We start from the raw sequence: 60,948 nt of genomic DNA, 5'->3' as shown, positions 1-60,948 counted from the left end.
GTCCAAACACACACCTTGGCATTTACCCCAACTAGCACTCATCTAAACCGGGTGAACGAATGAGGGGCTGATGCCCCAGCAACGGGTGGGGGGGGCGACTTTCCTTCCAAAAGGGGAAGAAATTGGGGAGTGCATTGCGGGGTTCAGGAGGTGCAAGGGGGTGAGGAGAGGAGCGCGGAGGCCCAAGAGAGCCCCTCTCCAGGCCTTCCCCCCACTATCCCTTGCTTGGGTTCCCTGTGCGTTCGCTGTCCACACAGCCCCCCCATTTTGGTTTCCAACGCGGGCTGAAAAGAGGTCGTGGTTCCTTTAAGGCCCGCCCCTCCCTCCCCCCCAAAACTTCCCAGACTCTGCTCGTTCCCATCCCGGACGGCCGGCCAGGCTCGCCGCCGAGCTGGTAGGGGTCGGGGGGTCGGGGGTTCGAGGCCGGGGTGCAGGGCGGGCTGCAGGGTTTGGGGGGGTATGTGTGCAGGCGCCGCCCTTGGGCCTAGCCCTGGTCGTGCTCAGGGTCGGGGGCGGCGGCGGGTGGCCCGTCCCTTCCCCCACCGCATTCCTCTGACGTCGGCACCCCGGGACCCCGCCCTGGAGGGGGAGACCGGCCCCCCTAGTCCGTGGGTCACGTGGGCCTGGCTGCATTTCTCCCCCCCACCCCATCACCCCCAACTCTGCGCTCCAGCCGCCTCTTGGGTTCTACCGCGGGGTGACTTGGGGGAGGGACTCTGGACCACCTGGCTGTCAGATCACCCCGAATTCTATCACTCTGGACCCTCCCCTTGGGGCACTGACCACCTCTCCAAACTTGATCGTCTTGGGGAACCCCGTTTCTCGCGGTGGAAGGATGCCCCTGGAATTTAAGGGGCCTCCCCTTCGCTCTCCGGGCTTTCCAAGTGTCCTGCAGCGGTTGTTGGGTTGTTGGTGTGAGGCCCTGAAGGAGGGATATTAGGTCAGCACGGGCCCCAAAATCGGCTAAAGGAAAAGGGGTTTCTCCTGCCAGGGTGGGTCCACCCTGCTCCCCAGAAGCAACGGGGACCCCCGCCAGGTACTTTGACAGCTTCAGGCGACTGCCTCCTTGTGTGGGTTTCTTCTCCTGGGCATGCCAGCTAGGCTAAAACTGGAGCAGGAGCACCCCACTCTCTCGCCACCAGCACTTTCACCCCAAGGTATAGAAGAGAACACCCAGAAGGGGTGGCCAGAGCGATGGCACAGTGGGGGCGAGCATTTGTTTGCCTTGCACGCGGCCCGCCAGGGTTCGAACCCCGACTTCCCATATGGTCCCCCGAGCCTGCCAGGAGTGATTTCTGAGCATAGAGCCAGGAGGAACCGCTGAGCGCTGCCGGGTGTGGCCCATAAACCAAAAAAGCAACAAAACACCAAGAGTGATTGGGGCGATCGCCTCCAAATAGTTGGCACGAGTGACTAAGGGGTGGGGGACTCTCACAGCAGGAATGTGGGGTGATAGGTTGCATTCACGGGGATCAGTAAGGTTTTTAATCCGAGCGAACTTAGAGACTGCCCGGTCTGGGTTGCAGGGATCGGTGGAGAAAAGGTGGGAAAGGGACTTATGCATATAAGCACATTTCGAGAGGGGACAAAGATCTTTTTCTTTTTTTCTGTTAGTATTTTAGGGGAGCTATATTCGGGACATAACTCCAGCCTCTGCACTCAGGGATCACACTACTGGAGGGACTCAAGGGGGGGGGACCCAATGGAATAGCAACCGGGTGGGTGGCATGCACGATGGAAGAAGAAATTCCAGTGGAAGTGGTGACATGGAACCAGCCAAGGCAAAGAAAGGATCGGGAGAGTGCGGCAGGTTTTATAGGGAGGGGAAAAAGATTTGGGTTAAAAACCAAAAGAGTCCCTCCAGCTTGTGGAAGGTTTAAAGGAAAAGACGGACAGTACCGAAGAAAAAGTCAAGAGCTCCCGCAGCTCGAGATTGCAGCCCCCGGCTAGGCCTTCCTTTCCTTCTTTCTCTCTTTGCAGGGCCTCGTTCCCTCCAGCGGGGCCAGAAAACCGGTCTGCGCATGCGTCGCTCGTAGACTGCGTCAAAGAGCGCCTGGCCGCTCGTGGGGTGGGTAGGAGGGTGGGGTGGGTGGGTGCTCACTCTTCTCCACCAATCAGCACCCTTCTAGAATCTATACCGTCTTCCCTTCTTGGCGCGGGAAGAGAGTCATTTTCATTGGTCAGCCGCGGGCTGCGCTTTGACGGACGGGGCTCGCGAGCCAATGAGCAGCGGGAAGGAGGCGGGCGTTTTAGGAAAGCCCGAAGCGCCCTTCCTATCGGGGGAGGGGAGGGCGTTCGCGGGGGAGGCGGGGCATTGCGTGCTACCCGACCTATCAGGTGGACGTTTAGTTTCAGGGGGCGGGGCCGGCCTGCAGGACGGGCGGGAGGCGCGAGCCAATCGGAAGCGCGCTAGACAAATGGGGGCGGGCGCTAGGGCGGAGTGGCGGCGGAGGCGGCCAATGGGCGCGCGGGGCGTGCCGCAGGCTCTCTGCTCCCCCCGCGGCGGGGCCGGTGGCTCCCCCTATCGGGTGGGGGCGGAGGGTGACGGGCGTGTCCCTCCCCCAATGAGCGGCGGGGGGAGGCGGGTTCTGCGCCGCCATGTCGCGGAGGCTGCTGCCCCGGGCGGAGAAACGGCGTCGGCGGCTGGAGCAGAGGCAGCAGCCGGACGAGCAGCGGAGGCGGTCGGGAGCGATGGTGAAGATGGCGGCGGCGGGCGGCGGAGGCGGCGGCGGCCGCTATTACGGCGGCGGCAGCGAAGGCGGCCGAGCCCCTAAGCGGCTCAAGACTGACAACGCCGGCGACCAGCACGGAGGCGGCGGCGGCGGAGGAGCCGGGGCGGCGGGCGGCGGAGGCGGGGTGAGGCGAGGCGAAGCCAGAAGCCCTAAACCTTAAAGCTCTGGGGAAGGTCGGGCAAGACAGGGTTAAAAAAAAATCTCTCTTCGGTTTCGGGGGAGGGGTATTCATTTTGAAGGGGGGGCTCCGGCCTTCTGCGCATGCGCGCCGTGGGGGCCGTGGGGGAGGGGCAGGCGCTGGGCTAACGGCGGGGTTTGCGCGAGGACAAGTGTCTGCGCGTGCGCGCTCGCGAGAACGGCTCCTTCCCCCCCCCGACGTTCTGCGCAGGCGCCGAAGACTGGCCGGTGGGGAGGGGTGCTGGGCACGAGGCCCGGCCGTTTTTTTCCCCCCCTCTTTCCCCTTGTCAATTTCCTTTTACTCCTCTCTTGCGCAGGCGCACTGCAGCTGCTGCTGCTCGTGGGCGGCCGGCTGGTGGCGGTGGGGGGGGAAGAGGCGCCTCGTGAGCGGGAAGTGTAGGTGGTGGTCTTTAATGCGCCTGCGCGCGCGGGACGGGTGGGGGGAATTCATTCTGTCCCATTCCTATTGATTCGACTCGACTGGATGGAGACATTGATTCCAGCAGATCTTGGGGTTTTGGAAAGCCCGAGACGAGGCCGTCTGGAGGAGGCTTCTTTATTATCCATAAAAGCGTTGGAGTTGGTGCCATGCCTTACACATTCTTCCTGTGCCTGGACTTCAACTCGAAGAATTCTGCCCTGGGCTTGGCCCCCTAACGGAGACCTTCTAAGGGGTGGGAGTTTAGAGGAATTATTTAAGCTACTTAAGTCTCCTTAGTTGGGGAGATCCATCCAGTTTTAATCGTGTGGGGCCCAGCCCCTTGGCCTCCTTGGTTTATTATTTTTTCCCCTCTCCAGCTGTTTGCAAGGTTTTGGAGGGCTTAGTAATAATGTCCGACCTAGCTGTGATGGGAGATCATTGATTTCTGCCAGGCCTCGTTGTTTTCAAAGGTGTTGGTAGCCGAGTTCTTAGGGCTCCATGAGGTTCTGAGGTTCCCCCCCCACACACACACCCGGCTTCCCCTGGCTTAAGAGATGCCATTTGCAGAGGTCTTTCATTGAGCTGGCAAGGGGCAGAGCTGTGGACATCTGCCAGCCAGAAGCTGTCCCGCGAGAGCTCCTGCTGGGTCTGTCATTGGCTCCCGAAGTAGAGTCCAGATTTGCCCCTGCCCATTGCCTGGGTTGGTTGCTGTGGGCACCGCCAGACAGAAATGGTTGCCTTCAGAGCCCAGGAGAAGAGAGAGAATTGCAGTCTGGGTCTGGGAAGCGAAGGGGAGCACAGTCTACAGAGGATTTTAGTGGGTTGTGTTGTTGGAATTTCTCGTCTTTTGGACGTACCATCCTCACTGATTTTCCTTGGTCTGGCTTGAGTGCTAGTTTTGAGATGGCAAGACAGTAAGTAGTGTACCCTGCCCCTTTTTGGATTGGACCTGGGGATGAGTGGTGGGAAGAGGGATGCTGCGGGGCCTGAGTGCTAGGACAACAGGTAGGTTGACCAGGGTGTGGATCGTGGCATTTCATATTGTCCCCCCAAGTCCTCCAGAAATGATTCTTGAGTGTAGAACCAGGAGTGACCCCTGAGCACCGCTGGGTGTGGCCCTGCAACAAAACCCAGTAATGCCTGCTGCATGGGGGTGTGGTAAGGGGAGAAGATAAGCCAGGGTGGATGCACAGCAAGTCCTGCCTGATTCAGGATGTTGCCAGGGCAGGCTGCCTGGATCCATCTTGCTAGTGGTGACTCGGGGAAGAGACACAGCCCTGGGATGAAGGAAAAATCTGGAACAAGAAATAGGTTGTGGGACCTTTGCCATGTGAGGGCTGGAACAAATTTTTTTTTTTTTTTTTTGGTTTTTGGGCCACACCCGGCGGTGCTCAGGGGTTACTCCTGTCTGTCTGCTCAGAAATAGCTCCTGGCAGGCATGGGGGACCATATGGGACACCGGGATTCGAACCAACCACCTTAGGTCCTGGACCAGCTGCTTGCAAGGCAAACCCCGCTGTCCTATCTCTCCGGGCCCAGGGCTGGAACAATTTGGCAGTCACAGATGCCACCATGTCTGTCTGGGTGTCCAGCAGCAGAGCATGAAGTTTTGTTTGTGTTTTCTTTCCTAGGAGAACTACGATGACCCGCACAAAACCCCCGCTTCCCCAGTCGTCCACATCAGGGGCCTGATTGATGGTGTGGTAGAAGCTGATCTTGTAGAGGCCTTGCAGGAATTTGGACCCATCAGGTACAGCTCAGAGCCATGGTTGGGATCTGTGGGAAGGACAGCCTTTTGGTGACCGATGTCTCGCCAGTTTGGGTTGGAAGTGACTTGGCTCAAGGTCTTTTAACCAGGTCTTGAGGTTTCTTGTTCTTGGAGTTGACTCTTAGATGGGCAAGTTCTGGGTCCTTTTTCTTTGCTGCTCTGTAGTTTCTAGTCTGCTTCTCTCGTCCAGTCAGTTGGTACTATCCTGGGAGATTTTTGGGAGCAGACCAATAAATAGACCTATTTACTATTTACTGGCTCCTCCCACAGCTGCCTACCCCTGGTGGTGCACTCCTGCCTGGGTGATGGTCAGGCTGAGGAGGGTTCAGAAAGGATAGCTCTCTAAATGGAAATGCCACAGCCCTGCTGTTCGTTTCCTGCCACACCCCTAAGGCGAGGAATTTTTCTATCTGGGAAGTTTAGCAGAGTGCAGGAATCCCTCCTGACTCCACCCCCTTAGAGGATTATAATCTCTTCTCTGCCAGCTATGTGGTGGTGATGCCTAAAAAAAGACAAGCGTTGGTGGAGTTTGAAGATGTGTTGGGGGCTTGCAATGCTGTGAACTACGCAGCCGACAACCAAATCTACATCGCTGGTCACCCTGCTTTTGTGAATTACTCGACCAGCCAGAAGATCTCCCGCCCTGGAGACTCGGATGATTCCAGGAGTGTCAATAGTGTGCTTCTCTTCACCATCTTGAACCCCATCTACTCCATCACTACGGTGCGTGTGGCTGCTCCTTGAGGCAACTTGATGAGAACGAATGTTCTTCCCTTTCTCCCTTCCCTTCTAGCCAGACTAACCTGCTGAGTGATGTGCCTTCATCTTGCCCACCTTTGCTTTTACAGGATGTTCTGTACACTATCTGTAACCCTTGTGGCCCTGTCCAGAGAATCGTCATTTTCCGCAAGAATGGAGTGCAGGCCATGGTGGAATATCCTTTTCTTGGAGACTTCCTGCTGGATGTTCTTTGGCCTGACTGCGGGGCTTGCCAGGGTTTGCTCTTTGGTGGCTTTAATGCCATACATGTTATGCTTGTAGGTGTTGGTGTCACTGTTGCCCATGAGACTTTTTGTTTTGGGGTTGCACCCCTTTTTGTGGAGCTTTACACACAGCTGCCTGCGATGTGACTGGAAGTGACCTGTGCCCTGTTGGTGATGACACTGATGATCTGCACTTTTTGTTTGTTTTTGGGCCACACCCGGTAGTGCTCAGAGTTACTCCTGGCTCTATGCTCAGAAATCGCTCCTGGCAGGCATGGGTTCCATATGGGGTGCCGGGATTCGAACCACAACCATGTTTGGTCCTGCGTCTGCTGCTACAAGGCAAAAACCCCCTACCGCTGTGCTATCTCGCTGGCTCCTGGGTGATCTGGACTTTTACAGCAGGTTCTCTGAGGCCCTGCTTGTTCCCTAATCCCAGGGAAGACTTCCTGTCTTTAAGGTTATAAAGGGTACTGGGCCATAGGGCTGCGTTGTGGGTAAGGTGCTTGCCTTGCCCATGACTGACGGGGTTCTATATCTGACGTTCTATATGGTCCTTCAGCCTGCAGGAGTAAACCCTGAGTAGTACTGGGTGTGCCTAAACCAAAACCTAAAAAAGGGACTCAGGCCTGAGCAATAATAGCTCAACTGTAGGGCATTTATTTGCCTTGCATGTAGACGACCCAGGACAGACCCGGGTTTGATTGTTGACATCTCATATGGTCCCCCGAGCCTACCAGGAACGATTTCTGAGCACAGCCAGGAGTAACCCCTGAGTGCCACTGGGTGTGACCCCCCCCCCCAAAAAAAAAAAACCCAAACCCAAAGGGACTCGAAAGCCCAGATGTCCTGATATTTGCCAGGCTCTATCATACCACTGACTAACCAGGGAATAGGAAGGAACCATGCATGGTGCTATTGAAGAGGAATTTATTAGGCAGGGGCTCTTGGAGGGGGGGCTAGCCTCACCCTGCAGTATTGATGGTAATGGGGCCTCGCCTCCTGGGCTACAACTTCATGATGCTCTGGGACTAGGGAGGATGGTTTTATTGAAGGGCAAGTACCTGAAACACTTCCCCCCCCCCCCTGCTCCTGCCCCAGGAGAAAAGGAAATTAAAGGGTACCCTCGAGGGCAGTGGGCCCTGAGGAAGGGACTGACTGAGGTGCTAGACTCTGAGTGAACACCCTCTGGTAGGCAGGAGCTTAGTGTTAGGGTAGGGAGACGAGCAGGAGCGGAGAGTCGCACTCCGGACAGGCAGACTCACTGGGTACTGGAAGAGTGGCTGATGGAGGTGAAGCTTGGGAGGGGACAGTGGGCCAGGAAACTGATCAGGGGTGGAAATGGGTGGTCTTGGGGTGAGCGTATAAGTACATCACTGCTCTCTGGCTGAGGAATGCTAGGTGCCCATCACTTGGCTCTTAGGTTTTGGGTTTCAAGGGACGATATGGCATGCTGGGTTGAGCCTGAGCCTGGGTTGGTGGAGTGAAGGCAAATGCCTTCCTTGCTGTGCTATCACTCTGGTCCCATCACACAGGACTCTATTTTTTTTTTAGTGTTTGGGGGGGCCACACCCGGTGACGCTCAGGGATTACTTCTGGCTATGCGCTCAGAAATTGCTTCTGGCTTGGGGGACTATATGGGATGCCAGGGGATCAAACCGCAGTCTGTCCTAGGCTAGTTCGGGCAAGGCAGACGCCTTACTGCTTGTGCCACTGCTCCGGCCCCACGCAGGACTCTTTGACAGAAATGCTTCCCCATGGAGCAGAGTTCAGGCCCGTGTGCAGTGCGGCCTCTGCAGCTTTATCTGCATCCATCGGGGCCTCCCAGAAGGGCTTCTGTGATGGGATTTTCCTTAATGTGCCTTACATTTGACTCCGTGCAAAGTGCCCAACGGGCCAAGGCCTCCCTCAACGGGGCTGACATCTACTCGGGCTGCTGCACTCTGAAGATTGAATATGCAAAGGTAGGGTTCGGTACTCACAGCTCTTATGTGGCTTTGGGTGGTGAGAAACCTGACTTCAGACTTCGTTGTCTTGTCCCTGCAGCCTACACGCTTGAATGTGTTCAAGAATGATCAGGATACTTGGGACTACACCAACCCCAATCTCAGTGGACAAGGTAATCCTGATGGGCACTTTTTTTTTTAAACATACCTGCCTTGCCTTCACTAGTGCACTCCATAGACGCGGCACAGGGTTATGTAATGCCATTGGTTTCTCTGTGGGCACATAGGGACCTCGAGCAGCTCTAGGAGATATTCGAAGGGAAGATGGTGGAGGAGCCTCTAGGTTCTTGTTTACTATTTTGGGGTCCTATGACCTGGCTGAGGGCAGAGTCCAGGCCTGTGCTTGGCTGGTTATGGAACAGCAGAGCCGCCAAGCACAGGCATGGCAGAGGCTTTAAGCCAGTGGTAGCTCCCAGCAGGCTTGGCTCCTTCTCTTGGAGGAGCATTGTTGAGGGACTCTGTCTCCCAGCTCTCACTGGACCAGGAATGGTTCTCTAGCTCTCTCGAGTGGTTCTGCTTGGGGAGTTCACAGAGCCCAATTTTTTAAGCAAGGTAGCCCCATATAGAGTTGAAAACCTGCAAGGAGCAGGGCGGAGAAGCCTCCCATTGCAGGTAGAGGGAATGGATGTCAGGTGGGGCAAGGGGGAGGCAAATGGACAGCCCTGTTCCTTGCAAGGTCTGGTGTCTTACAGAGAGGGCATGATGGGGAATTGCCTTTGACGGACAGTGGCACTTTCCCTCCCGCGCCCCCCCCCCCCAGGAAAACTGTCCAACTTCGCAGTAGGCCTCAGGTGAAGGGAGTGATTGGTGTCTGAAATCACAAGCCAGAGGCTCCCCCCATTCCTGGGCAGGCCTGTCTTGCTCACTCCTGCAGCTGGGAGACTGGGTGGGTGGGTGGGTGGGCTAGAATTATTCCCCTGGACCGTCACAGTGGGCATTGGTCCTGGCCACCCCCTCCAGAGCTCAGAGGCAAATTGGTGACCGAGTGAATACCAGAATGGGCAATGGCATTACATGACTGTTAACAGAAACATGGCAACCAACCATTTCTTCTCCAAGGAACATAAGTAGAAGATGTGCAGACCGGCAGGGGCTAGTGGCAGGGGCTGGCTGTGCATTGGTTTTGATGCCTCTCAGCTTGCACCGCCCCAAGGCTGGGGGTCCCAGAGCTGATGAGGTAACCTGGAGTGAGGGCGGTGCTTCGCCTCCCCTTTGGGGACCAGACTTCAGCGGCTCTGCCTCTGCACATTGCGCACCAACACACAGGGTAGGAACCACTAGCTCTTCCTGGAGAGAACAGAACAGAACATGCAGCCTCCACCACGTCCCCAGAAACAGCCGCAGACTTGAGCTCACTACATCAAGAACACCACACCGCGCTCCAAGGAACAGCTCCAAGCACAGAGACAGAGGCAGACAGAGACAAAGAGAAAGAGACGCACCATGGCAGCAGGCACTGCTTTTTTACTAAACATTAAAGAAAGGCCAAATCCAAGCAAACTCGAACCCGAGAATGTACACAGAAGTAGGAAACACAGCACAGAGCTCTCGCAGCAGCAGCCAGCGGCGCTCTTTTCGGAGAACGGTTCGTAGACTGAAGTAGAGTCCATGGGCCTCCAAGACTATAGGATCCTCTCTCCACTCCTCGCCATATGGGTTTTGGTTTTTAAGTCCTTTCGTTTTAGGGGGGGGGCCTTTTTTCCGTTTTGATATTTTTTACTTTTTCTGCAGTCATCGGCTGCCAACATAATCTGCACCAACTGGAGATCAGAAACAAACAAAAAACTCAAACCACAACAACAGCAACAACAAAAAATCAAAAAAACAAAACAGGTTTAAAACCAGGCAGCCAAACAACTCAGAGGTACACAGCTACCTGCTGGTGGGTAGCCGGGCGCGCTCCCGAGGCCAAAAGCGTGGGCATAGGGGACCACTGGCACACTCCCTAACCAGGAGACACGCACATGGAGCGCCACACAGCCAGAAGCACCGCACTGCAGCACACATGAGGAGTGACAACACGGAGGGACACTACCCACTCCACACACCTCCATTTCCACTCTGATCTCCTGAGGACAGGACATCTGGGAGCCAGTTTGATTTAATCAGAAACAATTGACTTTAAACAAAAGCGATTCTTTAAAAAAAGTTGTAACGGATGTGTGCTGTAACTTGTATTTATGACTGTAAAACCATGTGATGCAGGGTCGCAGTGTATGTTTGATGGGACGCCATCTTTCAGAACTGTGCTAACTCACTGTTGAAGCGTCCAATGGTAAGAGAAATACAGATTTGTTTTTTGTGACAAATGGACATTTTACTCTGTACTTCTGCTGTAAGTAGCCTTTTCCATCTTTGTAATGATGATTGTTGGCCACGAACCCCGGGCCAGGTGGCAGGGAAGGGCAGCGGTCTGGAGCTCTGGGTTTTGGAGTTAGCCGGACCTGGGTTCAGATCCTGGCCCAGATCCTGGCCCAGCCACTCCCTTGCTTGGGGACCCGCTTGGTGTCCTTGGGCCGCAGTGTCTCTTAATTGACCATTTCCTCATCTGTAAATCGGCCGAACCTACCTCATAGGGTTGTTGTGAGGAATTGAAGCCTGATCTCTTCTGCAATGGAAAGTGCTGGGCAGTGTCCGCACTCGAGCGCCAGCTCACTGCAGTGGGGTCGGGTGTGCGCCATTGTCCGGGTCTGGGAATGTTGATGCTTTGTACATGACTGCTCGTCTGAACTGACTTGTGTTGCCCTGCTCACCCTTTTCTGCACACAGTGGGGAGGTGGGAGAGGGTGAATGTGGTGGGTTGGGGGTTGAGCTTGGGAGTGCCCTGGAGAGAGGCTGGGAACTCTCTGTTTGGGGGCGGGGGTGTGACCTTCAGGCTTAGCTGGGCCCCCTTAGCCGGACAGGTTCCACGGGCAGGTTCCATGCTGGTGGCCTTCCCTTCAGGGGACTTTGGTATACAGCCTGCTGTTGTCAGCTGCCACGCAGTTGTCAAGCAGTTGTCTGAATAGTTGTCAACGCTTTGAGTGCCCAGGGGTTGGGCTTCTCAGGGCCAAGGTGACCCGGAGTCCAGAAATAGGCTGCCCCTTCCAGAGAGAAATAGTAAAATTTGTAGACTTGGGGTGTGTGGCAGTGGGCTTTGGCCTGGAGGTGGGCTTCACGCCCTCCAATCCTGGGTCATTCTCCAAGCAAGAGACCAACATACCACACCCTTGGGGAAAGGAGTGGGGGGCCCTCAGGGGAACGGAGGGACTTGGAGAGGAGTCTCAGATGAGGAGGGACGCACCCCTTTTTCTTTGTCTCTAACTGTGTGATCTGTCCGCAGGTGACCCTGGCAGCAACCCCAACAAACGCCAGAGACAGCCCCCTCTGCTGGGAGATCATCCTGCGGAATATGGTGAGGGCAGGGGGCTCCCCTCCGTGGACTCCCGTGGCTCCTGTGCCCCTGCCCACCGTCCGTCTCGCAAATTCTCACCCGTCCCCCCTCTCTTTCCTTCCCACCCCCCAGGAGGGCCCCACGGTGGGTACCACAGCCATTACCATGATGAGGGCTACGGGCCCCCCCCACCTCACTACGAAGGGCGAAGGATGGGCCCACCCGTGGGGGGTCACCGCCGGGGCCCAAGTCGCTACGGCCCCCAGTATGGGCACCCCCCACCCCCTCCCCCACCACCCGAGTATGGCCCTCACGCCGACAGCCCCGTGCTCATGGTCTATGGCTTGGACCAGTCTAAGATGAACTGTGACCGAGTCTTCAATGTCTTCTGCCTGTATGGCAATGTGGAGAAGGTGAGTGTTTTGAGGCAGGCTCCAGTGGGGTGGGGTGGGTTGGTTTCGGGGCTTTTGAAATCCACTGTTAGGGAAAGAGCACTTTTTCACGCAAAGTATTGTCTTTTCTTGTTGTGATTCCAGTACGGCCTTTCTCAGCTGAGTTAGAAGCCACACTGGGCCTTGTTGCATTTCGCATGTGGCTAAGGTGACTGGGGCTGGCGCTGAGTACTGCAGGCCAAGGGGTTTTATCTTTGGGGCCATCTGGGTCAGGCACCTTTTTATAGCCCTTGCCAGGTACTTTCCTGTGAGGGCCGCTCCTCATGCTGTGCTTCAGAGGAGCAGGTGCCGTGGAACAGGCACGATGTATGGCAACACGAACTCTCAGTGAGGCCAGTGTGGGCTGAAGGTGCACATGCTGGGTCTGGAATCAGAGCCAGTCTAGACCAGAGTCTCTGCTATTTTTAGGGTTGCTTGTCTAGTCACCCAGAGGGGGCTGCTATCCCTGCCCATGTGTAGGTTTGGATAGCACTATCAGCAAGCTGATGAAGGGCTGCATGAATTTGTCGATCAGTGGCATGAACCCTACCAAGGTTGGCTGTGCCCTTGACCTTGCTGTGGGTCGGGAGTGCTGCCCTGTGTATGGCCTGGCCTAGATAACTCGCCTTTCTGGGGATTGGCTGGGTTGACTGGTGAAGGCCTTGATCAGGGGTGGTCTGACCTCTGATGGCTGCTCTTCCCAAGGTCAAATTCATGAAAAGCAAGCCTGGGGCTGCCATGGTGGAGATGGCTGATGGCTACGCTGTGGACCGTGCCATCACTCACCTCAACAACAACTTCATGTTCGGGCAGAAGCTGAACGTGTGGTAGGTGCCAGGTGCTTGGGCTGGGGAGGCCAGAGGGGCCCTGCAGGCAGGACTCTGGGGCGTTGTATGACCCTCCGCTCTTACCTGCAGCGTCTCCAAGCAGCCTGCCATCATGCCCGGCCAGTCGTATGGGCTGGAAGACGGTTCCTGCAGTTACAAAGACTTTAGTGAGTCGAGAAACAACCGCTTTTCCACTCCAGAGCAGGCGGCCAAGAATCGTATCCAGCACCCGAGCAATGTGCTGCACTTCTTCAATGCCCCCCTGGAAGTGACTGAGGAGAACTTCTTTGAGGTGGGTGCCCCACATTTGTTCCTTGTCAGTAACCGGAGGAGTTGAGGGTGGGGCTCAGCGGTGCTCAGGATGTGTGCTGGAAGGGTCAGACCATTTTGTCTGCATGCTTCTAGCCACTTCCTGTCCCTTCCAAGGCTGTTCATTTAGGTCTTGGCTTGCCTGCTAGGGAGAAAGAGGGACAGGGCAGGGTGAGACTGGCACGAATGTGCCAATAAACTTAGCTTCGCCCCCACTGCCTTGGGGGAAAGTTGCCTTGGTTCTGGGGAGACCCACTGCAGCTGGTGGAGCAAATGAAGGGTGTGTTGAGTGCCACAGTCGTCTCTGCACACTTGTGCCCAAACTTGTGTGTACCTAGCTAGCATCATGGTTCAGGTGTGGGCAGAGGGCCATTCTGGGTGGGAGACAACAGCCTCTTATCTTGCTCTGTTGCTATGTTTCACACCCACAGAGCTAATGTGAGGAAATTTGGGGAGTCTAGGCCATACCCAGCCACCAATGATCAGGGATTATTCCTGGCAGTGCTAGGGGACCAATGGGATGCTGGGATGGAACCCAGGTTGGCCCCATGCAAAGCAACAGTCCTACCTACTATACTATATACATAGGTCTCAGATCCTAGGGTGGGAATATTAAAAGGACTTTTCTCCGGCCTGGCAACGTAATAGGTAAGAGCCGTGAGCTCCAACCTCTGGGTCATAGGGAGACATGGAAGAAATTTAGACCTGGAGGCCCTGGTAGGGCATGTGTTGCTTGAGGTCTGCCTGGCACTACCAGGTGTTTTTTGTTGTGTTTTGTTTTGTTCTTCTGGGGGGGGGCACACTTGGCTCTGCACTCAGGACTCACTTTTGGTGGACTCAGAGGACCAGATAGTGTGCTGGGATCCCACCCAGGTAGTCACTAATTGGTTATATTAGAACTCCAGTGCTGCAGGGGCCCTCTCCCCCTACCACTGCCTTTTTTTTCTTTTTTTTTTTTTTTTTTTTGTTTGTTTGTTTTGGAGCCACACCCGTTTGACACTCGGGTTACTCCTGCCTATATGCTCAGAAATCGCCCCTGGCTTGGGGGGGACCATATGGGACGCCGGGGGATTGAACCGCGGTCCGTCCTATGCTAGTGCTTGCAAGGCAGACACCTTACCTCTAGTGCCACCTTCCCGGCCCCGCCTTTTTCTTTTTCGGAGCCATTTTCTCTCTGCTCAAGGACCACTACCAGTGGGACTCTGGGGTCCCTGTGCAGAGTGGGGATTGAACGTGAGTCAGTTGTGCAAGGTAGGCACCTTTTCCTCTGTCCTGTCTTTGGTCCCTAATGTGTTTTTTATGTATGGCAGATCTGTGATGAGCTGGGAGTAAAGCGACCGTCGTCTGTAAAAGTCTTCTCCGGCAAAAGTGAGTCACCAGCTCTCCTTACCTCCCTGATTATAGACAGAGCGTTCCTGCTCTGCTGCCCTAAAACCATGTTCTTCTCTGTTCAGGTGAACGCAGCTCCTCAGGGCTGCTGGAGTGGGAATCCAAGAGCGATGCCCTGGAGACTTTGGGCTTCCTGAACCATTACCAGATGAAAAACCCAAGTGAGTAGCTGTGTGTCCTGTTTGGAGTCCCCAGAGGCCAATAGGCTTTGTGGGTTGGCTAACTTGGGGCCAGAACTGTCTTTGTGCTGTCAGGATAGGCCTTAGCTGTGGCTTTCGTGCCGTTGACACCAGCAGGCAGGGAATCTAGTCGCTTGGAGAACACTGATGTCCTCTTGGGAGGGACAGCCTGGTTGTCGACTGCCATGTATTCTGCCAGCTGGGGACCTGCACAGGCTTGTCCTCCAGGGAGCTTAACTGCGTCAGAAGCTGCCAGTCGGTGCTCAGTAGGGTCATTTACTCAGTCTGGCTCACTGAGCCCAGTAAAGGGCTAACCATATCCAGTAGGGAAAATCTGGAAAACAGACTTGCAGGTCCATTTCTGTGGAGGTGCTGGCAGGGTTCTCTCTGGGATGGGAGGAAGAGGAGGCCTAAAGTAATGGGCTCCTTTGGCCATGGCCACTTCTTGGACTTCTGTAGTTGGACTGTAGAAAGGGACAGTGAAGGAAGGGCACTTGGCCTTGAATTCAGCTGACCTGGGTTTGATCCCAGGTATCCCATATGGTCCCCTGAGTTCTACCAGGAGTAATTCCAGAGTGCTGAGCCAGGAATAATTTCTGAGCATCACTGGGTGTGGCCCCATCCCCCCCAATAAAAGATGAATCTGGAACTAGTGGTGATGGGGCTGGGTTGAGGGAACCTAGAGAGGGGGCCTAACCAAATTGCTCTTGTTCTTGCAGATGGCCCATACCCGTACACCCTGAAGTTGTGTTTCTCCACTGCTCAGCACGCCTCCTAACTGGGTACCTAGGAAGTAGTTCCCATTTGAGCAGGAAAACATTGCTTTTCCTTTATGCTGGTTATTTTTTCCCTTTCTGCAAAAGTTCCTGTATTCCTTTTTTTTTTTAAATGCTAGGTTAGAGGCTTTTAACCATAATGGAAATGCTAAAAGTCAAGAGGGGGAGGGGAAGGGGAACTGAGAACTCCCAGATTAACCTTCACTTTTGGAAATTATTGTACATGTGATTTTTTTTCCCCCTTGTTCATACATTTGTGCTGCCCGCGTACTCTTGGCACATTTCAATAAAACAGTTTGAAAATAAACACTTGTCTGGGATCCCAGGATGTGTGTGTCTCCCTTCCTTGATTTTGAGGCAGGTGGGCTGTTGGGACCCAGGACCATGTTGGGGGTTAGGAGTCTGGGAGTCCTTTGAGACCTGGTGCCAGACAATCTCAGTCTAATTGGAGTTTCACTTAAACAGGTGTTGGAAAAGCTAAAAAATGATATTAAAAAGTATCTTAAGGCAAATATAATATGGTATCCCAAGCACTGCAAGGAATGATCTTTGAGCACTGTATGGTGTGACCTAATACATACTTTGTAAGCCAATCTGATCTCACCACATTTGGTATATAGAGAAAATATCTGTCATGACCAATTCTTGGCTTGGGTTGCAAAGCATTTGTTTTTGTTTTTTGGTTTTTGGGCCACACCCGGTGACGCTCAGGGGTTACTCCTGTCTGTGCGCTCAGAAGTCGCTCCTGGCTTGGGGGACCATATGGGACGCCGGGGGATCGAACCGAGGTCGGTCCGTCCTAGGCTAGCACTGGCAAGGCAGACACCTTACCTCTAGCGCCACCGCCCGGCCCGCAAAGCATTTTCTTAAGCTAGAGGAAGGGGACAGGCTAGACACAGCGAAGAGTGGAGAGTGTTTGCAATTCATGTGACTTGCTTGGTTCAATCTCCAGCATCTCATGGTCCCCTGAGCACTGAGCACTCAGGAGTAATTCCTGAGTGAAGAGTCGGAACTGACTCTTGAATATTCCTGGATGTGGCCCCTTACGCCCTCAAAAAATCCCCAAAATATAAAGCTGATAAATACCAGGGGAAGGATTTGGACTTTAGCATGGTGGTGGTGTGCAGAAATAAATAGCACGATTGAGCGCTATTATAACTATGACACTAATGGCAGCTAAGTTTATAAATGCTTAGAAACTTACTTGGGCCACAGCTGGTTGTGCCTGGGGCTTTACTCTTAGGCTTTGGGCATCTTATGGGGTGCCAGGAATTAAACCCAGGTTGGCTGCATGCATTGCAAGCATCCTCCTCCTCTCTAACCCCAGGTGCTTATTTCTTCACTCGTCCCTTCAACATGATTTCTCTTTCCATAGGAAATGGCTATGTTTTAAGTTTTTTTGTCTTTGAGCCATACTTGATAAGGTGCTCAAGGCTTAATCCTGGCTTTGTTCATGGATCACTTCTACCAGGGCCAGGGGGATTGGGGTCCAGAGATCAAACCTGGGTTGTCCAAGGCAAACAGAACTGGCTGTATTTATCGGAACCATTTTTTTTTTGTTTGTTTTTAAGTTCAGTAAATTTTTTTTTTTTTTTGGTTTTTGGGCCACACCTGTTGACGCTCAGGGGTTACTCCTGGCTATGCGCTCAGAAGTTGCTCCTGGCTTGGGGGACCATATGGGACACCGGGGGATCGAACCGCGGTCCTTCCAAGGCTAGCGCAGGCAAGGCAGGCACCTTACCTCTTGCGCCACCGCCCGGCCCCAAATTTTTTTTTTCTTAAAGGATAAGGGTTAAAAAAATAGTAAAGGTGTGACAGTGGCAATGGCCATTGTTTGCATAGGCCCAGAAAAATATGGAGAAAACGGAAAAATATCCTTGGCCTGATTACAAGAAGGCCTCACCCCCGAAGTTTATTGGCATAAGACTGACTCTGAGCTCCAGGCATTCCAGTCTGTCCAACTCGTCATTCTCCATGTTCCCGGTGAAACTTTTTCACACTTTAGCTGTTGTTGGTATCCGGTTCCTATATTTAAAGATTCTGGATTCTATGCATTTCTTTCATCGAAGTCAGGCTGATGTGGAGCATCCTCTAGTTTCAGCACACCATTAGATGCAGAGCAATCTGCCCTGCAAGCAGGCTGTTGCTGAGTCATCTGGGTGTTGAGAGCAATCTTTGGAGTAAGTCAGTGCCAGAGCAGTGGTAGGCATTCCCTGGTAGAGGTTTGGATCCTGGTAATGTTATAGACCATTGTGGTTGTTTCCATAGATCAGGGGTCTTCAAACTTTAAAGTGGGGGTCGGATTACGGTCCCTTAGAGAGCTGGAGGGCCGGACTATATTAGCTACTAATTCCTACTCACACTGCACATATCTTGTATAAATAAAATGAAAACCATTTATAAATAAACAGATCACGCATCAGTATTTCAATGGGAACTGTGGGCCTGCTTTTGGCTAATGAGATGGTCAATGTCCGGTTCCGTATTTGTCACTGCCAGCCGTAACAAGTGATGCAAGTGGGCATCAGTTAATCTTGATCTGGTTGGAGATTTCAGATGTTTCATTCTTGAAAAAGTCTGTTCACAGGCATAAGTGCTACCAAAGATGGTTACCATTTTGAGTGCATGGTTCTTGATAATTGGTTATGTCTCAGAGGGGAGAGATGCATAGAAATTCAAAAGGTTACTTGACTTAAATGCGTCTTTCAGAGAGTCACAATTCTGCAGTTCAGCCAGTTCCATTTGGTAAATTGTAAGGACATTTTCAATCTCAACAGAAAATGGGTTACGAAAAAGCTGTATGTCCTGTTCATGGAGATGAAGCTCTTTGAATCTAAATTGAAACTCCTTTTGCAACAATTCTAATGAAGCCAGACATGTTTCCTTTGGGAATGCAACCAATGGTTTGTCCGCTGACAGGTTTTGAGTTGTTGGGAGATGACTGAAGTTTTCCTCCTGTACTTACTTGATGAGAAGGCCTAATTTTACTTCAAATGCTTTCACATGCGATGCCATACCATGAAGCATGAGCTTCCCCTTGCCTTGATGTTGCAGATTGAAACTGTTGAGTAACTCTGTTTTATCTGTCAGAAAGGCAAGGTGCCATTTCCATTCTGCATCATTGAGCTCTGGTACTTCTTGGTTTCTTGAAAGTAGAAAAGCTGTAATCTGCGGAAGTCATAGAAACGTTTCAAAACTCTCCCTCTACTCAGCCAATGGATTTCTGTGTGGTACAGAACATCTTCATGGGCAACTTTTACCTCAGATAGAAATTCCTGAAATTGTCTGTGGTTTAGTGCATGAGTTCTAATGTAATTAACACAAGATACCACAATTTTCATAACAGAGTCCCACTTCAGTGATTTACAACACAGTGCTTGTTGGTGGATGAGGCAGTGTATGGCAATTGGATGAGGATGGTTATGTTTGTCCATCTCTTGTCTTAGACCCCACCATGCTAGGAGCACTATCAGTTGTTACACTGACTAGTTTAACCCAGTCCAGCTCCAAACCATTCAGTTTGGCAAACCTTTTCAAATATATCCACTCTTGTGGTTGTACCTTTGATACTTTGCAGTGCAGCAAGCTCTTCTGTGACTTCAAAATACTCATTTGTCCCACACATATAAATGAGAAGTTGGGCAGAATCACGAACATCATTGCTTTCGTCGAGTACCAAGGAAAAATAGCAAAATTTCTTTGCAGAGTTTTGCAAATGGTGCAGCAAATTTTCTCCCATTTCTTCAATCCGTGTCATTGTAACTCCTGAAAGGCTCACTGTACTAAATAAAGCGGCCTTCTCTGGATACATTTCTTTGGCAACAGAAATAAGGCATTCTTTAGCAAATTTTCCCTCCACAAATGGTTTGCCATTGCGCGCTATTAGCTTGGCAACTTGAAAACTTGCCCTCAGTGAGGAAGTATTTAACTGCTTCTGCTTCACAAAAGTATTTTGCTGAGTCGTCAGTGTATGTTTCAGTTGTTATATTTTATCTTTTCTCACTTCTCCAACCAAACCATCATATTTATCTTTATGTTGAGTTTGATAGTGGCATCGCAAATTGTATTCTTTGAACACAGCAACTATATTCTGGCATATCAGACACACAGCTTTTTCTTTGTACCGCATAAAAAAGTAATCGTAAGTCCACTGTTCTTTGAATATCCTACACTCGCCATCAATTTTTCTTTTTCTTGACATCATTGTTTCCTAGGGATTCCAAACTGATATTAGTGAAATACAAATATGTGTGTATATATACATACAGTGTATGAACCCCCATTAAGTCCCTGATGTGAACACTTACCCCTTGCAGGCAGACCAGCTCAGTCCCTGATAGTTCAGTTATATCTCCCTATATATAATGCCCAAATTAATATGTTCGGAATCAGCATGTGAACACTGAAAAGGAATTGCAAAATGCATATAAAATTTTCAATGTAACCCTTTAAAATGCTTCAGCATCGAACCCCTAATTTTCCACATGGGCAATTCAGCACTGAACCCCTAACTTCCCAACCACTGTCCACCCCCTAACTTTGATTTCAGCACTGAACGCCTCACCACCCCCAAAGAGGAATTTTCATATGAGTCACCCACAGCCCAATCGGGCAGAACCCCCCATCTGGCAAAAATTTATTTCTATGGCACTTTTGACTGACCTTTGGCAGTGGAGGGAGTGGAGGAAAACCTCACTGACAGGCAGGCACAGCGCACAGACACCATGTTGCCTGGGGGTGGAGCAGGCGCCTTTTTACATCATATAGTCACCCACATGTGGTACTCCTCGCCATGCGGCGTCCGGCACCCTCCAGTGATGTCATCAGCAACGCGCGCGCCAAGCGCAAGGGCGCATCAGTGTCCCTCTCAACACTGTCCTCACACCCACCCTCCCAGCACACAACATGCCATTGGCGGAGGCGATTGACATCATCCCTGAGAAACCGTGACACTGAGTGTATATGCTGGCAGGTATCTTGGCAACCAAACAGCACTCACTGCTGGCGGGCCGGATCAGACTCCTCTGTGGGCCGCATGTGGCCCACGGGCCGTAGTTTGAAGACCCCTGCCATAGATGGTATCCATTGTTCAGATGTGTGTGGACGATGCCCATTCTTCTGAGGCCTAAGCCAAATCATTATGCCAATGTTCAGGGTATAAGGCCTAACTGCATCACCAAATTTGTGTTCCCATCTCTATTAGATAAGAACTTGTTTGCATATGTATTATTTTCCCATTTTAATGTGCCTATGCAAAAGAAACAATGCCACAAGATATTGTTGGTGCATCTGGGGGCCAACGAATAAAGTCCAACATTCCCCATAACTTGTTATCTGAACCATTTTTTTTTTTTAAATCATAGGTGCCCTGTGTGCCATTGACCTGCCTGGGAGCAAATTTCAAATAAAATGAATTGCAGATTTACTACCTTTATAAAAATAGCCAACATTCTTGATAATGGAGATAAACTAGCAAAGGAATTGGTGGGTCAGGTTACATACACATATACCTTGGGGTACTGAGTGTGGGTGATGGAAAGTGATGGAGGACATCTCCTGCCTTAGGGAGGAATAAACCAAAAATCTGAAGGCCTGTCCCTGCTTCCTGCTTGGCTTGTGGACTGGAGAAAGCTGCAGGCCCAAAGATGGACGTTGTAAACTGCAAACTCCCTCATCACCCTTTTTTTTTTTTTTTTTTTTTTTTTTTTTTTTTTTTTTAGTGTTTTGGCCCACACCCAGGGTTTACTCCTGGCTAAGTGTTCAGAAATTACCCCTGTCTTGGGGGGACCATATGGGATGCCGGGGGATCGAACCGCAGTCCTTCCTTGGCTAGCACTTGCAAGGCAGACACCTTGCCTCTAGCGCCACCTTGATAGCCCCTCATTTTTGTTTTTTAAGGTTTTTGGGTCACACCTGGCAGTGCTCTGGGGTTACTCTTGGCTCTGTGCTCTGAAATCACTCCTGGCAGGCTTGGGGGTGGGACATATTGGATGCTGGGGATCGAACCCCGGTCCATCCTGGGTTGGCTGTGTGCAAGGCAAACCCCTTACTGCTGTGCTATCGACCCGGCCCTCACCTGTTCTGTTTCAAGTTACACCTGACATTGCTCACGGCTGACTTCTGCCTCTACACTCTGGGACCATAATGGGATGCTGGAGATGGAATTCATGAATCCAGGTTGGTTGTTTGAAAGACAACTGCCCTCCCTGCTATAATATTGTTCTGGCTCTACGTATTTTAGAGGGAATCATATCTGGTACTAGATGGGTAGGCCTGGCAGTACCGAGTTCCGAACCTCTGCCACTCCACATGCAGTGTGCCTTCTAGGCCTTGAGCCAATTTCCTGGCCCTAGCATATGTTTGTATTTGGGGCTTTGTCTTATTTGAGGGCTTGCAGGCCACTCCCAGCTAATGGGTGTGAGCCCTGGAACCCAAGCCTCCAGCAAGCAAAGTATGTACTTCAGCCTGTTGAGCCATCTGGCCTAGAACTAGTTTTTCAATATCTTGTCAGTGGTTTTGACTGAATCTCTAATTACCTTTATGCCAATTAGTTTTGTTTAGTCTTATCTCTGCCAGGTTGTTTTGGAGTTTCCCACTTTTGAGTCCTCTTGAGGCCCAGAAGGAAGAATGCAAGTGATCGAATGTATGCCTTGCATGCAGTAGGCCAGCTCTGTGGGCACTGTATGGCCCCCTAAACACAACTTGGAATGACCTCCAGTATATAACTTGGAACAGCCCTAGAGTGCAGCCTCAAACCAAGAAGTTGAGTAATTTCGGCTTGTTTACCTTGGCTCTGAGAACGGCCAGAAATGAACTTTGAGTTCATTTTCGAAATGTGCTCATCAGTAAGTCCTGAACACAGGTTTAAAAATGTTAGGGCCATGCTTGCATGCAGGATGGTGGTTCGAATCCCAGCATCCCATATGGTCCCCCCGAGCCTGCCAGGAGCGATTTCTGAGCGCAGAACCAGGAGTAACCCTTGAGCGTTGCCAGGTGTGACCCGAAAACCAAAGGAAAAAAAAAAGTTAGGGCCAGAGAGATAGCACAATTGTAAGGCATTTGTCTTGCACGAAGCCGAACCAGGATGGTGGTTCGAATCCTGGCATCCTGTATGGTTCCCTGTGCTCGCCCGTCGGGAGCAATTTTTGAGCTCTGAGCGCAGAACCAGAAGTAACCCCAGAGCACCGCCAGGTGTGGCTCCAAAACCAAAATAAATAATGTTAAAAAAAGATCCTTTTTTATTTTATTCACATCCAGCAGTGCTCAGGGGTTAATCCTGGGTCTACATTCAGCACTCACTCCTAGAAAGAGGTAGGTAGAGGGTATACAGGACCACCTGTAATTCTGGGGAGCCAACCCAGGTGGGTTTGCCCACAAAGCAAATGCTTTATCTGCTGTACAATCTCTGGCTTGCCTCCTTGCCTTAAACAAAAACAGCTTTATTTGGCGTTAGGGGGCGGAACTTGGGCCTCCTGTTTGCAAAACACACACCCAATGTGTGAGCTATTCCTCTGGCTCTAAAAAAGCTGTATTATGAATTTTAGAGCCATGCAACTCTTCTCAGACCTTGAACTCAAGACTTTGTTCCCGGGGCCGGGCGGTGGCGCTAGAGGTAAGGTGCCTGTCTTGCCTGTGCTAGCCTTAGACGGACCCCAGTTCAATCCCCCGGTGTCCCATATGGTCCCCCCAAGCCAGGAGCAACTTCTGAGCGCATAGCCAGAAGTAACCCCTGATTACCGGGTGTGGCCCAACAACCAAAAAAAAAAAAAAAAAAAAAAAAAAAAGACTTTGTTCCGTAGCCCCCTTCCTCCCTGTACCACGGAAATAACAGGACTTCAACATGATTCAGGAGTATACAGTCAACACTTAATTTCGGTGCATCCTTACATTCCTTTCAAAGGGTAAATTACGAGATTATTTCATGTTATTTTTGTTTGTTTGTTTGTTTTTTTCCCTTCTCCCTGGGGAACCGTGGGTTAACGCTGTAATACTGTGCTTGAAGTTTACTCCAGGCTCTGCTCAGAGATCATTCTAGGTGGACTCGGCAGATCATTTGGGATGCCCTGGCCCAACCCAGGTCAGGAGCATTCAAGGCCAGCACCTTCTGTCCTGCCTGTCTTTTCTGCTCTGAGATCACTTTTTTTTTGGTTTTTTACTCCTGGCTGTCTGCTCAGAAATAGCTCCTGGCAGGCACGGGGGACCATATGGGACACCGGGATTCGAACCAAGCACCTTTGGTCCTGGATTGGCTGCTTGCAAGGCAAACGCCGCTGTGCTATCTCTCAGGGCCCTGAGATCACTTTTTTAACTAACATGGTACATGTCATGATTAGATTTGCAAGGTGACAATTATTCAGCCATTGAGCCCTGGAACTTTCAAGCCGTTTTTGATTCTTTTCTTCACTGTAAACAACGCGTGAATAAATTTCGTCCAGGAACTTTCAGCAGCAGCAATGCGAAATATATTGACTTAGGCCCGACTCCTACTGGGCTAAACGGGTTCATACCTAGCATTTGGCAGGGGTGGCTTCCGGTTGCCCTTAATAAAGATGGTGACCAAGAGGGCGTCACTGCATCCAGGCTAGAGTATAGGTGCCCTTATCCAACATGGCAGTTTTCCGGCCCGCCCCCTGACTTCCTCTTCCCAGGCATTCCAGAAGTTTGGGTCGCAATGGCGGTGGTGACTGTGGCTTCCCGCACTCTCCGAAATCTGCTAGCACGACGTGAGTCCCGGGGATTTCTGGGGATCCACCGCACGTTCATGTTGCCATAGCGTCTGAAAGTGAAGAAACCTGAGCCGGGGCTCATTGCGTTTTAGAATTTAGGCCTTTGCAAAGTGACCCCAACTTGTATAGGTTTGGGGTCAGGTTGTAAATATCTAGCACACTGCTGACAGCTAGCTCATCTAGTTCCAAACTGAGATCAGGCCCCCACGACCTCCTTAAGGACCTGTGCTCCCCAATCTTATGGTCCCTGAGACTTAGCTCCCCTGCTGTTGACCCCTGTGCTGTGTCCTTTGCACTGGGTGACATAACTGTTTTGTCTTCCCCAGGACTGACACCCCCCAGCTCACTCAGCCCGAGCTTTCGCCCTTTGAGTTCCGCTGTATCCCAGGAAGCTGCTTCCGGAGAAACCCCCAGTGAAGCCCCAGGTCACAGCTATGAGTCCCTTAAAGTGACATCTGCTAGGAAACACATCCTGCATGTGCAGCTGAACCGACCCGAGAAGAGGAATGCCATGAACAGAGCCTTCTGGAGGTCTGATTGCAGGGCCTGGAGGCAGGGGCAGAAGGAGTGACAGGGAGTGGGGAATGGGGGACAGATCCCTGAGCCCAGATAAAGCCCTTCACTCCTTGCTCTTCTATAGGGAGATGGTGGAGTGCTTCAGTAAGATTGCTGAAGATGCTGAGTGCCGGGCAGTGGTAATTTCTGGAATGGGAAAAATGTTCACATCAGGTATGCTAGTGCACCATCCCCACCTTCCACACTCCTGGTCTGGAAACAGGGCAGTGCTTCTTAGGAGTTTTTTAGTTTGGTTTTGATTTTTTTTTTTTGGTCATATTCAAGAGGGTCAGAATTAGGCATGTCTTAGTGCTCAAGGGCCTCTCCTGGTAATGTTGAGGGACCATGCTGTGCTGAGGATTAAACCTGGGTCTCCAGCATGCAAAGTATGCTCTTAGCCCTTTGAATTAACTCTCAGGTTCTTTTTTTTTTTTTTTTTTTTTTTTTTTTTTTTTTGGTTTTTGGGCCACACCCGTTTAACGCTCAGGGGTTACTCCTGGCTATGTGCTCAGAAATCGCCCCTGGCTTGGGGGGACCATATGGGATGCCGGGGGATCGAACCGCGGTCCGTTCCTTGGCTAGCGCTTGTAAGGCAGACACCTTACCTCTAGCGCCACCTTCCCGGCCCCTACTCTCAGGTTCTTAATGAGGAATTTTGCCATTTAAAAAAAAATTAGGATTTTCAGTAGTCCACGGGGGGGCGCTGTGGTGCTAACACACGCATTGGTGGGAGGTGGTAAGACTCTTACACTCTTGTAGCCTATTACTCAGTGCATATGGGTGGCACTGGGGCCCACATTTCGGAGATAGGAGATATTTTGCCTTTAAGCTATCCTCAGAGTTCCTATTTGAATTTTATTATTATTATTATTATTATTATTATTATTATTATTATTTTGGTTTGGGGCCATACCCAGTGGTGCTCAAGGGTTACTCCTGGCTCTGTACTCAGAAGTTGCTCCTGACAGGCTCGGGGGACCGTATGGAATGCAGGGGATCGAACCTGGGTTTGTCCCAGATTGGCCACATGCAAAGCAAACACCTTACCACTATGCTATCACTCTATGCCCCCTATTTGATCTTTCAATTGGCCTAGTTCTGTTCTTCAAACTAGGTCATTTTCTATTGACCAGATCTACTGCTCTGGGATCACTCTTGGCCAGTGGTCCTCAAACTACGGCCCATGGGCCACATATTGTATTGGTTCCCGTTTTGTTTCTTCACTTCAAAATAAGATCTATGCAGTATGTGCATAGAAATTTGTTCATAGTTTTGTTTTTATTATAGTCCGGCCCTTGTTTGTTTCCTGTTTTAGCAGCTCACTTGGAATCAGTTCTAATTTTTTTGTTTGTTTGTTTTTGTTTTTAGGTCATACCTGGCAGTGCTTAGGGGTTACTCCTAGCTCTGTGCTCAGAAATCACTCCTGGCAGGCAGGGGGGACTATATGGGATGCCGGATTCGAACCACCATCCATCCTGGATTGGCTGCGTGTAATTAGGGCAAATGCCCTACCGCTGTACTATCTCTCTGGCCCATAATTTTTTTTTTTTCTGGGCTACTTACTTATTTAGGGGTTAGCAAGAGATCGGGCAGAGTTCAGCCACAGAATTTGGGTCTCCCCTCTCTGACTCTTTTTGTTTGTTTGTTTATTTTTGGACCACACCTGTAGGCAGTCATGGGTTACTCCTGGCTCTGCACTCAGGAGTCACTTCTGGCCAGCTCAGAGGATCATGTGGGATGCCAGAGATTAAACCCAGGCTGACTGTAAAGCCAAAATCCCTACCCTTTGTGCTATTGCTCTGGCTCCTCTAACTTTCTCATGGAGTTCCTGCCTCCTTTTCCAGCAACCCAGGTTACCCTGGACTGCTTGGAACACAACATAGCCTATTTAATACCTTTATTTAAATACCAAGGTTGACGATTGCTCATAATACAGTTGTTTCTGGCAGCCAAGATTTCAACACCAGTCCTATCACCCATGTGTCCCATTTTTCTACCCACCCTCAAGTCTTCCCCCTTGACAGGCACAGAATTTTTTGTTTGTTTTTTGGGCCACACTCAATGATGCTCAGGGGTTACTCCTGGCTATGCACTTAGAAATTGCTTCCTGGCTTGGGGGACCATATGGGATGCCAGGGGATCTAACCGTGGCCCGTCCTGGGTCAGCCGTGTGCAAGGCAAAACCCTACCGCTTGCGCAATCGCTCCAGCCCCAGGCACAGAATAATTTTATATGCTTGTTACAACTGGTAATGGAATTGTTGGAGAAAAAAAAAACAAAAACAGCATAGCTTTAAAGGCAGGCAACTGACTGAGATTCCCTCTAAAATCTCCCTATTGGGTAGTTAGATATTGTTGAGCAAGAGTCATTGGTTGGTGTTGTCTTCCTAGACAGGAAACATTACATAGGGAGGTTTCTGCATTAGGGTCCTGCTGAGCTCTGACTGACAGCCTGGGGTGTCTGTTCCCCAACTCAGATGAGCAGATGACTCAGTCTTTCTCTTTTCTCTGTTCATATCTTTGCTGGTCTCCTGTTTGCCTTCTCCAACTTTATTATTTTTTAATTTTTATTTATTTATTTTTTTGGGGTATTGGGTCACACCTGGCAGTGCTCAGGGGTTACTCCTGGCTCTATACTCAGAAATCGCCCCTGGCAGGCACAGGGGACCATATGGGATGCCAGGATTCGAACCAATGACCTTCTGCATGAAAGGCCTTACCTCCATGCTATCTCTCCGGCCCCTAATTTTTTTTTTTTTTAGCCACACCCAGCAGTGCTCAGGGGTTACTCTTGGCTCTGCACTCAGAAATCGCTCCTGGCAGACTCATGGGCCCATATGGGATGCCAGGGATCAAATCCACGTCCATCCCAGGTCTGCTGCTTGCAGGGCAAACATCCTACCACTGTGCTATCATTCTGGCCCCTTCTCTAACTTTCTGTTCTTCCATAATCCCCATTCCTTCAGCAAACAGTCAGGTCACTCTGGCCAATCCCCTTTCTGGACACCAAGGACCCAGAGATTGGCAGTTAACCTTGTTTCTGGGTCCCCACCTGAAAGTGAAGGGACTGGAGAGAAAGTACAAAGTTTAAGGAACTTGTTTTGTATATGGCTGCAGATGTGACAAAGGTTTGAATCCTGGCTTTGAATATGGTTCCAAGCACCACCAGCAGTGGCAACCATGCCCTCTCCCTGAATAGGTGAAGTTTAGACCTCCCCAGGATTGCAGTTGTGTCTATTTTTGTTTTTGGGTCACGCTTTCAGCACTTGGGGGTTACTCCTGACTCTGTGCTCAGAAATCACTCCTGGCAGGCACGGTGGACCATATGGGATGACGGGATTTGAATCACTGTCTGTCCTGAATTGGCTGCGTGCGAGGCAAAACACCCTCCCACTGTGCTATCTCTCCAGTCCCTGCAGCTGTGTTTGAAGGCCAGAAAGAAGAAACTTCACTGACTTATCGAAAGGGTCTGACTTGTCATTAATAAGAAGCAACAGGGACTGAAGCCACGGTACAATGGGGAGGACACTTATCCTGTACACAGTCAGTTTAAGTTCAATCCTTGGCATCCCATATGGTTCCTCAAGCCTGCCTGCCAGGAGTGATCCCTGGGTGAGTGTACAGCCAGAAGTAGGCCTTGAGCACCTCTGGGTATAGCCTCCAAAAAGCTGGGGGATGGAGGGGAAGCAACAGCCTACGCTTTGTTAGTGTTTTCAGTTGTCCTGGAATCTTATCCCTGTTATTAAGTCTTTTTTCATGGCTCTGTCCAGCAGGTTCAGTTATCATCCCATATGACCCGTAAGGGCACAGAGGCTCCTTGAGGGGGAGGAATATGCCCTATGCTCACTGTTGGCACGAGGATAGGGAATTTAGAAAATGGGGTGGGACCTGGCACTGTTGCACGCTGAAGCTTTCATGGTAGTCAGGACTTTGGCCAGGGCTGCCACCCGCCTCCTTCCCTCTGCTCACTCTGAGCTGGGTTCCCCTCCTGGAGGAAATGGGGGACCTGGGCTGGAGCGATAGTACAGTGGGCAGGATGCTTGTCTGGCATACAGCCGGTTTGATTTCTGGCATCTCTTATGGTCCCTCAAGCCCTGCCAGGAGTGATTCCTGAATGCAGAGCCAGGAATAAACCTTGAGCACTGCCTAGTGTGATTTAAAAGGAAAAAAAAAAAAAAAGCAAAGAGAAATAGGGTATCCTTAGGTTCCCCTATGGACTCACTGAGTGAATATAGGCCCAGCTGTCCTGCTGTTACTTCTAATCACCAAGGAAAACCTGGACTTGAATGTCTTCTGGAACCTGGACTCAGGTATCCACACTGATTTGACTGACTGCCCCCCTTTCAGAAATGAACCCCCTAACTCAGTTCCCCCTAAACTTGCCCTCTTTATGTGAACAAACCATAAGGACCCCTTCAATTACTTTCACGGTTATAACAGGTCCTTTTTTTTTTTTTTTTTTTTTTTTTTGGTTTTTGGGTCACACCTGGCAGTGCTCAGGGCTTACTCCTGGCTGTCTGCTCAGAAATAGCGCCTGGCAGGCACAGGGGACCATATGGGATACCGGGATTTGAACCAACCACCTTTGGTCCTGGATCGGCCGCTTGCAAGGCAAACGCCGCTGTGCTATCTTCGAGCCCCCTCTGGCTAGTTTTAGCACACCCCAGGGGAGTGGGAGAATGAGGCATCCACTTTAGGAAATTGATCTCGAAGCTTTTGGGCAGTAAAAGGGGGCGCGTTTTCTATGCAATGAATTGTTAACACTCTGGGGTTTTTTTGTGATTTTTTTTTTTTTTTGGTTTGTTTTTTGGGCCACACCCAGCAGCACCAGGGGTTACTCCTGGATCTGTGCACAGAAATTATTCCTGGTGGTGCTTAAGGGTCCATATGGGATGCTGGGGATCTAACATAGGTCATCCAATCCACGTGCAAGGCAAACACCCTAACCACTAGGCTATTGCTTCAGCCCGTTGTTTTTATTTTCTTGTGGGGGAGTCACACTCAGGGTTGCTCAGGAATTGCTCCTGGCACCTTGGAGTTGCTCCTGGTATGTTTGGGAGATGCAATGCGGAGATCAAACCCGGATCTCCTGCATTCAAAGCACACGCTCTGCACCTCAGCCTAGGGAGCCATTGGTTCTCAATCTGTTGGGGAGAGGGTACCTATCTTCTTGTGCTGCGAGGATCTATAGGTAGGCAGGTGAACTGGAAAAGCCAGTGGGCCTGGAAACAGGCTGGGCTGGTCCCGCTGAGTCTGGCGGCCTCCCAACAGGTAGCAGAGCACAGCCAGCTGATGGCAAAGGTCCTGGCCCTGCTTCAATGGCTGTCTCTGCCCAGGCGACTTGTGGGCCAAGTGCTCTGGGGTTTGTGCCCTTGAACCTTTGCCTCCTCCCAATCCAGGCAGATCTGCCTTCAACGGACAGAAAAGCTGCCCAGAGCACAAAGTCAGTTCTCACCAGTAACCTCTCCCATCTCTTATTTTCTTATATTTTGCTTTTTTTTTTTTTTTTGGTTTTTGGGCCACACCCGGCGGTGCTCAGGGGCTACTCCTGGCTGTCTGCTCAGAAATAGCTCCTGGCAGGCATGGGGGACCATATGGGACACCGGGATTCGAACCAACCACCTTTGGTCCTGGATCGGCTGCTTGCAAGGCAAACACCGCTGTGCTATCTCCCCGGGCCCCCATCTCTTATTTTCTTATATTTTGCTTCTTGACTACTCCAGGCAGTGCATCAAGTGGTCCTGGCAGGGTTATGGGGACCATATGGGATGGTGAAGATCTCAAACCCGAACCCGGGATCCTGACCACTTACGTAAGGCAAACACCCTCTCCACTGTACTTTCTCTCTAGCCCCACACACCTCCTTATTAAACAAACTATGGAGATCACAGACTCTGTGCTGGGGTGAGGCCACTTATGGGAATAATTTTACTGGTGTATGGCTCAGGCCGGAGGTGAAGGCAATGATTAACTCTGGAGGGAGATAGGGGAGTGTAATTGGGCCAGGGCCAGCCTGTGGCTTGCAGAGAGACTGAGGCTTGTAGCTCCCCACAGCCGGACCCCACGCTGGTGTTCTGCTCTCTGCTCTGTCCCTCTTGTTGGCTCCTCCCACTTTCCACTCCCCTCCAATAATGGCTTCTCCCACTCTTCTGGGCTGGTGGTCTCCAGGAGGTCTTTGCTCTGGGCTTTTCTCAACAAAGGAAAGACTTATTTGGGGCTTCTTTGGGGACCACACCCGGCTTACTCCTGGCTTACTCTTGGCTCTGTGCTCAGGGATCACTCCTGGTGGGCTCAGGAGCCACATGAGTTGCCAGGGATCGAACCTGGGTCAGTCTCGTGCAAGGCAAGCATCTTACCTACACATACTATCTGTTCTATAGGCCCCACCTAGTGCCGCTTGGTTAGCAACTCCCAGCAGTGCAGGAGAACCATGCCTGGGGTTTGGGGGATCAAATCCTGGGTTTTCATTTATAAATCATGCATTCCGGTCCACTGCCTGGAATGCTCTTCTCCCTGTCTGTCCTTTTCTATGTTTTGTTTATTTATTAATTGTTTCTTGGGTCACACCTGGCAGCTCTCAGGCCTTACTCCTGGCTCTGCACTCAGGAATTCCTCCTGGTGGACTCAAGAGACCATATAGGATGCCAAGGATTCAACCTGGGGCAGCAACACTTTACCTGCTGTGCTATCGCTCTGACCTCTGTCCTTTTTAAGATCTTTTTCATTTTGTTATTGTTCTTGGATCACATCTGGTGATACTCAGGGGTTACTCTTGGCTCTGTGCTGAGAAATCACTCCTGGCTTGGAGGACCATATGGGATGCTGGAGATCAAACCTGGGTCAGCTGCATGCGAGGCAAATGTCATTACCCACTGTGCTATTTCTTCCTTTTTAAGATCTTTACCCCATACCATATTTTTCCCTGTCCCCCCATAGCACTCTTTCCTTTTTCCCTTAACCCTTATTACCACCTGGCAGAATGTTACCCTTTTTGTCTACCCTACCAAAGGGCAGCTGTGAGAGGGCAAAGGGTTGTGGCCTGGATCTGTCCTTCACAGCTCCGGTTGGGCTCCAGGGAGACAGGATGGACAGACAGACAACACCTCTGATTTCAGAGCTTCCAAGAGCTAAGCATGAGTCACACAGGGGAGTTGGCACTGCTAGCTTGAGCACATTCTGACCTGGCTGTGATCTTGGGCACTGAGTGCATCCCCCCTGCACCCCTCCCAGCACTGCTTGGGAGGCCCCAAAAGATAAGCACTCAGTTCTCTGATAACAAGAGGGAAGTGCAGGTGATAAGGCTGTTATTTTCTGGGGTGGCCTTTGAGCTGTGCCTGAGAGGACTGAGGGACGCCAAGTGAGTCAGCTGGCTGTGGCAAGGGGTGGGGCAGGGCTTTTTGGGAGGAGGGGGCTGTGGACCCGGACCCAGAGGAGGCACCTGGGGATGGGGCAGGTGGTGGAGTTGGAATGCAGAAGGCCCGAGGGCCCTGAAGGTATCGTTGGCAATGATGCATGTGTGCCACTGGGAAGGGCTTGGCCAAGACTTCTTTTTTATAAATAGAAGGACAAAAGCTCTGCCTTTGGGTAGGGCTGAGAAGCAGGAGACCAGAAACTGGCAGCGGAAAGGATGGGTGGGAAAGGTCAGATTGGGGATTCCTCTGGAGCTGGAGCTGCCACGTGTGGCCCCAAAATTAAAAAATGGTAGTGAGTGAGAGAAATAGAATGCCTGTCTCAAAAACAGGCAGGGGGTGGGGAAGGAGGGAGATGGGGGACATTGTTGGTGGGAATGTTACACTGATGAAGGGGGGGTGTGTTTTTTTTTTAATAACTGAAATCCATCTACAAACATGTTTGTAATCATGTTGCCTAAATAAAGATATTAATTTAAAAAAATGATAAAGGACCGGAACACTAGTACAGTGGGACAGCATTTGCCTTGCACATGGCTGACTCAGGATGGACATGTGTTTGATCCTCGGCATCCCATATAGTCCCCCAAGCCAGGAGCAATTTCTGAGCACATAGCTGGGAGTAACCCCAGAGTGTCACTGGGTGTGACCCAGAAACAAACAAACAAAAAAAAAAAATCCTAAAATACCAAAGCTTCATCTCCAGGTCATCCTGTCTTAGAAACGTTGATCTTTGGTAGCTGGTACTCCAGACCATGGCATGAGATCCTGCTCTGACAGTGGAAAGATGATCCTGGACCAGTTGTGTGGTTCTGTTTCACACAGGTGGGGGACAAGTCCCCAACCCCCAGCCTCTGAAGGCTCATGGTGTAGGGTTATTGAGAGACTAAAGCCGGGGCTCATCCTCCCATGTTCCTTGACTGAGTTTCTGCCTCAGACACAGCCCATTATCTCCTTGTTGATGGTTTGGGGGCTGTTTTAATTGGGGCTTAGAGTGGGGATGGGGCCCCCCCCAGTCGGTGAGCCTTCTCATGTCTACCCACCAGGTATTGACCTCATGGACATGGCGTCAGACATCTTGCAACCCCAGGGTGATGACGTGGCTCGCATCAGCTGGTACCTGCACAAACTTATTGCCAACTACCAAGAGACCTTCACCATCATTGAAAAGGTGCTGGCTGGGGTGCCTGCAGTGTAAGGCCTGGCCCAACTCCCTGAGACCTCAGGGACAGTCATGCCTGCCAGGGACTCTGTCACCTAACCCATTCCTGTTGGCTTCTTCTGGTGGTCAGTTTTCTATGCTGGAGTCTAGAGTCATACTCTACTTGGTCTGCTTTATTGGGGGGCCGGGTAGGGGGCCTGGCCCAACTGGTGCCATCCTGACACCATCCTCTCCTTCCTTTTAGTGTCCTAAACCTGTGATTGCTGCTGTTCATGGTGGCTGCATTGGTGGAGGTGAGTACACATATTTGGACTTATTGGCTATGATCCTTTGTCTTTAGACAATGACTGTCAACTTCAGGCTAGACTTCAGCCCGCCTACTGCCCCTCAGCCAATGGCCATCAGCTTCAAGCTAGACCTTAACCTGGGTAGCTGCCTCTTTGGGTCTTTGTGATTGGATAACATGCCTGGTCTCTGCCACCCAGGTGTGGACCTCGTCACTGCCTGTGATATCCGCTACTGTGCCCAGGATGCTTTTTTTCAGATCAAGGTGAGCCATTCTCCTGAGCTTCTGCTTCCTTGGAGCTGATCTGTGAATGGAGCTCAAGTTGTGGATATGTTTGGTGGGCAAAGCAGACCAATTGGTGTGGGGTGAAGGCCTGGAGAGAGTAAGCCAAGAAGGCTTCATAGAAGTTTACCCAAACTTTCATCTAAAATTTTTTTCCCTTCCCAAAATATTTTTAAGTGGGAGACTGGAGTGATAACACAGCAGGTAGGGCATTTGCATATGATCAACTTGGGTTCAATCACCAGCATCCAATATGGTCCCCAAACACTGCCAGGAGTAAGTCCTGAGCACTATCTACTATGTAGCCTCAAAGCCTCAGAACTAGGGCTCCCCTGGTTCTATCCTCACTTGCATGAAAGGTAAAAACAATGTTCAGCTCCAGCCCCACCGAACAAACTTTCAAAATTATGGGTATATAGCCACCTGCCTTACACATAGGTGAGTGTGATCAGCAGCACAAGTGTGAACTCTGCATGAATGGCACTGAGTTTGCATGAGCCCCATAGTGTAGTGTGCCCCAGGACAGTGCTAAAGGGAAGGGAGGGACACTAAGGTTTGGTGGTGGGCAAGGGCAGGAGTGGCTCCTGCCATGGCGAAAGGCAAGATGGGGGTTGCAAGATGCTGGAGATGGTGGCAGGTGGATGGAGCATGGGGGACATTTACGGAGGGTTCTTTTACCTCGGAGAGAAAGATGTGACTGGCCCTGAGGAACTGGGAAGTAACTGAAACGTTGGAACAGGATGGGGTGTCATCGGGGAGCTATGAAGGGACTTTCAAAGCAGCAGAAGCATTCAGGTATTCATACAAGGTAGCCCTGTGACGATCACTATCCTCCTAGGAGGTGGACGTGGGCTTGGCTGCTGATGTGGGAACTCTGCAGAGGCTGCCCAAAGTCATCGGGAACCAGAGGTGAGTGGAAGTGCCTAGGGAAAGAAGGGGTGGCGGGGTATCATCTGGCCCTCTGGACCTTGACAGACAACCCCCTGACAACACCCTGTCCCCTTGCAGCCTGGTCAACGAGCTAGCCTTCACCTGCCGCAAGATGATGGCTGACGAGGCCCTGAGCTGTGGGCTGGTCAGGTAGGGCCAGCCAGTGCTGGCTGAGACCTCAGGGACAGTCATGCCTGCCAGGGACTCTGTCACCTAACCCATTCCTGTTGGCTTCTTCTGGTGGTCAGTTTTCTATGCTGGAGTCTAGAGTCATACTCTACTTGGTCTGCTTTATTGGGGGGCCGGGTAGGATCTTCCTTTTTCTATTTTGATTGGTCAATTCTTCACCAGTGGGTGGGAAGGAAGCCAATGCTTCTTGGGCCAATAATTCCTTATTCCATAGCCGGGTGTTCACCGATCGGGATGCCATGCTCGATGCCGCCTTCGCCCTGGCAGCCGAGATTGCCAGCAAAAGCCCTGTGGCGGTGCAGGGCACCAAAGTCAACTTGCTCTACTCTCGTGACCATTCGGTAGATGAAGGTCTCAAGTACATGGTGAGGCTCCGTCCGACCACTCACAGCCCTTCTTGGATCCCTCAAGAGATCAATCAGGGCCCAACAGGCCTCTGCCTGTCAGGTCCACTTATGGGGTAGCTCTTGCTGTTTCTCTTTGTCCAATTCTGTTCCTTCTGTTCTATCCAGAGGGTCTGGAATAAGTCTATGCTGCAAACGAATGACATCATGAAGTCTGTCCAAGCCGCGATGGAGAAGAAGGACCTAAAGACTATCACCTTTTCCAAGCTCTGAGAGTACTTCTCCCAGGACCAGACTGGGTTCTGGCCTGTCTTCAGCTCTAGAGAGATGAAGATGTTCGCTTCAGTGCCTTTCCCCAGAAAATCTCCCAGTTTTTAACCCAGTGACAAGGATTTCCCCCTGTCCAGGGTCTGATCTTGTGCCCTTGAACAAAATAAATAAATTAACTAAAAGAATTCTGTGTTCTCCTTTGGAAAGACAGGTGGAAAGGGGATGGGATGTGGACAGGCAAGGTAGGGAGTGCTGAGGACTGCATGGGCAGAGATAGAGCCAGCAGGAATCACCGGCCCAAGGGGATCCCAGCCTCAGTGGGATCCGGGCCCCTGGCTTGAGGGTAGACTGCCAGAACCACCTCCTCTTGATCCAACTGCTGTGTTCCTCTCAGCTTCGGGTTTTCCTACTGTTGCTGGATAGGCTGAACATTCCACAGTCCCCAGTGGGGAAAGGGGAACCCCATATCTCCTATCTGGGAAGGATAGGAGTAGCTGATATGGATGTAGTTCCCTTCCAGAAGAATACTGGAAACTTCTAATAAAAACTAACTTTCTCCACGGGGGCTAGAGAGATAGCACAGTGGTAGGGCATTTGCCTTGCACGCAGCCTATTCAGGATGGATGGTGGTTTGAACCCCGGCATCCCATATAGTCCCCCGAGCCTGCCAGGTGTGATTTCTGAGCACAGAACAGGAATAACCCCTGAGTGTTCTGGATGTGACCCAAAACTGCCCCCCCAAACCCCCCCCCAAACTCCAATCGTTCTTCACATCAAACACAACTGAATGACTTTATAAGTGTGATGCCTATGGAGAGGCAAAGTGTGTGCTTTTCTTAAAAAAAAAAAAAAAAAAAGGGAGGGGGCGTCAAACAACTGGTGCTATCCAAACAGCCCTAACCTGAACCCTTATCTGCGAGTGAATTGTTTCTCTGGAAAATCCCCTCTGTTCTTTTTGGATGGATGATGGGGATAATTTAATGAACTACGTCACCTTTTTGTAGACAGATTTGTTCTGTTTGGGTCAGAGTTTTGGCTTTAAGTTGGCTGTGATCTGAATTGCCAATGAATTTATATAATTACATTACTACCCTTCCTGGTCTGAATATCTTCCTAATCATTTTTGGAGTTTTAATATTTCTGAACATTGTCTTTGGAAATATGGATTGACTGGTCATTAATGGATAAAAAAAGATTAAGATTTCTGTGGGGGCTGGAGAGATAGCACAGTGGTAGGGAGTTTGCCTTGCATGCAGAAGGACGGTGGTTCCTATCCTGGCATCCCATATGGTCCCCCAAGCCTGCCAGGAGTGATTTCTGAGCTTTCTGAGCCAGGAGTAATCCCTGAGCACTGCCAGGTGCTCAAAAAATAAAATAAAAAAGAGTTCTGAAACATATATCATCACTCAAAAATCGGCCAATTTCCCCTGTACCTAGCACCTTATTTTCGGACTTATGGACTTCTGCATGGATTCTTCCTAAGAAAGAAGAGCTTGGAAAATCTTTCTGTTCTCTCATGCCCCAAAGCCCTGGTAACCATCAGTGTGATATAGTAGTTTTATCCCCAATGACATTTGGTGTGCATCTTCTGTCAACCAGGAACGGGCTCAAAACTGTGCCCAAAAATTGGCTTTCTGCCTTCCTGGTTATGACTTAAAAATAAATTTTACCTTGCCTGCAAGGTGGACTTCCTTACATCTCCTGACTGTGGTTTACCATATGACTCTCTGATTGCTTCATAAGATCTTCATAATCTGCCAGACCCATGATCTCTGAATTCTGGCTTTGTCATCTGGTCTACAAAAGAAGACTTTTTGAGAACGTTGCAGAATGTACTTTGAGGATTGTGAAATAATCTTGTCTGGAGCCTTTAGTTGGTTCCTTGACTCATGTTTTTGGATAAGAACATCTGTTTTTAGGCCTAAAAGTTTTTTCTTTACATTTTACCTTTTTTTTAAATATAATTTTTATTTTGATTATAGTGGCTTACACATTGTTGACAATAATATTTTAGGTTCATATTAACATAATATTAGGGGGGATTCCCATCACCAAATTATCCTCCCTACACTTCCGTTCCCATTTTACCTTCCATATCCTCCTCCCTCTCCTCCCCTTGGGGCTGCTAGAATACATGGTCCCCTCTGAGCCTAGCTTACTACTTAGTGGTCCTACACTAAGTAGTCTTGGTCTTGGTACCTCCCTTGTTTCCTCCTCTAACTGGGAGGCGGTACTAGATAGTTCCAGTTATGTGGTTTTGTTTGAAGAAGAGAAAAGTGATAAACTGGGGTAAAAATCAAATAGGCCAGAAATGGGTAGAGTCCTTCTAGAGGCTCTCATCATTGGTTTGAGAGACGAAGGGGAAAAAGAAGGTGAAACACCTCAACAGTACAAAAAGAAGTGTCAAATAAAATATCCAGTGAGCACTCCAACAATAAAGATAAGCACCACATAAAAGCCATGGTCTTGAGATAAAAAACATGGCAGAGCACCTAAAGAAAAAGAAAATAAGAAAATAAATAAATAAATATAAATGGAGACAACAACTTCAATAACCATACCAAAATGAAGAAATCGACAAAACCTAGATAGATATAAAAAAAAATTTGTTTTGTGCCTTTTTTTCCCTCCTGCACAGACACAGTAAATATTGGGGTCATTCGAAAAGGAATTCCCTTGGCCTAAGAGATACAGGGTTTCTCCACCCTTGGAGTATATTGTCATGGGATTAACTATAGACTCCGTTCAGGTTCCTTTACTCTCTCCTTGGTGCTTTCGTGGTGTTTGGAAGATGTCTGCTTCGTCCTGGGTGATAAAATCAGATCTTTGTATCTAGAGATCTCGGTATCTGCACAGGTCAAGGGGTGGAACTTATGATGAAGCCTTTCTTTGTGGTTCTAGAAGTTCTATTCCCTCAGTGTCATTTTAATCTGTCTTCTGTGTTTGGTGGTCTTGGTCTTTGCACTGATCTTTGGATGGAGCCTATGATAGCGTCTTTCATTGTGTTTCCAGAAGACCCATTCCGTTGCAATTGTCTCAGACGGACAATTGGAACTGGAGATCATGGTTGTTGTGCAGGTTGTAGCTCAAACCCTAGACTAGGGCTTTTTTATTGGTCACAGGATACATACAGTCTGGTCTTGGTTCTATCAGCCAGTCATCTGTAAATCGTGATCTTGGCTTTTGGACTGACCAAAGGGTGACAAGTCTTCTGATTTTGTCTTATCGTCAGCTGGAGGGGTAGGATAACCTGATCTTAGGTCAAGTTGTTCCCATTTTCCTCATTGTCAGGATATCATATTAGAGCTGGCACTTGTTGGTGTCTGAGCAGTATTGAGGATGTCCCAAATGGGATTTGTTTCCTGTAGCTGTCGTGAAGAACTGTGTCGTTTCTATGTCTGGGATCCAAGGTTCAAGGCTGGACAGATGGTGTCTAATCACCTGGGGTCCACGTTGGGTCCACATGACATATTTTCAAGGTGGGAGATGTCCCTGTATTGTAAACAAGTATGAGTTCGTATCCCTAGTAGATAAGAGCTCATTTTTATATGTACATTTTTCCTTTTGATGCACCTATGCAAATTGCTGCTTTTTGTTAAGTTTAGTTTTTTGTTTGTTTGTTTTTGTTTTCGTTTTTGGGTTACACCCAGCAGTGCTCAGGGGCTACTCCTGGCTCTACGATCAGGGGCTACTCCAGCAGGCTTGGGGAACCATATGAGACGCTGGAATTCGAACCAATTTCCTGCATGCAAGGCAAACTCCCTACCACTGTGCTATCTCTCTGGCCCCATTAAGTTTAGTTTTTATCTTGTCTTTTCAGGTCCCTGTTCAGGCACCACCTACCCATATAGAATTCCAACCCCCTGATGTTTGTTAGGCACAGTTTCAGAAGATCAACCCTCCTTGATTCAATGCAAGTACTGATGAATGAGAGCACATTACTTCATGGACCCTCTGAGCACCCTCCTTTTACAGACTGAGGTGAAGGCATTCCTTAACCAAGATCACATGGTGCCAGGAAGGGGCAGATGTGGGAAGAGAGTACAGAGTTGAGTGCTCAAAACTACTTAAATAGCACACATCAGACTCAGTGAAGTCATTCAGACAGCCCCTTCTGCACCTGGGAACCAAATCCAGGACCTCCCCCCCACAGGTATATGCTCTGTCTCTGAGCTATATCCCCAACCCCAGGCAACAACTATGTGATTTTAGGGTCCTGGGCATTTCCAGAGTGAGCAGGGCTCACTGTGTTCACTCATTATTCATGTCCACCTGTTCTGGTTTATTCCTGCTGCCCTTCCCTGCCCAACCCACCTGGCCTCACCCTCCCTGTACTAACAAGAGATGATAAGGGCCTGGCAGGGCTGAGGATCACAGCACTTCCTCTTGCAAGAAGGGTCTCCAAATGGGGATGGGGTCCCAACCTGAATCCCACACAGATCTGACCAGAGGAGAGGTTCTAACCAGCTCTAAAGGAGAAGGTTAAGAGAAAGGAGACTGGGGTGCCCTTGGGAAGATTCAAGCCTGGGATCCCCACATGACAGATATGCTCTGTGAACTTTGAGACCTGCCTGCCACTCCCTTTGGTTCAGGTATAAGAGTCACCCCCAGTTTCCATCTGTCTTCAATCCTCACACTTGCAGCTCAGCCCACAGGACCAGCCACCAATCCAGCGCTCAACATGACCTTTGTCCCTGCACCTGGCTACCAGCCCACCTATAACCCGGTGAGATACAATCCCAGGCCCTAATCTGGATTCACCCTGACCCCCCCCCCCAGTTACCAGGTTCCCCCATTATAAACTCACGGGTACCCCAAGTTACCCCCGGAACTTGCTCCCCATTGACACTCCCTTCTTAACACCCAGCCTTCACCCCTGCACTCCCTTCTCCTTGCTAGAGGGGCCTGGGGGGCTTTCTAACGAGGGGGAGGGACTACCTGTGCACATGGCCACTGAGTGTCCTTGCCTGGTACTTTCTGCAGACGCTGCCTTACAACAGTCCTATCCCAGGAGGTCTCAATGTCGGGATGTCCATCTACATCCAAGGAATGGCCAACGAGAACATGAGGAGGTGAGGGATCCTCAGGATGGCAGGAGTCACGGTCAGGCCTCACAGAGAGGATCTACCAATACTCTAGTACTACCAGGACTGCAGGAGCGACATCTCTCTCCCCAAAGGGAAAGACATAATGAGACTGATGATATACACATGGTGATGGAGGTCAATTGGACAGGGAGGCAGGAAGGAGCAGGACATTGGGTATGGCATTGTCCCTCTGCTTAGGGGAGGCAAGGAGTGGTTGCCCAGGAGGGGACATTTCAGCAGGGACTAAAGGAAAGAAGGAGGGGCTGGAGTAATAGCACAGTGATAGGTGTTTGCCTTGCATGCTGCTGACCTGGAATGAACTCGGGTTCGATCCCTGGCATCTCATATTGTTCCCGGAGCCTGCCAGGAATGATTTCTGAGCACAGATCTAGGAGTAACCCCTGAGTGCCACCAGGTGTGACCAAAAAAAAAAAAAAAAAAAAGAGGAGGAGAAAAAGGGTTTCTGGGGGCCGGGCAATAGCACAGCAGGTAGAACATTTGCCTTGCAAGCAGCTGACCTGGGTTTAATCCCCAGCGTCCCATATGGTCCCCTGAATACTGCCAGGAATAGGGTCCCATATGGTTCACTGAATATTGCCAGGGGTAATTTCTGAGTGTAGAGCCAAGAGTAACCCCTGAGTAAAGCCAGGTGTGGCCTAAAAGAACAAAAAAGGGAATTCTAAAAGAGAAGGGCTGGTGCAAAGGTTCAGGGTTGGGATGATTGCTCACTGGAAAAGGGAGTGCCCTGACTTTGGTGCTCTAGGGCCTCTGGCTGCATAGGGGTGGAGACATGGCCTTGAGGGGAAGCTATGGGTGCTATGACAGTGCCCAGAGATTCTAAATTGGGGCTGAGGGTGTCAGTGAGTAAAGGAGACTGAGAGGGGCCCTGGGAATCTGTCCCTCTGTTGCTGGTACTCAGGGCACCGCCCCCACTGTCCTCTGTGAATCCCTTAATTTACCCTTTCTGCTGTCACTCCAGGCCACCTCAAGTTGGGACAGAGGGGGCTCCTTGGAGTCCCCCACCCCAGACTTGGCAAGTTGGCTGGGAGACTTGAGAAACAGGCTCTCTTACTCCCCCAGGTTCCAAGTGAACTTTGCCATGGGACCAGAACCGGAAGGTGACATTGCCTTCCACTTCAATCCTCGCTTCGATGGCTGGGACAAGGTGGTCTTCAACTCGAGGAATTCGGGCAATTGGGGAAGTGAGGAGAGGAAACTTAAGATGCCCTTCACCAAGGGGGAGCACTTTGAGATGGTGGTGATGGTCCTGCAGGAGCACTACAAGGTCAGAGCTGGGCCGCCTTTTCCAGGTTTCCCCTGCTTCTTCTATTACCTTAATTTTATTTATTTGTTTGGGGGCATATTTGGTGGCATAGAAGGGGGTCTTGCAGTGCAGAGGGTCTGGACAGCATGAACTCCAGCCCCTCTGTGGAATTATCATTCCATCCCCCAGTTCATTCTCTTTCTTTTCTTGTTTTTGGGACCCATTTGGCGGTGCTCAAGGCTTATTCCTGGCTTTACACTCAAAAATCACTCCTGGCAGCCTTGGGGACTGTGTGATATAATGGGGATTGAACTTGGCTGGGCTGCATGCAAGGCAAGCACCCTTCCTAGTGTTTTATCCCTTTGGCTCAGAGAAGTTCAGAAGATTCAGATCATACAGTTTCTGTCGAAACCAGGGTTAGACTTAATTTTGTCCCAGCCTCAGACCACATTCTGCATCGCTCTCAGCAGCCATCTCAGAGCATTTTCTTTCTTGGTACTTGGCCTGGCTGAAACCCAGAACTTCACTCAATCAACGCATTCACTTTTCGGCTGAGCCATCTCCCTGCCCCAGTGGGAGATGACCTTTGATCTCAGTTTGACTTTAGACCTGTGGACTGCTGAGGCTCCTGAGTGAGCCTTCAGCTCAACTCCCAGACTTTGATCCGAGGGAAATTTTTTATGTTCCCTGTTTACCTACCTGTCTTTACCTTTCCAAGGTTCTTGAGCTCTCTCTCCATGACCCTTTTCTTCCAGGTGACAGTGAATGGAAATCCTTTCTATGAGTTTAAGCACCGGGTGCCCCCGCAGATGGTCACGCACCTGCAAGTGGATGGGGACCTGGTGCTCCAATCCATCAACTTCATTGGTGGCAATCCCGATCCCAGCCAGGTGGGTAGTTCCATTGGCTAGCTTTCTTCCTTCCTGACCTCTCATTGGTTGATTTCTTGAGCGTTGCTGGGTGTGGGTCCTTCTTGCGAATATGGCTGCTGGGTCTGGGTCTGCAGTGACATAGGCAGCCTGTGGCCACGTTCATAACCCATAATCAGGATGGGGGTCGTTGAGGGAGACAGAGGAGGAGCTTCCTATAGAAGGAAGAGTGTGTAATAAGAATCAGAAATAAAATAAAAGATAGGGTGTGGGGCCAGAGAGTTAGTCTCATGGTACAGTATAGGCAAGTATGGCTGCCCAGGGTGTTGGATTCCCAGCATCACATGGTCTCCAGGGCCTCACTTAGAGTAAACCCCAGCCCTGAACTGGAGAATGTGTGAGTCTTCTTGGTTGTGGGCATTCTATCCCCAATCAAAACCCAAAAAAGACCCTGAATTGGATCCCCAAATGAAAACCCCCACTGCTCCTTCCCCCCATTACTGCTGGGTGTGATTCTAGGGTCTAGAGTACAAAATCCCCATTTAAGGGGCGGGCAACTCTTAGGGACAGGTAAACTTTCACGAAGCTGCTGAACAGGGTGAGGCCTCTAGGAAGTTGGGGTCACACAGAACTCTCAGCACTGCCATGGGAAAGTTATTAAAGAGCCACACACAATAGATGGGGTGAGGCTGGAGTAGGGCGTGGTCCCACACCTGGTCATGATGGAGCAGTATGGGGAAAGCTGAGCAGACCTATGACCAGTGCCCTGTATTGCCCTCCCAGATTTGCAGTAGCCAATGGCGTGGAGATGAGAGTATTCTAGAATACCCACCACCCTTTTTCTTTCGACCCCCCTACCCACCACACTTTGACCATCAAATTCTAAGCACGACCTTTAATGAGGGTTCTGGACTTTTCTTTTTTTTTTTTTTTTTTTTTTTGTTTTTTGTTTTTTGTTTTTGGGTCACACCTGGCAGTGCTCAGGGGTTATTCCTGGCTCCAGGCTCAGAAATTGCTCCTGGCAGGCACAGGGGACCATATGGGGTGCCGGGATTCGAACCGATGACCTCCTGCATGAAAGGCAAACGCCTTACCTCCATGCTATCTCTCCGGCCCCAAGGGTTCTGGACTTTTCAACATGAGATCATCCCAGGGAAGATGCTCTGTGACTACCAACCCTGTTTTGTAGATGTGAAAACTGAGGCAAAATGTGTTTATAATTAATTCATTAATTAATGTTTTCTTTTTTGTTTGTTGGATCAATAGCTTGGCAGTATTTAAGGGTGTCTCTGATTGGTGCTTGGCAGACCAGAGGTGGAGGGTCACAGACTGCAGGGATCAGGAACTACTTTCTGCTTTAAGGCTGGGGTTCACTCTTAATGGTGCTTGGGGTTCAACCTAGAGTTCCCACATGCTTTGCCCTTTCTCCAGTCCTAGAAGCCACTTCTCTGGCATGACACGAAGCATTTAAAAAAGCATGGAGCATGGTGGTGTAAGCGGTAGGGTGTTTGCCTTACACATGTTAACCTAGGACGGACCACAGTTTAATCCCCCCTGGTGCCCCATATGGTCCCCCAAGCCAGGAGTGATTTCTGAGCACATAGCCAGGAGGAACCCCTGAGTGTCACTGGGTGTGGCCCAAAAAGCAAAAACAAAATAAAATAAAAGTCATGGAGTGGGTCAGAGTGATAGCACAGTAGGTAGGGTGTTTGTCTTGGGTTTGGTCCCCAACATCTTATGTGGTCCCCCGAGGATAGCAGTAATTTCTGAGCCAGGAATAACTCCTGAGCACCACTGGCTGTGAACCCTCCCCCTGCCCTCTAAAAAAGAAGTTATGGAGCTTTATTTTTTAGGTGACAGGTGAGGTCTGAGTTTGACTGTGCTCCACATGCAGGAGGTTGGCCTGGAGAAAGTCCTCATTCCTAAGGGGGACCCAAGTCCCTCTTTCTACTTCATACCATCCACTCTATTTGTTTGCTGTTTTTTTGAGAGAGGGGCACAATTGATGATGCTCAGGGGCACTCAGAAATCACTCCTGGTAATGCTCCCATGACCATATGGCATGCTGGGAATAGAATCCAGATGAGTTGCATGCAAGACAAGAGCCCTACCCCATTATACTATTGTTGCTCCAGCCTCCACCAGATAGTTTAAATAGGAAACCAGTAGGGTCAGATAGATAGCTCAGTGGTGGGGCGTTTGCCTTGCATGCAGCTGACCTAGGATGAACCTGGATTCAATTCCTGGAATCCTATATGGTCCTCCAAGCCTGCCAGGAGTGAGTGATTTCTGAGCCCAGAGCCAGGAGTAATTCCTGAGCGCTGTCAGGTGTGGCCCAAAAACCAAGTAAATAAATAGGAAACCAGTACAATGGATAAGGCACCAAATCTTTTTTGTTTTTGTTTTTGTTTTTTTGTTTTTTTGCGACACACCTAGTGACGCTCAGGAGTTACTCCTGGCTATGCACTCAGAAATTGCTCCTGGCTTTGGGAGTCCATATGGGATGCCGAGGATTGAGCCAGGTCTGTCCTGGGTCAGCTGCGTGCAAGGTAAATGCCTTACCACTGTGCTATCGCTCTGGCCCCTCTTGCACCAAATCTGGGCCAAGTCTGCACCATATTTGGTCCCCTGAACCCTGCCAGGAGTGATTCATAAATGCAGAGCCAGGAGTATTGCCCTGAGTATTTCCAGGTGTGGCTCAGATACTCTTAAAAAAATACAAAAGTAAAATAAATAGAAAATCAGGGTTGACAAAGCTAGCTGAATGGAAGAATGCTTGCCTTGCATGTGTGAGTCTCTGGGTTCTAACCCAGTACTACCTGCCCCACCTCCCCCCAACAATGACAAAGTAAAAAAGAAAAAAAGTTAAGCTATTTCTTTTTTCTTTATGGTTTTTGGGCCACACACAGGAATGCGTAGGGATTATTCCTGGCTTTGCACTCAGAAATCCCTCCACGGTCAGGTGACTATGCCAGGGATTGAACCTGGGGCAAGATACTTAAGATATTTCTTCTTCTTCTTCTTCTTCTTCTTCTTCTTCTTCTTCTTCTTCTTCTTCTTCTTCTTCTTCTTCTTCTTCTTCTTCTTCTTCTTCTTCTTCTTCTTCTTCTTCTTCTTCTTCTTCTTCTTCTTCTTTCTTCTTCTTCTTCTTCTTCTTCTTCTTCTTCTTCTTCTTCTTCTTCTTCTTCTTCTTCTTCTTCCTCCTCCTCCTCCTCCTCCTCCTCCTTCTTCTTCTTCCTCCTCCTCCTCCTCCTCCTCCTCCTCCTCCTCCTCCTCCTCCTCCTCCTCCTTCTTCTTCTTCTTCTTCTTCTTCTTCTTCTTCTTCTTCTTCTTCTTCTTCTTCTTCTTCTTCTTCTTCTTCTTCTTCTTCTTCTTCTTCTTCTTCTTTGGTTTTAATCCAGCGGTGCCCAGGAGTTATTCCTGGCTCTGCACTAAGAACTTACTCCTGGCAGGGATAGAACCTGGGTAGGCCACATGCAAGGCAAACGCCCTACCCACTGTGCTATTGCTTCAGCCCCATGTTAAGTTCTTTCTAAAGGGCCTTCAGAATGTTTAAAATGGAAGGAAGATAAGACAAAAAAAACAGAAAGAGGGGGTCCAGGAGAAGGTGTAAAGGGTTGAAGTAAATGCCTTGTGTGCACAGGAGGCCCTGAGTTAGATCCTGGCACTGTCTGTCTCTCCCCCATTACTGCAGGGGTGATCCCCAAATCCCTGGTCAAAGTATAGAACTTTCCAGTCCACTTAGCCAAGCATCACTAAAAGTGGCCCTGATATTCCTTAAACACTGTGTGCTAGGCCTCCCCCCTCCCAATAGAATGATAGACCATGGAAAGAGAGGAAGGTGGGGAAGGTAGGAGGAAGGAGGAAGAGTGGTCCAGGCAGAAGGGAAACAAAGAGGTGAGGAGGGAGGGAGAGAAAGAGGTGAGTCTTAAACACAAGAATAGAGCCTTCTAGAAGGCAACCTGTTGCTGGTACAGGAAGGGCAGTGACAGCTCCCAAGGACTCCCAAGTGCCAGTGGCGAGGGCAGAGGGAGCAGTGAGTTGAGGGCACCTTGAGGAGAGTTACTTAGCACAGTCTTGGGGGGGGTCTTGGGAGGAAAGGGCACAGGGAGGGTCCTAGTAAGGCAGAGAGAAGAGTGGTTCTTATTCTTGACACATTGTTTGGGGCTCATTCTCACAGTGCTGAGGGACCCTATGATGCTGGGGTTGGAGCCCAGAGCCACCTGCATGTTAAACCTGTGCTTAGCCTGTTGAGCAATGCTTCAGCCCCTAGAGCAGATGGGGCCTAAGGGAGGGGTGAGGTTGGAGAGATGACTCAAGGGGTGGAGCATATGCCTTTGTGCACAAAGCCCAGGTTCCGTTTCTGGCAACACATGGCCCTACAAGAATGCCAAGAACAATACTGAGCTCAGAGCCAGGAGTCCCCACCCCATCCCCAGGTGAAGGTCCCCAAGCAAAATAACAATAGAGAAGTTTCGGGGCTGGAGTGATAGCACAGTGGATGGGGCATTTGTTTGCATTGCACAAGGCCAACTGGGTTCAATCTGGCATCCCATATGGTCCCTTGAGTCTGCCAGGAATGATTTCTGAGCACATAGCCAGAAGTAATCCCTGAGCACCACTGGGTGTTGCCCAATACAAAAAAATATTTTTCACTGAGCATTGGAGGTCCCTAAGCAGGTCAAGTCCACTCTATTACTGAGCTATCTGGTGTCACCCTTTGATCCCAGGGTTCTGTGGATGGTGAAATGAGAGGGGTTGTCCAGGGGGCTTCCCTTATAACCTCCAGGTCTTAGTTTGGGTATCCCTCATCATCTCCTCTTCCTCTCTGTTCACAGATGATCATGATATGCCCATCATACCCTGTAAGTACTTGGCATAGGGTAATGGATTTCCCTTTGATGTGGGGTTTGACTGAGGACTCCAGTACCCCTGATGATCACTGTCTTCTCTGTACATAGGGCCCTGGAGGCACTCCGGCATACCCTGTAAGTAGCTGGCATAGGGTGATGGATTTGCCTTTGATGTGGGGTCTGACTGAGGACCCCAGTATCCCTGATGATCTGTCTTCTCTGTACATAGGGCCCTGGAGATACTCCGGCATACCCTGTAAGTACTTGGCATAGGGTGATGGATTTCTCTTTGATATGGGGTCTGACTGAGGACCCCAGTACCCCTGATGATCACTGTCTTCTCTGTACATAGGGCCCTGGAGTTGCTCCCCAACCACCATTTAACCTGCCTGTAAGTGGGAAGGTCATGTGTCCATGGGGGGGCAGGAAGTAAGAATGAGGGGGTACATGAGGACAGCTGTCCAGTGGCGCCCACAAATACCCTGAAAAATGCCGGCATATTGGATCTGCTGTAAAGTTTGCTGACCTATTTTCTCTCCTTCATGGGACAGGCCATGGAAGCACCTCCAGTCTTCAACCCGGTAAGACAGCCCGTGGGGGTCAGACTTATAAGGGGTGATCCCTGGTAAACAGAAACAGATGGAGGGTGGGGATTCTTGTTTGGAGAAGGCAGTGGAGTGGGCAGAGGGTGGGAGATGGGGGTCTCCAAGAAAGAGTTGGATCTCTGCTCTGACAATGTGTCTCTGGAATCTGGTGATTCAGATGACAGATTGAAATTTTATTTATTGTTCTCCCATTTTCTCACCCCCACAGCCTGTGCCGTATACGGGGAGACTTCAGGGAGGTCTGATGGCCCGTCGGACCATCATCATCAAGGGCTTCGTTCCCCCTTCAGCCAAGAGGTATGAACCTCAGGTGGAGGTGGGAATCCAGAACTCCCATCCTGGGAAATCCAGTCCCCAGACTCTCCATCTTTGGGGAACCCACCCAGATGGTGACTTCCACCTTCCTCTCTGCCACCAGATTCGCCATCGACTTCAAGGTGGGCGGCACGGGGGAGGTGGCCCTGCACATCAACCCCCGCATGGACGAAAAATGCGTGGTGCGGAACAGCCTCCAGAATGGAGCATGGGGGTCCGAGGAAAGGAACCTCTCCCACAACCCCTTTGCTCCAGGACAGTACTTTGACGTGAGTCCTGCCCTCCTCCCCTGTCCCTTGACACCCGGGGTCCCATCCTGTCTCACGCCATCTCTCCCCTGCAGCTGTCCATCCGCGCTGGCTCTGACCGCTTTAAGGTGTTCGCCAATGGCCAGCACTTGTTCGACTTTGCCCATCGCATTCCGGCCTTCCACATGGTGGACATCATGGAGATCTCCGGGGATGTCACCTTGTCCTACATCCAGATCTAAGCGGAGCTGAGGGACTGGAACGCTGGGGGAACCCAGAGGGAAAGACTTCCTCAAGAGTCCCATCAAAGTTTCTAATAAAATGTTTGAGAGTGTCTTATGAGCACGATACCAGCCTCTTTCAAATCCAGATGGTTTCCATTTTGTCAGTAGTAGCTTGGCTTTTTCCCTCTGTTATTTTTTTTTAATTTAGGGGCCACACCCAGCAAGCTCTGCACCCAGAAATTATTCTTGGCAGGCTCAGGAGACCATATGGGGGTGCAGGGATTGAACTCGGGACCTGGGTTGGCCTCATGCAAGGCAAATGCCCTAGAACTGTGCTATCACTTCAGCCCCACCTCTATACTTTTTCATTTGTTTGTTTTTGGACAATTCTCATTGTCACTTGGTTACTGCTGGGTCTGCACTCAGAACTTACTCCTGGCAGGCTCAGGGGATCATATGGGATGCCGGGGATAGAATCCAAGTCCGTCCCAGGTCAGCTGCGTGCAAGGCAAATTGCCTTACCTACTGTGCTATCACTCTGGCGACTTTTTCCCTCTGGATGGGGAATATTTCTAGCTGTCAGTAAGAGCTAGCAAGTGCTTAAATCTGAAACATTTTGGCGTTGGATGAAGTCAAGCTGCCACTTGTCTCTTGGAGAAGCTCTTCAGTGTTGGGTAGGTTGAGTCAGGAGAGGAGGCCTAAGATTCCCACTAGATCTGTTAGCAACACTGAATTACTGCTCACTGTCCTCTTCCATCTACTCCCAGGGAATGTAGTTGGTACTAATGTTGGTCAACCATCTCTTCCTAAGTGAGAAGTGTAATGTCATTCTAAAATAATCTCCCCCTGTAGTTTAATGGAAATAAAGGCCCCCCTGTTTAGAAAACCATCTTTTAGTTTCCTGTCACTGGCTACATCCAGTGATGCTCAGGGATTCCACCTGACTCTATACTCAGGAGTACCTAGTCATGCTCAGGGATTGAACCCAGGTCAGCAGAGTGCAAGGCAAGTTTTCTTTTACTTTTCTTTCTTTCTTTCTTTCTTTCTTTCTTTCTTTCTTTCTTTCTTTCTTTCTTTCTTTCTTTCTTTCTTTCTTTCTTTCTTTCTTTCTTTCTTTCTTTCTTTCTTTCTTTCTTTCTTTCTTTCTTTCTTTCTTTCTTTCTTTCTTTCTTTCTTTCTTTCTTTCTTTCTTTCTTTCTTTTCTTTCTCTTCTTTCTTTCTTTCTCTTTCTTTCTCTCTTTCTTTCTTTCTTTCTTTCTTTCTTTCTTTCTTTCTTTCTTCCTTTCATTTCTTTCTTTATTTCTTCTTTCTTACTTCTTTCTTTCTTTCGTTATATCTTTCTTTCTTTCTTTGCTTATTTCTTACTTTCTTTCTTTCTTTCTTTCTTTCTTTCTTTCTCCTTTGTCTCTCTCTCTCTCTCTCTCTCTCTCTCTCTTTCTTTCTTTCTTTCTTTCTTTCTTTCTTTCTTTCTTTCTTTCTTTCTTTCTTTCTTTCTTTCTTTCTTTCTTTTTTTTTGTGGTTTTTGGGTCACAACCGGCAGTGCTCAGGGGTTATTCCTGGCTCCAGGCTCAGAAATTGCTCCTGGCAAGCACTGGGGACCATATGGGACGCCGGGATTCGAACCGATGACCTCCTGCATGAAAGGCAAACGCCTTACCTTCATGCTATCTCTCCGGCCCCTTCTTTCTTTTTTTAAATTTTTTTGATTTTTGGGTCACACTTGGAGGTGCTCAGGGGTTACACCAAGGGACCCAACTCACTGGCTTGCCCAGGCGTGTGGCCCGGGGAAGCCCTGGAGATCTGGAGCAAGGTGGCCGAGGGGTGCTGGGGTTACCCAAATCCCGCACCCCCCCTAGGCCTGGCCAAGCAGGCCTCCGGCATGGCGTGGGCCTACCAAACCTCCTCCTGCTAGACTCCCGGCTCCCAGGAAGGAGAGATCCTTCAAGAAGCTGGGAGAACAGAAGTTCAGAGCCCCACCCAGACCCTCCCCAAGGAGCCGCATGGATAGTGGGGGAAGGCCTAGGGTACCTTCAAGCTCCACCAAGGGACCCAACTCACCGGCTTGCCCAGGCGTGTGGCCCGGGGAAGCCCTGGAGATCTGGAGCAAGGTGGCCGAGGGGTGCTGGGGTTACCCAAATCCCGCACCCCCCCTAGGCCTGGCCAAGCAGGCCTCTGGCATGGCGTGGGCCTACCAAACCTCCTCCTGCTAGACTCCCTGTAACATGTATTTTGCTACAGAAAAAATATTACATGTCATCATAATCATTAGACAATCATCTAAACCAGGGGTCTCAAACTCAATTTACCTGGGGGCCACAGGAGGCAAAGTCGGGGTGAGGCAGGGCTGCATAAGGGATTTCACCAAAAAAAAAAAAAAAAAAAAAAAAAAAAAGGTGACAGCGGGCAGGAGCAGCAGAAATGACATCTGCACTAGGTGCAAAGTATTTGCGATTATTCGCTTACCAAATATTCACAATAAAAAATCGCAATAGTAAGAAAAAAAATCGCAAAAAATCGCATTAAACATTCGCATACCCTGAACGAAACTGCTCGGGGTATGCAAATGTTTAATGCGATTTTTTTCTTACTAATGCGATTTTTATTGTGATTATTCGGTATGCGAATAATCACGAATACTACGATATTTGAAGGCCGGCTGCTGGCCACAAAATGTTGTATGGAGGGCCACAAACAGCCCGCGGGCCGCGAGTTTGAGACCCCTGATCTAAATGTTATATACATATTGTAAATTCTTTGTAATCAGTTGCATTTACCGTAAACAGACACCAAAGTACTTATTATTTCCTTTTGGATATGATTCTTAGTGGTCAACAGAAATCAGAAAAATACTTATTCTTTCCTCTTGGATATGATTCTTGCTAGTCAATTATTAATTGACCAAGAACAACTCCATTTTCCATTTAATATTATACCGAAGGGCTACTGTGAAAAAAGGGCAGTTGTAATTAAAAGATGAAATACACCTGTAGCCTACACAATACTTAATAACTGACCAAAAATATTATTACTGAGGCCAGAGAGATAGAACAGTGGTAGGACATTTGCCTTGCTCGCAGCCGACCCAGGATGGATGATGGTTTGAATCCCGGCATCCAAATTGGTCACCTGTGCCTGCCAGGAGTGAATTCTGAGCATAGAGCCAGGAGTAACCCCTAAGTGCTGCCAGGTGTGACCCAAAAACAAAAAAAAATCTACTGATTCTACCAGCTTGGGAAAAATATTATTGTAGATTATTCTATCAGAGAAGAGTAAGATATGTTCCAGCAATTCTTGTTTTAATGCAAGGGGCAAAGGCATACAGTTTGGCTTTATTTTCTTTATGTCCTTGGCATTGTTAATTGTCATCATACATTAATGTTTAGAAAGTTCCTGGTTGCTAGCCTGCCAAGTGCTAACCCAAGGACTAGCTGTCCTTTTCTTAGCAGAGTCTACTAGGATTACTTCTCCCTTTTCAGGGGAGAAGGTGAGACTTCATCACAGTAGCCCTGTTGGAATCCAGCCATCATGACTGTAGGCCAGTGGCTATGGTATTTTTTTCTTTTTAATTTTAATTTAATTTTATTTCTTTTGGGTTTTAGGTCACACCTGGTGACACTCAGGGGTTACTCCTGGCTCTGTGCTCAGAAATCGACCATATGGGATGCTGGAATTCGAACACCGTTGGTCCTGGAACAGCCACGTGCAAGGCAAACACCCTACTGCTGTGCTATCTCTTTGGCCCCCCTCCTTTTTTTAAAATATATTTTTTTATTTAAGTAACATGATCATATTTGGATTACAGTCATAACCAGAACACCCCCTCTTCAGCAGTGCAACATTACCCCCTCCCCCCTTCCCATCCCCTGCCTGTATTTGAGACAGGCATTCTACTATAGTAATTTGTTTTTAAGTTCAGTAAGTTGTATTTTTTTCCTTAAAGGATAAGAGTAAAAAAAATATAGTAAAGGTGTGATAGTGGCAATCGCCAATGTTTGCATAGGTCCAGAAAAATGGAGAAAATGGAAAAAAAATCCTTGACCTGATTACAAAAAGTCCTCACCCCCCACCCCCAAATAGGCCTCACCCCAGAAGTTTATTGGCATAAGACAGACTTTGGGTTCCAGGCATACCAGTCTATCCAACTCCAGTCATTCTCAAGGTCCCGGTGAAACTTTTTCACACTTTAGCTATTGTTGGTATCAGACTCTTACATTTAAAGACTCTGGATTCTGTACATTTCTTTCATCAATGTCAGGCTGATGTGGAGCATCCTCTAGTTTCAGCATATCATTAAATGCGGAGCGATCTGCCCTGCATGCAGACTGTTGCTGAGTTGCCTGGGTGTTGGGAGCACTCTTTGGAGTAAGTCAATGCCAAAGCAGGGCCCCCCGTTTTTAAAATTTTAAATGGATATCATGCAATTCAGAACAGACCTTTAATAAATGAAAAGAAAAGAATCTAATAAAACATGGAAGACAGGGCCGGGCGGTGGCGCTGGAGGTAAGGTGCCTGCCTTGCCTGCGCTAGCCTTGGACGGACCTCGGTTCGATCCCCCGGTGTCCCATATGGTCCCCCAAGCCAGGAGCAACTTCTGAGCGCATAGCCAGGAGTAACCCCTGAGTGTTACTGGGTGTGGCCAAAAAACAAAAACAAAAAAAAAAAACAAAACAAAACATGGAAGACAGACAACAGTCAATATAATGAGAAATAATCCAAAGCCAGCAGTGACTGACTACCCAATGAGGCCAATTTACCTTGTTAAAATCCTGTAAATTGTGTCAAATGTCCGTGGCCAGAGAGTCAACATCAGAAATATCCCGATTGGCTTTACTAAGGGTTGAAATCTTGCTATTTGTTTAATATTAATAGGCATATCATTATGTCTCCACACACCCAAAATATGATTTTGCACCTTTTCCCAAGTTACCAAACTATTATGGGGATAAGGTGTAATACAGAGATACTTATACTCATAATGGCATCTGATGGACATCAATGTCTTGAGGCTCTGGACCTCATTGTCAAGCCATATAACAATATCTTCTAAAGCAGTGAGTTTAGCCTCTAATTTCTCATTAATTAATTCTTGCTCAATGATAGCAAGTGAAACATTTTTTGAAAGATCACTGACATGAGAAGCAGTATGTACTTTCTGAACCACAGCTGCAGTAGAAGCAGCCAATAAGGCAAAAATAGTAATAAGGGCAGTAATGCCCAAGATTAAGACAGCTACAAATCTTTTTGGACTAATAAGAACATCTATACATTTTAAAACTAACATAGTAAAATTATCATACCAATAATCTGAAACTATTTTTTTTTTGGTTTTTGAGCCACACCCCGTGATGCTCAGGAGTTACTCCTGGCTATGTGCTCAGAAATAGCCCCTGGCTTTGGGGACTACATGGGACACTGGGGGATTGAACCACAGTTCGTCCTACACTAACGCATGCAAGGCAAACACCCTACTGCCTGTGCCACTGCTCCAGCCCCCAATAATCTGAAACTTTAACAGGAATCATAACATAGGGAGATGACTTCAATAAGACATAAACAGAATCAGAAATTACAATGCTGGGATCTAGACAATTAGTAATAATACAATCAGAACATGAAATATTATAGAAAAATCTAAATGATTGAATAAAAACTTTGCTGAATAGAAGATACCAAAAGGGCATAGGGCAAATTCAAACATACCTTAATGTCATAAATATCAGCATGAGTATTCTCACTAGCTGCCTTTACCTGAATGGGTTCCATAGAAGCAATTAGGCAGAATAAACTTGGGAAAAAATAGAAGAAATTATGATGTGGAAATCTCTCCAATAGGAGGGGGCTACCCATCCTTAAGGAAACTATCTATGAACAGAAATGTATTGAACATAAAAAGATGGAGTGTACTTGTACCATTTCTTTTGTTTTAACCATTTCTTAATATCAATAGCCTTAGGAGAGGAGACGGTGGAATCAAAAAAATTTAAATCTGTGCCAACAGGCTGAACAACTTTTGCAATACTTGTAAAGCCACAATCTTGTCACCATGGTGTTCCTTCACAGGACATACTGTAGGATCCATACAGTTCTACACAATCAGGAATAACATCAGTGTTAGGAACAGGTTCAAAAGAATCATCATAATCAATATAGCCAAAGTGATAATTATAGATTCCCAAACACTACGTATATTTGCATCAGTTATATTTTTATTTTTATCAGTAAGAAAAATTTGTGGGGCTGTGGGCAGATAGCCTAAGGGGGTTTGGAGACCAGGATATGTAAAGCAAATAGGAACATTACTAGACAAGCCTGTAAAATTAATTCTTCCAGAAAATTTGTGGGCGAAGATTAGTGATCCTAATATCTCCCACCCATTGTGTATTATTGGTAGAAACAACTATATGTTATTTTTTGCCCCCCCCCATTCACAATACAGACCAGGCAAAGGGCCTGGTTTGAGGTGTATATGGGGGAGCATTTACTGTACCTCCTTTTTCTATACAGTCAGTGTAAAGAATACAGCCTGTGGTAAGCATTGGGAGGCCTTATCTTTTCTTTTTTTTTTGATTTTATATATATTTTATATATATTTATATATATCAAAAAAAGAAAAGATATATAATCTTTTTTATATATAAAGTATATATATTTTATATATTTATATATATATATAAAAGATATATATACTTTATATATAAAAAAGATTATATATCTTTTCTTTTTTTGATTATATATATTATATATACTCACCAGTGCAACATTCCCTCACCAATATCCCAAGTGTCCTTCCTCCCCACCCCACACTGGCCTGTACTCTAGACAGGCTTTTTACTTCTCTCATTCAGTCACATTTTGTTATGACAGTACTCAGTGTAATTATTTCTGTGACTGCACTAAACAATCCCTGTGGTGAGCTCATGTCAGGAGCTGGACTCTCCAGTCCTCCTTTATTTTGTCTCTGAGAATGATTACACAAATGTTTTTCATTTTTCTCAAAACCCATCAGTGAGTGAGACCCTTCTGTGTTTATCTCTCTCCCTCTGACTTATTTCACTCAGCATAATAGATTCCATATACATCTATGTATAGAAAAATTTCATGACTTCATCTCTTCTGACAACTGCATAATATTCCATTATATATATGTACCATAGTTTCTTTAGCCATTCATCTATTGAGGGGCATCTAGGCTGTTTCCAGAGTCTGGCTATTGAAGTCTACTTGATTAAAGATGTGAGGGACCTTTACAAAGAAAATTATAAAGCCCTGCTACAAGAAATAAGAGAAGACACACGGAAATGGAAATCTATACCCTGCTCTTGGATTGGCAGGATTAATATCATTAAAATGACAATACTCCCCAAAGCTTTGTACAGATTCAATGTGATCCCTCTAAAGATACCCATGACATTTTTCTTTTTTGTTTTTGTTTTTGTTTTTGTTTTTGTGCCACACCCGTTTGACGCTCAGGGGTTACTCCTGGCTATGCGCTCAGAAATCGCCCCTGGCTTGGGGGGACCATATGGAACGCCGGGGGATTGAACGGCGGTCCGTCCTACGCTAGCACTTGCAAGGCAGACACCTTACCTCTAGCGCCACCTTCCCGGCCCTGCCATGACATTTTTCAAAGAAGTGGATCAAACACTTCTGAAATTCATTTGGAACAAAAAAAAAAAAAAAACAAGAATAGCTAAAGCAATATTTGGAAAAAGGAATATGGGAAGTATTACTTCCCCAACTTTAAACTGTATTACAATGCAATAATTATCAAAACAGCATGGTATTGGAATAAAGACAGACCCTCAGCTCAGTGGAACAGGCTTGAATACTCGGAGACTGTTTTCCAGATATACCATCTCCTAATTTTTGATAAAGGTGCAAGAAATCCTAAATGGAACAGAGAAGGCCTGTTCAATAAGTGGTGTTGGCACAACTGGCTAGTTACTTGTAAAAGAGTGAACTTAGACCTCCAGTTAACATCATGTACAAAAGTAAAATCCAAATGGATTAAAGACCTAGATATCAGACCTGAAACCATAAAGTATATAGAACAACATGTAGGTGGAAAGCTCCATGACATTGAGACTAAAGGTATCTTTAAAGAGGAAATAGTATTCTCCAAACAATTGAAAGCAGAGATAAATAGATAGGACTATATTAAGCTGAGAAGCTTCTGCACCTCAAAGAAAATAGTGCCCCGGATACAAGAGCCACATACTGAGTGGGAGAAACTATTCACCCAATACTCATCAGATAAGGGGTTAATATAAAAAATATACAAGGTACTGACACAACTTTACAAAAAAAAATCATTTAACCCCATCAGAAAATAGGGAGAAGAACTGAACAGTTTGACAAAAAAAATACAAATGTCTAAAAGGCAAATGAAAAAATGCTCCACATCACTAGTCATCAGGGAGATGCAAATCAAAACAACTATGAGGTATCATCTCACGCCACAGAGATTGGCACACATCAGAAAGAATGAGAACAAGCAGTGCTGGTGGGGATGTGGAGAGAAAGGAACTCTTATTCACTGCTGGTGGGAATGCCATCTAGTTCAACCTTTGTGGAAAGTGACATGGAGATTTCTCCAAAATCTGGAAGTTGAGCTCCCATACAATCCAGCTATACCACTCCTAGGGATATATTCTAGGAACACAAAAATGCAATACAAAAATACCTTCCTTACACCCATATTCATTGCAACTATATGTTCTTTATCAGACCAAGTGAGGGGATGAAATAAAGGTGGGTTGGGCAAATAGGTCTAATATACAGTTGAAGCATTCTCTGAACCTGTAGTTCCTCTTATAGATAAAGGTAGGAGGGTGAGAATAGCAAGAAAGCAAGAAAAATAGTTTCTGGAGTGAGTGGTTGGTTAGCATTAAATGCTAACTGTTGTGCTTCTTGAGCCAGCATTTGGATGTGGTCCACAGTCATCATTCCTAGAGTTGGAGAGCATGCAGGTGCTGGAGGTCAGATGGACAGCTGTTCCATTCTGCGATAAAGTTGGCAGAGACTACGACTCATTTCTTCATACTATTGCTGTCCCTTTGTTGACTGGATAAGTCTATCAGGAATGCAAATGGGGGAATCAGCATCCTGTGGAAAGACATGGACATAGTCTCTCCTGAATACAATAAGTACATCAGGATCATGCTATTGGGACATTAACAGGTCCTTCCACAGTACCGAAGGCTTCTCTTTCCTGGTACAATTTCAATACCAATCCACAAGTGTTAACATCAGTATTTAAAAGATTTATGAGAAACAGAGCATGTTTAAGCATGTGATGGAGGGGTTTAAAATAATGATTTAACCTGAAGTTCTCAATTGTTCAATCTGATGTTTCAGGGTTTGGTGGGCCCTTTCTACAATGGTTTGTCCCTGGGGTTTATAGGGAATCCCAGTGGAATTATAAATGCCCAATGTCATACAAAATTGTGTAAAAGCGTTGGCACTATAAGTAGGGTCATTATCTGTTTTAATTCTTTTTGGCATGCCCAATATAGAGAAGCAGGACACAAGGTGCTGAATAACATCCTTTACTGCCTCTTCTGTCCTAGCAGTGACTAAGATAACACGAGAATAAGTGTCCACAGTAACATAAATGTAAGACAGAGAGCCAAAACTAGAAATATGAGTAACATTCATTTGCCATAAAAATGGAATTTAAACCTCAATAAATAAAATTAAACCCATCAATAAAGACGGGTGGGTGGTAAAACAGTTTTTTACAATCTCTCTCTCTCTTTTTGTTTTTTGGGCCACACCCGGTGATGCTCAGGGGTTATTCCTGGCTATGCATTCAGAAATTGCTCCTGGCTTGGGGGACCATATGGGATGCCGAGGAATCTGTCCTAATCTGTTTGCAAAGCAAACACCCTATCACCTGTGCCACCGCTCTAGCCCCTAAGTTTTTACAGTTTCTCACAATTTGTCTGGATTGTTCTCTGGTTATCTTAAGAGTTGAAGCATTCTGATGGTGCAATTGATCATTCTTTTGTGTCAGTCAACCAGCTTCATGACCAATTCCTTAATGTAGAAATTAGCTAGCCTGTTGATTTCAGCAAGAGGTCCTGGGAGATTAGAATGACTTCTTTTTTTTTTTTTTTTTGGTTTTTGGGCCACACCTGGTAACGCTCAGGGGTTACTCCTGGCTATGCGCTCAGAAGTCGCTCCTGGCTTGGGGGACCATATGGGACGCCGGGGGATCGAACCGCGGTCCGTCTCCTAGGCTAGCGCAGGTAAGGCAGGCACCTTACCTCCAGCGCCACCGCCCGGCCCCGAGAATGACTTCTAAATGTCCAAAAAAAATTCTTTTCTTGTCAGATATGAATTAATTTCTGTAGTTGAAGTAATAGTGTGGACACTGAAGACCCAGAGTATATTAATGCTGTTTCTATTCCTGGAAAGAGCTTACATACATATGCAGAATCAGTATATAGATTAAATTTCTGTGGACACAATTTAAAAGCCTTTGTGACTGTAATTATTTCAGCTTTATTTTTTTTGGTTTGTTTTTGTTCTTGTTTTTTGGTCACTCCCAGTGATGCTCAGGGTTTATTCCTGGCTATGCACTCAGAAATTGCTCCTGGCTTTGGGAACCACCTGGGATGCCAGGGGATCGAACTGCAGTCTGTCCTAGGCTGGTGCGCACAAGGCAGATGCCTTATGGCTTGCGCAACCGCTCTGGCCCCTACTTCAACCTTTTGTGCAGAAATGTTAGGTGTAATTTTTTATCACAGATGCTTGCTTATTTATAAGAGGTACAGATCGGCTAGAGGAGGACCCATCAGTAAAGATTAGTGAAGCACTACTTAAAGGAGTATGACTAAACTTAGTAGGAAAAATAAATTCAGTCTCTTTAACAAAGATTAATAGTGGATGTGAAAAAAAAATGTAATATTTCACCCACAAAACCTTGCAGACTTATGCCGCCATTGATCCCCTATCTGTAAAAATTGTTCAAGCTGCTGTTTATTATAAGGTATTATAATTTAATATACATCAATACCAGTAAGATCAATACTTCTAAGTCTTCCATTGCCAACTATCAAGGCCACCATATATGGATATGAGTTATTGATTTTATGTAAAGAATTAGGTAGGTGAATCCATTCAATTGGCCCTTGCTGTCAAATACACCCAGTAAAGATATAAAAATTTTTTAAAATTTATAGTTGCCTTGGGGCCGGTGAGGTGGAGCTAGAGGTAAGGTGTCTGCCTTGCAAGCGCTAGCTAAGGAAGGACCATGGTTTGATCCCCCAGCGTCCCATATGGTCCCCCCAAGCCAGGGGCAATTTCTGAGCACTTAGCCAGGAGTAACCCCTGAGCATCAAACGGGTGTGGCCCCAAAAAACAAAAAAAAATTGCCATTATTTTAAATAATTGATATGTTTTAACCAGCTTTGTTTTATGGCCTGATCAACTAATTTTTTTTTTTTGCTGGGGGTCACACCTGGCAGTGTTCAGGGGTTACTCCTGGCTCTATGCTCAGAAATCGCTCCTGGCAAGCTTGGGGGACTATATGGGATGCTGAAATTTGAACCACCATCGTTCTGCATGCAAGGCAAATGCCCTACCTCCATGCTATCTATCAGGTCCCCCGATAAACCATTTTTAATGCATTTCTGCTTCATTGGTCAGAGTCCCCTTTTAAGATGTTAAAAAGAGGGCTTAAATTCCCTGTAGTTAATTTTAAATAGGGCAGGACTCAATATTTCCTAGTAATTTTTGAAAATCATTTAATGTATTCCATTTATCTCTTCTAATTTCCATTTGTTGTGTACCAATATATTTCTCATGAATAATCCTACCCAATAATCAAAAGGTGAATTATGCTAAATTTTCTCATTAACTATTATCAAACCATGGAGGGTTAGTTGCACTATCATGTCCTATAATAATTGTGAGGGCATATCCTTGGTCTCATTGGCCAATAATATATCATCCAT

General features: G+C 48.4%; 3 protein-coding genes and 1 non-coding gene across 6 annotated transcripts; 3 read left to right on the top strand and 1 right to left on the bottom strand.

The window, feature by feature from the left end:
* The first annotated feature begins 2,598 nt into the window (after nucleotides 1-2,598).
* Nucleotides 2,599-15,678, top strand: HNRNPL (heterogeneous nuclear ribonucleoprotein L). Of its 2 annotated transcripts, XM_049786696.1 has the most exons (13): nucleotides 2,599-2,856; nucleotides 4,962-5,080; nucleotides 5,584-5,821; nucleotides 5,947-6,032; nucleotides 7,949-8,045; nucleotides 8,128-8,200; nucleotides 11,410-11,481; nucleotides 11,593-11,873; nucleotides 12,597-12,718; nucleotides 12,809-13,010; nucleotides 14,338-14,395; nucleotides 14,482-14,577; nucleotides 15,315-15,678. In XM_049786696.1, the coding sequence occupies exons 1-13, from the start codon at nucleotides 2,599-2,601 to the stop codon at nucleotides 15,371-15,373; spliced, it is 1,761 nt and encodes a 586-aa protein (XP_049642653.1). In that variant the 3' UTR covers nucleotides 15,374-15,678. The 2 variants fall into 2 exon arrangements, with proteins under 2 accessions (XP_049642653.1, XP_049642652.1); XM_049786695.1 differs by having other exon boundaries at nucleotides 11,410-11,873.
* An 8,321-nt stretch (nucleotides 15,679-23,999) lies between these two features.
* ECH1 (enoyl-CoA hydratase 1) lies at nucleotides 24,000-35,708 on the top strand. Its single transcript, XM_049786644.1, has 10 exons — nucleotides 24,000-24,094; nucleotides 24,424-24,628; nucleotides 24,738-24,826; nucleotides 33,107-33,231; nucleotides 33,467-33,515; nucleotides 33,708-33,772; nucleotides 34,629-34,699; nucleotides 34,799-34,870; nucleotides 35,124-35,274; nucleotides 35,422-35,708. The coding sequence occupies exons 1-10, from the start codon at nucleotides 24,043-24,045 to the stop codon at nucleotides 35,524-35,526; spliced, it is 984 nt and encodes a 327-aa protein (XP_049642601.1). The 5' UTR covers nucleotides 24,000-24,042; the 3' UTR covers nucleotides 35,527-35,708.
* Nucleotides 35,709-40,204: 4,496 nt separating this feature from the next.
* LOC126027653 (galectin-4-like) lies at nucleotides 40,205-49,006 on the top strand. 2 transcript variants are annotated; one of them, XM_049786656.1, is made up of 10 exons: nucleotides 40,205-40,249; nucleotides 40,507-40,595; nucleotides 41,691-41,895; nucleotides 42,630-42,764; nucleotides 47,826-47,852; nucleotides 47,949-47,987; nucleotides 48,148-48,177; nucleotides 48,410-48,498; nucleotides 48,620-48,785; nucleotides 48,860-49,006. In XM_049786656.1, the coding sequence occupies exons 1-10, from the start codon at nucleotides 40,205-40,207 to the stop codon at nucleotides 49,004-49,006; spliced, it is 972 nt and encodes a 323-aa protein (XP_049642613.1). The 2 variants fall into 2 exon arrangements, with proteins under 2 accessions (XP_049642613.1, XP_049642614.1); XM_049786657.1 differs by lacking the exon at nucleotides 47,826-47,852.
* Nucleotides 49,007-55,397: 6,391 nt separating this feature from the next.
* On the bottom strand, nucleotides 55,398-55,533 carry LOC126028776 (small nucleolar RNA SNORA51). Its single transcript, XR_007502490.1, has one exon. It is a non-coding gene; the product is annotated as a small nucleolar RNA SNORA51 (small nucleolar RNA).
* Nucleotides 55,534-60,948: the final 5,415 nt, after the last annotated feature.

This window comes from Suncus etruscus, chromosome 14 (genome assembly GCF_024139225.1).
Source record: "Suncus etruscus isolate mSunEtr1 chromosome 14, mSunEtr1.pri.cur, whole genome shotgun sequence".
NCBI classification, from domain to species: Eukaryota; Metazoa; Chordata; class Mammalia; order Eulipotyphla; family Soricidae; genus Suncus; species Suncus etruscus.
This window is presented reverse-complemented; position numbering and strand designations above follow the sequence as displayed.

Coding starts and splice junctions, on each gene's coding strand:
- HNRNPL (XM_049786695.1), top strand. CDS start 2,599: ATGTCGCGGAGGCTGCTGCCCCGGGCGGAGAAACGGCGTCGGCGGCTG. Junction 5,822..5,946: donor CCATCTACTCCATCACTACG/GTGCGTGTGGCT, acceptor TTGCTTTTACAG/GATGTTCTGTACACTATCTG. Junction 12,719..12,808: donor GGGCAGAAGCTGAACGTGTG/GTAGGTGCCAGG, acceptor TCTTACCTGCAG/CGTCTCCAAGCAGCCTGCCA.
- ECH1 (XM_049786644.1), top strand. CDS start 24,043: ATGGCGGTGGTGACTGTGGCTTCCCGCACTCTCCGAAATCTGCTAGCA. Junction 33,232..33,466: donor CCTTCACCATCATTGAAAAG/GTGCTGGCTGGG, acceptor CCTTCCTTTTAG/TGTCCTAAACCTGTGATTGC. Junction 35,275..35,421: donor ATGAAGGTCTCAAGTACATG/GTGAGGCTCCGT, acceptor TGTTCTATCCAG/AGGGTCTGGAATAAGTCTAT.
- LOC126027653 (XM_049786656.1), top strand. CDS start 40,205: ATGACCTTTGTCCCTGCACCTGGCTACCAGCCCACCTATAACCCG. Junction 40,596..41,690: donor GCCAACGAGAACATGAGGAG/GTGAGGGATCCT, acceptor TTACTCCCCCAG/GTTCCAAGTGAACTTTGCCA. Junction 48,786..48,859: donor CTCCAGGACAGTACTTTGAC/GTGAGTCCTGCC, acceptor TCTCCCCTGCAG/CTGTCCATCCGCGCTGGCTC.